Source organism: Salvelinus fontinalis, chromosome 21, assembly GCF_029448725.1.
Source record: "Salvelinus fontinalis isolate EN_2023a chromosome 21, ASM2944872v1, whole genome shotgun sequence".
NCBI classification, from domain to species: Eukaryota; Metazoa; Chordata; class Actinopteri; order Salmoniformes; family Salmonidae; genus Salvelinus; species Salvelinus fontinalis.
Genome location: NC_074685.1, coordinates 49,281,658 through 49,352,044, shown reverse-complemented (window position 1 = coordinate 49,352,044; position 70,387 = coordinate 49,281,658). Strand labels below are relative to the sequence as shown.

The following is a 70,387-nucleotide window of genomic DNA, read 5'->3' as shown; positions in this document are numbered from 1 at the left end:
AAAACACCAGGACACTTTTACAGTTGATCACCACTTAATCCAAGACCTATTCTTTAATGAACCGATGAAGAACGAGGCTCAATTACTAAATAGTTACTGCAATTTAAATGTACGAATTTAACAATACATGGTGCAATATGAATGTGCTACAAGTATGTATATTTTACTCTAATCTTACTCTTCTCTGTATTTACACAACCTTTCTAGGGCATCTGAATAGGCAGCCATGTTGAATTTTGTAAATACAGTCGTGGCCAAAAGTTTTGTGAATGACACAAATATTCATTTTCACAAAGTCTGCTGCCTCAGTTTGTATGTAGGCAATTTGCATATACTCCAGAATGTTATGAAGAGTGATCAGATGAAATAAAGTCCCTCTTTGCCATGCAAATGAACTGAATCCCCCCAAAACATTTCCACTGCATTTCAGCCCTGCCACAAAAGGACCAGCTGACATCATGTCAGTGATTCTCTCGATAACACCGGTGTGAGTGTTGACGAGGACAAGGCTGGAGATCACTCTGTCATGCTGATTGAGTTCGAATAACAGACTGGACGCTTCAAAAGGAGGGTGGTGCTTGGAATCATTGTTCTTCCTCTGTCAGCCATGGTTACCTGCAAGGAAACACGTGCCGTCATCATTGCTTTGCACAAAAAGGGCTTCACAGGCAAGGATATTGCTGCTAGTAAAATTGCACCTAAATCAACCATTTATCGGATAGTCAAGAACTTCAAGGAGAGCGGTTCAATTGTTGTGAAGAATGCTTCAGGGCGCCCAAGAAAGTCCAGCAAGAGGCAGGACCGTCTCCTAAAGTTGATTCAGCTGCGGGATCGGGGCACCACCAATCTAGAGCTTGCTCGGGAATGGCAGCAGGCAGGTGTGAGTGCATCTGCACGCACAGTGAGGAGCAGACTTTTGGAGAATGGCCTGGTGTCAAGAAGGGCAGCAAAGAAGCCACTTCTCTCCAGGAAAAACATCAGGGACAGACTGATATTCTGCAAAAGGTACAGTGATTGGACTGCTGAGGACGGGGGTAAAGTCATTTTCTCTGATGAATCCCCTATCTGATTGTTTGGGGCAACCCGGAAAAAAGCTTGTCCGGAGAAGACAAGGTGAGCGCTACCATCAGTCCTGTGTCATGCCAACAGTAAAGCATCCTGAGACTATTCATGTGTGGGTTTGCTTCTCAGCCAAGCTAGTGGGCTCACTCACAATTTTGCCTAAGAACACAGCCATGAATAAAGAATGGTACCAACACATCCTCCGAGAGCAACTTCTCCCAACCACTCAGGAACAGTTTGGTGACGAACAATGCCTTTTCCAGCATGGTGGAGCACCTTGCCATAAGGCAAAAGTGATAACTAAGTGGCTCGGGAAACAAAACATCGATATTTTGGGTCCATGGCCAGGAAACTCCCCAGACCTTAATCCCATTGAGAACGTGTGGTCAATCCTCAAGAGGCGGGTGGACAAACAAAACCCCACAATTTCTGACAAACTCCAAGCATTGATTATGCAAGAATAGGCTGCCATCAGTCAGGATGTGGCCCAGAAGTTAATTGACAGCATGCCAGGGCGGATTGCAGAGGTCTTGAAAAAGAAGGGTCAACACTGCAGATATTGACTCTGCATCAACTTCATGTAATTGTCAATAAAAGCCTTTGACACTTATTAAATGCTTGAATTATACTTCAGTATTCCATAGTAACATCTGACAAAAATATCTAAAGACACTGAAGCAGCAAACTTTGTGGAAATTAATATTTGTGTCATTCTCAAAACTTTTGGCCACGACTGTACATTTACAGACTTCCAATATAGAATGCTTTCAATGCCTTACATTTGAAATGAGTTAATATACAAGATAAAATGTCTTCTGGGGATCTTAACAGCATGATACATGTCTTGACGAAATATTTAATTTCATAATCACCTCTGTTTTTGCCTAGTTTCACTTACAGTAGTACTTTCGAGTTTGCGAATGTACAATTAGCCCCATAATTCAATTTGCGATGTTGATCCGCTAAGCAAAGTCAGCTTAGCGGACTTTAATATGGGGAATTCAACATACAAGTGTAAGTAGAAACAAATGTAAATTTAAAAAAAACTCCTAATCCCCAAAATGGGAGAATTAAACAATATTTATATTTTTGAGAACGTGGGCATGGTCCGTGGACACTTAAGGGACAGTCATGTCGAGTGTGTTTCATTTGGTGATCTCATGAAGGACAGGAAACACACATAACTGTATCTCTTAGTGTACATTTCCCAGCTGTCATTTTTTAATTTTTTTTATTGTATCCCCTTTTCTCCCCAATTTTCGTGGTATCCAATCACTAGTAATTACTATCTTGTCTCATCGCTACAACTCCCGTACGGGCTCGGGAGAGACGAAGGTCGAAAGCCATGCTTCCTCCGAAGCACAACCCAACCAAGCCGCACTGCTTCTTTAACACAGCGCGCCTCCAACCCGGAAGCCAGCCGCACCAATGTGTCGGAGGAAACACCGTGCACCTGGCCCCCTTGGTTAGCGCGCACTGCGCCCGGCCCGCCACAGGAGTCGCTGGAGCGCGATGAGACAAGGATATCCCTACCGGCCAAACCCTCCCTAACCCGGACGACGCTAGCCCAATTGTGCGTCGCCCCACGGACCTCCCGGTCGCGGCCGGCTGCGACAGAGCCTGGGCGCGAACCCAGAGACTCTGGTGGCGCAGCTAGCACTGCGATGCAGTGCCCTAGACCACTGCGCCACCCGGGAGGCCCCCCAGCTGTCAGTTTTACATCTGACTGTTGTATAAGATGAATGAATAAGTATAAAAATACTTTTGAAAAGCTAACAATGAGATTTAGTCTTCTAAATCAGAATTGGTTGTTTTATGGTAACTTATGCACAGTCAGTAGCCACGTCCAGTTGAGCACAAACATGATGAGACAGCCCCTTTTCTACCCAAGTATAAATATAAAATGGTTTGAATTTCTAAGACCTTAAAGCGTGTAGCGTTGGCTACACGGCTAGAAATGGTTAAACTCTAAAACATTGCCACAGAAGGAGCAGATCTTATACGAGGCCTTTTCAGTCTGCAGCTGGAAATGTATGTAGCCTAGGACAAAGAACACCGACAACCGACGAAACATCTATTCTATGTAACGACATGGGTATGCCTGACGTATCCACTAGGGACGCAACCCGAGACTTTTCTGTCAGCAACATGTTAAGTAACCCATGTATGAACTAATTGTGAATGTGTTTTATGTAACTCTGTGATTGATTAAGTTAGTTAGTAAATAAATAATTAAGCCAATTTATATTTTGCTGATTCATGATTCTATGCTAGGGTTGGTGCAGATATCCAAGGGTTTGCAACATTCAGTAATGACACTGAAGAGGTAATACAATTCCTTAATAAGAGATTATTTTGCTAAGATATGAAAATATCTGGGGAGTATTATTTGGGAAATTGACACTATAAACAACATTTTTCCGTGGTGCCCCAACTTCCTCGTTAAAGTTACATGATTAGTTTAATTGCGTAATTAAACTACACATGGAGAATTGATTTGATAATATACAGTCTTCACATTTTATGATAGTCAACAACACGAAAGCATATAACTTTCCCTGACATCACACGTATACATTGTAATTTTCGATTTACCTGATATAGTAGGATGGCTAACATTCGGTGTCTGCGAAGGTGTTGTCTTTTAGCCAAGATATGAAATGCAATCATAATTGACTGTAGTGCATATAAGGCACACACAGCAGTTCCATGATGACTGAAAACACAATCGTGGGATGAACAAGTGACACATTTCTGGGCGGTCCATTTAAAATTAAATAATTCTTCCCTCGCCCCTTGCCCTGCAAGTGTCAACTCATCAGGCGTCATGATACGTCATCACTTTTCTGCTCTTTTGCACACCAGTATCTCTACTTGCACATCACAATCTACTCATTTATTACTTCAGTGTTACTTAGCTAAATTGTAATTACTTCGCTACTATGGCCTATTTATTGCCTTACCTCCTCACGCCATTTGCACACACTGTATATAGACTTTCTTATTTTTCTATTGTGTTATTGACTGTACGCCTGTTTATTCAAAGTTAAATCTAGAATTGGCTTCCTATTTCGCAACAAAGCATCCTTCACTCATGCTGCCAAACATACCCTTGTAAAACTGACCATCCTACCGATCCTCGACTTCGGCGATGTCATTTACAAAATAGCCTCCAATACCCTACTCAATAAATTGGATGCAGTCTATCACAGTGCCATCCGTTATGTCACCAAAGCCCCATATACTACCCACCACTGCGACCTGTACGGTCTCGTTGGCGGGCCCTCGCTTCATACTCGTCGCCAAACCCACTGGCTCCAGGTCATCTACAAGACCCTGCTAGGTAAAGTCCTCCCTTATCTCAGCTCGCTGGTCACCATAGCAGCACCCATATGTAGCACGCGCTCCAGCAGGTATATCTCTCTGGTCACCCACAAAACCAATTCTTCCTTTGGCCTCTCCTTCCAGTTCTCTGCTGCCAATGACTGGAACAAACTACAAAAATCTCTGAAACTGGAAACACTTATCTCCCTCACTAGCTTTAAGCACCAGCTGTCAGAGCAGCTCACTGATTACTGCACCTGTACATAGCCCATCTATAATTTAGCCCAAACAACTACCTCTCCCCCTACTGTATTTATTTATTTTGCTCCTTTTCACCCCATTATTTCTCTCTCTACTTTGCACATTCTTCCACTGCAAATCTACCATTCCAGTGTTTTACTTGCTATATTGTATTTACTTCACCACCATGGCCTTTTTTTGCCTTTACCTCCCTTATCTCACTTCATTTGCTCACATTGTATATAGACTTATTTTTCTACTGTATTATTGACTGTATGTTTGTTTTACTCCATGTGTAACTCTGTGTTGTTGTATGTGTCGAACTGCTTTGCTTTATCTTGGCCAGGTCGCAGTTGTAAATGAGAACTTGTTTTCAACTTGCCTACCTGGTTAAATAAAGGTGAAATATATATATATTTTTTTATCCATGTCTAACTATGTGTTGTTGTTTGTGTCGCACTGCTTTGCTTTATCTTGGCCAGGTCACAGTTTTAAATGAGAACTTGTTCTCAACTAGCTTACCTGGTTAAATTAAGGTGAAAAACTGTTGTTGTTTTTTTTAAATCAGAAGTGCCCACTTTATTTGAGGGCTGAGGGGAGAAGGTGTGTATTTTAAGTGTTTGGAATGCAGGCCTAGTGTGTTGTATTGGGATTGTGCCACAGAGCATTATGGGGGTTCTATGTGGTGAGAAATTTAGTGACGTTGGATATAGATTAAAAGTGGAGAATGATAGTTGAGCATTTTTTTATATTATTCAATTCAAATTCGTTTTTTCAAATTAAAGGAGAGTGAGGAGGTATATTACAAATAGTTTTCTTGGTTTTAGAACTTTATTTTAGTTTGTAGTTAGCAAGGCAAATTTAAATAAATTACACGAACTCCAGTAGCTTGCTAGCTAGCGTTACCAGCGCGAGTGTGCATTTATCTCCTCCAGAATGGTAGAATGGCCAACGCTGTCGAAAATGTTGTGGATTTTTTGGGTTGAAGAACCATTTTCATTCTCTGGTGTACACGGAAAGGTGCGAATTAAAAGCGAGGGTCGACCTCTGCTTGAGATCAGTTTCATGAAGAAGGTGAGGGCGTTCAATACTAACTGGCGCAGTGGTCTAGGGCACTGCATCGCAGTGCTAACTGCGCCACCAGAGTCTCTGGGTTCGCCCCCAGGCTCTGTCGCAGCCGGCCGCGACCGGGAGGTCCGTGGGGCGACGCACAATTGGGCTAGCGTCGTCCGGGTTAGGGAGGGTTTGGCCGGTAGGGATTTTCTTGTCTCATCGCGCTCCAGCGACTCCTGTGGCGGGCTGGGCGCAGTGCGCGCTAACCAAGGGGGCCAGGTGCACGGTGTTTCCTCCGACACATTGGTGCGGCTGGCTTCCGGGTTGGAGGCGCGCTGTGTTAAAGAAGCAGTGCGGCTTGGTTGGGTTGTGCTTCGGAGGACGCATGGCTTTCGACCTTCGTCTCTCCCGAGCCCGTACGGGAGTTGTAGCGATGAGACAAGATAGTAATTACTAGCGATTGGATACCACGAAAATTGGGGAGAAAAGGGGATAAAATAAAAATAAAAAATTTTAAAAAGTATAACTGGTTATTAGGGAGCCTTTCATCAAGTCGCCTGCATACAGCCTATACACCCATCCGATCAGGGTAAACTAATTGGTAACATGTATTTATAGTCCATGTGTCAGGAGAAAATGTGATCAAATTTAGTATATATATTCAAAATTGGCCTGGCTAGGCTGCCTATCCGTTTTTAATCCAAAATGATTAACTGGAATGAATCAATCAACATAATAGTGATGGCAGACAGATGTGAGTGCATTTTTTTGTAAGGCCAACAGTTGCATAGGCCTGCAAGATGCAAACATGCATAAAGCAAGCTCAGCCCTGTGAGTTATATTGTCTATCAGTTCTTGTCTATGTGTCTGGGTAGAGGAAATCCCCCTCCTAATCTAGTCTAAATATAGTTTATATTAACAAATATAAGGTAGCTGCAGTTTGACAGGGTCTGCATCCCCCCCAGGAGTAAAAAACAACAACATTTGACCTGATTAGGAAAAACTGGTCCCATCAAAGCCCATATAAAATCTTTTTACAAGTTAATAATCACTGTCATACCTTATAGGGTCCAGAGTTTTCCTAGTTAGATTAACATATAAGGAAAAACTCCAGGCCTCAGGGGGTAAAATTTCCCCACCTTTCTGGACCTATTGTGCCACCAGTCAGCTTGCAGTTGTCAGTTATTGTCAGGTATGTGGATGATCAGGGCTTTATTCAGGAGTAACTTACTGAATTTGGAGAATAGCCTATGACCAGCTAGCTCTCTGACACATGGCAATGATGCCTCTACTGAGGAAAGTCCAGAGCCTCCAAAGGAACCACAAGGACCACTGAAGGACCATCGACTGGTAGGCATCTTTTAAATGTGTGTGTGTCACATCTCAATGGTTTGACCCTATGTCTGTTGAGATTATTGTGGCCAAGCCCAACATCCTCCTCCCTGCCTCTGTGAGTGCCCTGAAGAAGGTGTCACGCCAGATGGAGGTGGTCCCCACTGTCCGGCCCTGCAGGCAGCAGCTAGAAAAGAAGACACAGTGGACCAACACCAACGAGGAGAGCCTGAGGAGGATCAAAGAGAACCTGACCTCAATAGAACTCAACCTGGAGGAAGGCCTGGAGACGCACAATCAGGACATCAACCAAGAGAGGCAGAAAAAGAATGAGGGACGCTGTAGAGGATGGATTACAACGTGGATAGGGAGGAGGAAGGAGAGACTGACGGATGAAGACGTGGCTTGGGAGATCAAGAGGATGGGCAAGGAGGGGAGGGCACTGATCCAAGAGATGAAGAGAAACTGCAGCGAAGGTGATCTTAAGGCAGTAGACCTGGACAGTTGGCTGAATGACTTGGAGGTTGAAAGTGGCGTTCAAGAAATGCACTGGAGATGGACGAAATTATAGACAGCATGGCAGAAATGCAGACCAGTATAGCTGAGAACAGACTCCTCAAGTCATAAAAAATAACAATGTCCAGAGCTTTGTAGGTTACTCTTACTTATTGAGTGTAGTCATGTATCTGTAATGTGTTTAGTTATAAAGTATATCTACAGATTGTTTTTAACATAGCACTTTCCTGATATTTGACTTGTTTCTGGTCCTACAGAGCCCAGGGAAGGTCTCTGGTCCTGTGTCTGGCAAGACTGGCCTCTCTCCTCTTGTGACCTCAGCACCCCGGACACTGGCTGAAGCCCTACGGGCCCTGCCCTCTGCTGTAGGCTCTCCCTACCCAGTAAATGTCCCAAGGCCTCTGACTCATCTCAGCCTTGTCATTATCGCTCCGCCCCGAACAGAGAACTTCCCATACCGCCACAGCCCTCGCCTGGCTCCCATCACCAACCTGAGCGAGACCGGCGGGAAGCTGCTCCAGGAAATGGCTGGAGTGGCCCCACAGGTGAGAGGAAATACAAGAAGGGAATATTGGCCGTAAGTCCTTCTATAGTATAGCATAGCTCTAGATATAGTAGCTCAAGAGAAGAGAAAACCCATAAGCTTACATTACTTTATCTCCTTGTCCAAAATATTCAGGAAGGGAAGGTCAATAAGAAAAAGAGCAAGGCCAAAAAAGTAGTGAAGCAAGAGAAGGCCAGTAAGATGCAACAGATGGGAAATGTTGGAGAAAGTAAGGAGGACAAGATAGAGGAAAAGAAGAGTCTGAGAAAGAGGTGAGGAAATAGAGGAGGGAGAAGTGGAACATATCCAGGGAATTAGAGAAATAGAATGAGGTAGCAGAGAAAGAGAAGATATCTGATGTGTAAGTGCAACCTTAAGCAATAAGGCACGAGGAAGTGTGGTAAATGGCCAATATATCACGGCTAAGGGCTGTTCTTAAGCACGACGCAACACGGAGTGCCTGGATACAGCCCTTAGCCGTGGAATTTTGGCCATATACCACAAACCCCCCGAGGTGCCTTATTGCTATTATTAACTGGTTACCAACGTAATTAGAGCAGTAAAAATAAATGTTTTGTCATACTCGTGGTATACGGTCTGTTATAAACTATGCGGTTCGAGCCCTGAATGCTGAATGGCTATCAGCCAATCAGCATTCAGGGCTCGAACCACCCAGTTTATAGTACTATGTATTCTGTTGTTTTTGATTGACAGGTTTCTTCAGTGGTTGCTGCACAAATAAATAATGGCCAACTATTACTACTACTACTGCTACCACACAAACAGATTTTGAGTATTGGTTACTCCTACAACACACACAAATGTAATTTCAGAGACAGGAACTATGATTAGCAAATACTTATATTGGTCTCATTCTTATCTTTTGAGACATGCAGCATTCTTAAAAAATAAAATGATATTGATGTCCATACAGCCTATGATAGATAATGAGTTGGATTTACATGTTTAGGCTTGGAAATATAGCCAGGAGAAGCAACACCTCTACTCATGCCATAAGTGCCATGACATCTTTACAGAGAGATAAGACCTCTGTCTCCACAGTCTCATCCAAAGGACAGCACCAACCTTAGGGCAGTGTCACTGGTATTGGGGTCTTAGGTCTCCTTTGGCCAAAGTGAAGAGGTGAGGGCCCCTTACTGGTCTCCTTGCAATATCTGGTCTCCCACACAGAGATGGAAATCTACACCTGTTTAGACCCTGGAGGATATGGCTTCAGATGAAAGACAGCAGAGAGATGCGAGACGTAAAAGCTTGAAACACTGTGATATGCAAGTTCAGGACCATTGTACACTGAAGTGTAGCATGCATCTGGTCTGAAGCATGTCAAAAGAGTGCAAATGAACTGGGACTGGAGGACTGCATCACATTTAAACTAAATTAGCATGTATCTGATTTAGCTACATTCATCTGTACTTGAATTGTGCTGTTTGAAACGTGTATTTCCAATAAAACTTTTTAAATTCCAATTATGTGTCAGACAGATTTGTCTTAATTAATTACATTGGGGGTTCTTAAACTTTTTACAGCAAGGGAATATTATTGTACTGACATAACATTTAGGTAATCAGTGGGGGGGGGGGGGTTTATTCTGCTGTTCTGGACTGTATCCCACAATAGGTGGTGGTAGTGAACCAATAAATAGTTGGATTTTCCACCAGAAACCCAAGGCAGGCAGGCAGAGACTTTTGTTACCATGCAACGAGGAGATGCTTGTGAAAAGTACTAGTTCCAAAATTGGCAGCTGTATGTGTGTGTGTATGTTGCTGGTATCTGTACTGTACTGATGGCGCAAAAGCCATGACATGGTAAGTAGTTGCACCCGACGCCACTTGGGTACACTGCAGCATCCACCGAGAGGTTCTTGCTGCCAAAGGAATGCCTGACAGCTTGAAAGACATTTTGGACACTATAGGGCAAATGGTTAACTTTGTTAAAGTAAGGCCCCTGAACTCTCGTGTATTTTCTGCATTATGAAATGATATGGGCAGCGACCATGTAACGTTTGTACAACAAACAGAAGTGCGCTGGTTATCAAGGGGCAAAGTATTGACACATTTTTTAGAATTAAGAGACAAGCTTCAAGTTCTTTACTGACCATCATTTTCACTTGACTGACCGCTTGCATGATGACGAGTTTCTCACATGACTGACCTATTTGGGTGAAGTTTTTTTCTCGCCTGAATGATCTGAATCTAAGATTACAGGGACTCTCCGTAACTATTTTCAGGGTGCGGGACAAAATTGATGCTATGATTAAGAATTTGGAGCTCTTCTCTGTCTGCATTAACAAGGACAACACACAGGTATTTCCATCATTGTATGATTTTTTTGTGTGCAAATGAACTCAAGCTTAAGGACAATGTCAAATGTGCCATGCACGACTCCAACACCATCATTAAGATTGCAGACGATGCAACAGTGGTAGGCCAAATCAACGACAACGACGAGACAGCCTATAGGGAGGAGGTCAGAGACCTGGACGGGTGGTGCCAGAATATCAACCTATCCCTCAACGTAACCAAGACTAAGGAGATGATTGTGGACTACAGGAAGAGGAGGATCGAGCACGCCCCCATTCTCATCAATGGGGCTGTAGTGGAGCAGGTTGAGAGCTTCAAGTTCCTTGGTGTCCACATCACCAACAAACTAGAATGGTCCAAACACACCAAGACAGTCGTGAAGAGGGCATGGCAAAGCCTATTCCCCCTCAGGAAACTAAAAAGATTTGGCATGGGTCCTGAGATCCTCAAAAGGTTCTACAGCTGCAACATTGAGAGCGTCCTGCATGGTTGCATCACTGCCTGGTACGGCAACTGCTCGGCCTTCAACCGCAAGGCACTACAGAGGGTAGTGCGCACGGCCCAGTACATCACTGGGGTTAAGCTGCCTGCCATCCAGGACCTCTACACCAGGCGGTGTCAAAGGAAGGCCTTAAGAATTGTCAGAGACCCCAGCCACCCCAGTCATAGACTGTTCTCTCTACTACCGCATGGCAAGCGGTACCTGAGCCCCAAGTCTTGGACCAAAAGGCTTCTCAACAGTTTTTCCCCACAAACCATAAGACTCCTGAACAGCTAATCAAATGGCCACCCGGACTATTTGCATTGTGTGCCCCCCCAACCCCTCTTATGCTGCTGCTACTCTCTGTTTATCATATATGCATAGTCACTTTAACCATACCTTCATGTACATACTACCTCAATCAGCCCGACTAACCGGTGCACCCACACATTGGCTACCCGGACTATCTGCATTGTGTCCCGCCACCCACCAACCCCTCTATTACACTACTGCTACTCTCTGTTTATCATATATGCATAGTCACTTTAACCATACCTTCATGTACATACTACCTCAATCAGCCCGACTAACCGGTGCCTGTATATAGCCTCGCCACTGTTATAGCCTCGTTATTGTTATTTTTCAGTGTCTTTTTTACTGTTGTTTTTATTTCTTTACTAATCTACTGTTCACCTAATACCTTTTTTTTACTTAAAAATTGCATGGTTGGTTAGAGCCTGTAAGCTTTTTATTTATTTATTTAACCTTTCTTTAACCAGGAAGGGCTCATTGAGATTTAAAATCTCTTTTTCAAGAGCGTCCTGGCCAAGATAGGCAGCACCAAGTCATTACAAAAATTACAGACAAACAACATGAAAAACTACAAGTAATCTAGTAAAAACCATTGAATTCACAAGAGTATAACAAAATCAAAAACAGCAAATTAAAAACATTGACAGGTCAGGGAATCAGCCTCAAAATCCTTCATCAGTGATTTAAAAACACCAATCGGGACAAGTTCTTCCAGTTTAAAATTATTTTGTAAGGTGTTCCAAGACGATGGCGCAGAGTACATCAAAGACCTTCTACCAAATTCAGTTCGGACATTTGGAACAGTTAGCAGTATAAAGTCTAGCGAACGAAGAGAGTACCCACCACATTTCTGAACAATAAAAATGCCCAAATAAAAAGGTAGTAAACCCAAAATGACTTTGTAAATAAAGTTTTTGTAAGAGATGAGGCACAACAGTAAATAACAGTATCATCAGCATAAAAATGAAGTTGTGCATTTTGGACATTTTTGTCTAAATCATTTATATAAATAGTGAATAAGAGAGCACCAAGTACAGAGCCTTGGGGCACACCATTCAGGACAGACAATTTAACAGACATAAGCCCATCAAATTGAGTGCACTGAGTTCTATCAGACAGTTAGCAAACCATGCAACTGCATGCTCCGAAAGACCTACACTCAACAATCTCTGCCTTAGTATAGCATGATCAACTGTATCAAAAGCCTTAGAGAGATCAATAAAAAGTGAGACACAGTGCTGTTTTTTGTCAAGGGCTTCAGTGATATCATTTAAAACCTTCATGGCTGCTGTAATTGTGCTATGCTTCTTCCTGAAGCCCGATTGGTACATTGATAAAATAGAGTTCGTAAATAAAAACTATTTTAGCTGTTCATTTACAAGGGTTTCAAGTATTTTCACCAGGGGTGACAGCTTTGAGATTGGCCTATAATTATTTAAAAGAGTTGGATCTTTGGACCTTTTAAAAGTGGTAGGACAAAAGCTGATTTCCAGATCTTTGGAATTTCATTACATTCCAGGATTAGATTGAACAGATATGTAAGTGGTTCAGCTATGAAATCAGCTGCCAGATTTAAAAAGCAGGGATCCAAAAGATCAGGACCTGCAGGCTTTCTTTGATCTAAGGATTTCAGGGCTTTATGTACCACCTGCACTGAGAATGGCAGAAAGCTAAAAGTTTGACCAGCTCTCACTGGTTCATCCACACAGGGTTGTACAGAGACAGAGGACACTGAATCAAACAGCCTACCAGATGATACAAAGTGCTCATTGAAACAATTCAGCATTTCAGTTGTCATATATACCAACAGAGTCCTTCAAAACACATGACGGTAATTCATTAACATTGCTGTTACCAGACATAGACTTAATAGCATTCCAAAACTTTCTAGGGTCATTCAGGTTATCAGTGGTAACAGACATAAAATATTCAGACTTGGCCTTCCTGAGAAGAAACGAACACTTGTTTCATAACTGCCTAAAAATAAGCCAATCAGCATCAGAACAAGATTTCCTTGCTTTAGCCCAGGCTAGATTACGGTCGTGAATAATACAAGACAGCTCAGAAGAAAACCATGGATTATCCCGCCCTTTAACCCTGAACCTGCGGAATGGTGCATGTTTGTTTACTATTTGGAAAAAACCATCATGAAAGAATATCCAGGCAGTTTCCACATCAGGGATAAACTCAATCTTGCTCCAGTCAAAATAAAACAAATCATGAAAAAAAGCCTGCTCATTAAAACACTTCAAATTTCTCTTACGAATAAAACGTGGATTTGTCTTTGGAACCTTAGTATTTCTAACAGCAACAACAGCACAATGGTCACTTAAATCATTACAAAAAACACCAACCGCAGAATATTTATGTGGAACATTTGTCAATATCAAATCAATCAGGGTAGATTTACCTGGGCATTTAAGATTTGGGCGAGTGGGTGAATGAATCAACTGGGTAAGATTCATAGAATTACAAAACATTTTTAAATCATCAGACACCGGCTTTAACCAACACCAGTTGAGATCACCAATCAAGATCATTTCACTGTAAAGAAGTTTAGACATAAGGTGCGTCAAAGAAGAAAATGCATCACCGAGAGCAGAGGGGGGTCTATAACAGCCAATCACAGTTATAGAGAGGCCCTTTGAAACCTCAATATTCAAAGCAAGAAATTCCAACTGTTTACAAATAGTTTCAGACTTTGCCACACTTACATGGAATTTAGATTTTACATATATAGCCACACCCCCACCTTTCTTAACTCGATCAGTGCGATAAACATTGTAACCACTTATACAAATATCCTTATCAAAAATAGACTTGCTGAGCTAAGTTTCAGAAAACACAATTACATCAGCATCAGTTGATTTAGCCCAAATCCTAACCCCATCAATTTGACAACAGGCTGCGTACATTTAAATGAAAAATACCAAAACCAGATCTTGATTTAAAATCAGAGGGGGTTTGGAGACATTGCATATCAGAGCCAGGGTTAGGTTGCACGTTACCTGATATCAACAACAGAAGAATAACTAGGCACCTCTGTTTAATAACCTTGCACGGCTTCTCTTTTTTTACGAGACCTACTGCAAGCGAATTCTACAAGTGAGTTTCCAGACAATACAAAACAGTCATTTAAAACCATTAGACTTTGGTAGTGACACAAATTCGTACTGTTCACATCATGCCACAAATGCATCGGCACTTGGACGAGTAGACCGAGTGAAAAAGAGCGAGTTCCTGCAGACAAAATGTCTAATGGACGCGAGAGTACATTGTCAGATGTACTCACCCTGCGACAATGTTCGTTTTCTCCAGAGTTCAGTAAAGTCAGTGCACAAAGCAATACCACGTAAATTGTCATTTTCTCTGACAAAAAAACAAGAGGCCAACGAAGGTAAGTGGAGAGAGGGACAGCGTGTATGTGAGTCAATGTGAGTGTTTGCGCGTGTGAGTAGATTGGGTGTTGAGGGCGATAGAGAAAACGGGTTGAGCTGCCACTGACAGCCAGGCGAAGAGCAAAAAGGTAGTGACAGTAGACAAAACAAATGATACTATAACGACAGCAACAATGACACTTGTTAGCCTGAACTCAGGAGTACAACTCTTGAACCTCGGGTAATCATTTTGATGCTCAGTGCATACTTGTCAAACTACTAGAGGATAATCAAGCACAAAACAAAATGTCAGTTACAACACGTTTCCTCCAATATTGCACAACACTTGAGCCAAGACTTGACTAGATAGCTTGCTAAAGCAAAACAAAAGTACCGGACCTCCGCATTTGGACGAATCACTTTCACAACCACAAAGCTACTGTTGCGCAGATCATGAAATGCGCTAATGCAGTGCTGCACTTAAAGACATTTCCACCTGCTGGCTTGTGCCTGAAATGTGATGACCAAAGAGTCCTCAACAGCTCATTTGAGTTAGATAGAAAGCTAGATAGATATATTTGATTTGACAGTTTAATAAAATAATAAAAAACGTTTAATTAAATAAAACATGACAGGCCAGGGACAACACAATAAAGTAAACGGCTTCCATTGTGGTCCCTTAATGTTACCCAAAGTAAAACAATAATAAAAAATAAAAATATATATTTCCTTGCCAAAAATATTTGTCAAGGAATGGTTTCTTTCTATTGATATCATGTTGGCCTATCTATGTAAAACGTCCAACCAACCATCACTCAGTCAGTAGGTTATAATAAGCACATCACGTTCGTTATTGAGCTACAACCAGTGAGAAGATGATGCCACCAGTCCGGCTCCAAACAGGCCTTTTTCTTGTGACGTATTATGCGCAGTCATAAAGCTGTGGCCTAAAATGACTTAACCATGCATTCATTCACTGCATAAACTGTGTTCAGATTTTATTTAATCTGTACAATAGTTTTCTTCACTCAGGTTGTTGCAGGTAATCTTTGGCCTTTTGGGGCACCTCCTTCCCAACATAAATATACATATATAGGGAATAGGGTGCCATTTGGGATGCCATCTTTGTGTGTGAGTCAGGATGTGTTTTGTGTCAATTAATTGATGGAAATGTTTCCCTCAGAAAGAAAGATGGATCGTAATGATGAGAGAATAAAAAGAGCTTTAAGACGCCGCCCTTATGTGGTAAATATAAAATATTTGTTTGTTTTGTCCTGTTTTTGTTATATTATCACATTTTAAATTGAGTGTTGTGTTGACAGTTGAAACCAGTGAGGGTGAACAGCCCTGATTCCGTGTTGTGGCCAACCGGCAAGGTGCACAGAAGGCCAAAGCCTGTAAGTCATATCTGACCTGAAACAAAAACACATACACATTAGTTATGCATTCTGCATGTACAAACTGCAGTTATCAGAATTAAAGCAAATGCATATATCCCTATCTAACCTCATTGAATGCTGTCTTGACAGTCTACTTCAGTGCAGACCCCTCAGATCCACAAAAGACCTGTAAGTCACATTCAAATTCAACCACATAACAGTACTTATATTATTTATTGATACACAATTCAAGGCCAAAATGACCAAATCAGTGTTGAATTAATTCTTGACTGTTAACAGCCAATCATTGTGAGCTATGGGCAGGACCAAACATCTGGGGAAGGATGGAGCGTCAATCCAGAGCCTCTCAGCCAGGTCAGACATCTCTGCTGTTCCCATAGAGACACAACAGATAGATCAATCTGTTGATTCATATGGCCATTTTGGTTGGCTTGGTTAAATTGACAATCACCCATTTGAGATGCTAAAGAATCCTATACTATGGAAGGTCTTTAGCCCCACGCCTAATGTTATGGGAGTTGCATTTATTGCATTTTCAGTTACCCATGTATTGCTCACTACTTGTACAACCATGTTGGATTGCCTACGTATTCTACATTTCCTTGAGGGTCAATGCCAGTGTATTCTATGGCTGCAATGAGTACATGCCTTTCTCTGTCTACTCAGTCTGGAAGGGTGACTCGGCTGATAGAGAGAAAAAATGATGACGTGATCTCATCCTCCAGTTCGGATGACTTTTCAATTACTCCTTCACTGACTGTGAATCGGAGGTAAGAGTTGTACCCTACCGTCCATGTCTTTCTTGAGTGCCATCACTGTGAGGAGGATGGTCTTTGACTAGTTGACTCTGATACACAGTGTGATGATGAGGGTCATGAAAGGAGGACACCACCACTGAAAGTTGAGAATGGAAGGGTGACAAAGCTTGACGTGAGGGATATGGATGAGGATGATGATCTGTCTCTCCACTCCTTCGATGAGTCAGACTTCCTGGTAAGTTCTGCAAATTTTTATTTTTTGTACATATATACATGGGGGATTGGAAATGATGCAGATAATTACTTATTGAGTGTAGTCATGTATCTGCAATGTGTATAGAGTAGTTAGAAAGTATTTCTACAGATTGTGTTGAAGATAGCACTTTCCTTAATGTTACTTTACTTTCTGGTCCTACAGAGCCCAGGGAAGGTCTCAGGTCCTGTATCTGTCAAGAATTGCCTCTCTCCTCTTGTGACCTCAGCACACCGGACCCAGGCTGAAGCCCTACAGGCCCTGCCCTCTGCTTTAGGCTCTCCCTACCCAGTAAATGTCCCAAGGCCTCTGACTCCTCTCAGCCCTGTCATTATCGCTCTGCCCCGAACAGAGAACTTCCCATACCGCCACAGCCCTCGCCTGGCTCCCATCACCAACCTGAGCGAGACCGGCAGGAAGCTGCTCCAGGAAATGGCTGGAGTGGCCCCACAGGTGAGAGGAAATACAAGAAGGGAATATTGGTCATAAGTCCTTCTATAGTATAGCATAAGTCCTTCTATAGTATAGTATAGTTTAAGAGAAGAGAAAACCCATAAGCTTACATTACTTTATCTCCTTGTCCAAAATATTCAGGAAGGGAAGGTCAATAAGAAAAAGAAGGGCAAGGCCAAAAAAGTAGTGAAACAAGAGAAGGCCAGTAAGATACAACAGATGGGAAATGTTGGAGAACGTAAGGAGGAGGACAAGAAAGAGGAAAAGAAGAGTCTGAGGAAGAGGTGAGGAAATAGAGGAGGGAGAAGTGGAACATAACCAGGGAATACTAGACTAGAGAGTTAGAGAAATAGAATGAGGTAGCAGAGAAAGAGCAGCTATCTGATGTGTAAGGGCAAACTTAAGCAATAAGGCACGAGGAGGTGTGGTATATGGCCAATATACCACGGCTAAGGGCTGTATCCAGGCACTCCGTGTTGTGTGTAAGAACAGCCCTTAGCTGTGGTATATTGCCCATATACCACACCCCCTCATGCCTTATTGCTTAAATATACCACGGCTTTCAGCCAATCAGCATTCAGGGTTCGAACAACCCAGTTTATAATACTATTTACTCTCCTGTGGTTTTTGATTGACAGGTTTCTTCAGTGGCTGCTGCTCAAACTGAGATGTTCAAAGAAATAATGGCCAACTACTGTTTCTAACACACACACACACACACACACACACACACACACACACACACACACACACACACACACACACACACACACACACACACACACACACACACAGATTTTGAGTATTGGTTACTCCTACAACACACACAAATGTAATTTCAGAGAACTATGATTAGCAAAAAAAAGATATTGATCCCCATACAGCCTATGATAATGAGTTGGATTTACATGTTTAGGCTTGGAAATATAGCCAGGAGAAGCAGGGTCAACACCTCTACTCATGCCATAAGTGCCATGACATCTTTAGTAACCACGGAGAGATAAGACCTCTGTCTCCACAGTCTCCTCCAAAGGACAGCACCAACCTTTGGGCAGTGTCACTGGTATCGGGGTCTTAGGTCTCCTTTGGCCAAAGTGAATAGGTGAGGGCCCCTTACTAGTCTCCTTGCAATATATCTGGTCTCCCACACAGAGATGGAAATCTACACCTGTTTAGACCCTGGAGAATATGGCTTCAGATGAGAGATGCAGAACGTAAAAGCTTCAAACACATTGATATGCAAATTCAGAACCATTGTACACTGAAGTGGAGCATGCATCTGGTCTGAAGCATGTCAAAAGAGTGCAAATGAACTGGGACTGGAGGACTGCATCACATTTAAACTAAATTAGCATGTATCTGATGTAGCTACACTTATCTGTACTTGAATTGTGCTGTTTGAAACGTGCATTTCCAATAAAGCTTTTTAAATTTCAATTATGTGTCAGACAGATTTTTGTCTTAATTCATTACATCAGGGGTTCTTAAACTTTTTACAGCAAGGGAATATTATTGTACTGATATTATCTTACCTGTTATCAGTGGAGGGGGTTTATTCTGCTGCTCTGGAATGTATCCCACGGTAGGTGGCGGTAGTGAACCGGTAAATAGTTGGATTGTTCGCCAGAAACCCAACCAGGCAGGCAGACTGTTGTTACCATGCAACGAGCAGACGCTTGTGAAAATAACTAGCTACAAAATTGGCTAAATGCCTGCTGTTGTATACATAGCGCGCGTGTGTGTATGTTGCTAACATTGGCTAGTTAGCTAGCCATCAATAAAGTTCCTAACGTTACATCATGGCAGACGGCTGGAGCACCGACACCGGAGAGGTTGCCTATCGTTCCCGGGATGTTGTCAAAAACCTTACAATTAAGTAAGTTGCAGTTGGCCTTTGTGTGGCTTTTATTCCTTGCATTGCCATACAAGCAAGACACTGTCTTTAGCTAATGTTAGCTCTCAAAGCAGATGATGATAAACACCCAGTATATTGCTTGAGTTGCCTGAGTTTGCCATGAAAACATGGCATTTGTTTATATTTACAATGGTGTTTACAGGATCCGTATTCAGAGAGTCACCTTCACAGCAGCCCTCTCTCAACACCTTCAGCAGCAGGTTTTGACTCAACAGGAGAGGGGAGGCATTGAGCTGGACACCCTCAACTCACAGGCTCAATCAGGTATTAACACTGTTTTGAAACAGCAAGATGATGTTAGATGTTTTGAAGCAAAAAGATGTTAGATGCTTCTTAGTTGAGTAGATGTTATTTTCGTGGTGGCTAGATATGGACCAGAACATCTTGGTTTAGTTTTCAGCCGGAGATGGTGAGGAGGAGTTAGTGGTAGGCAGGCAGGAGGCAGGCAGTTCAGTCAGGTAGGTCCTCTACCAGTGTCCTTATAACAAATAAGACTTCACTGTTTAGGATAGTTTATGTTGCATAGTAAGTTGTGTGTGTGTGTGTGTGCGCGCGTGCAATATGAAGTGGTTTTGTTCCAGAGTGAGTCAGTATGCCAGACTCCACTGGAGAGAAAATACCACACAGAGATCATGGCTCTGGAGTGGGCAGATGGAACCGCAGGATTTTGGGCAGATGGAAGTGGGCAGATTTTGGGCAGATGGAAGTGGGCAGATGGAACCGACACTGATTCTGACTGCTATATCAATTGGGAAGGGGTGGGTTTCTACTGAATCTCCATTTCTGTAATGGTTCTGTAACCACAGACGCTGGGAGAGGAGCAGCAAGTACAGGGTGAGGATTTACTAATAAATAGACATGAAACTAAAGAAGAACAGAGTCTGGACAAGAGAAACAAAACATTGTCAATGCAGGCACAGGAATGAAACTGAGGAAGTGACAGATATAGGGGAGGCAATCAATGACGTGATGGAGTCCAGGTGAGTCCAATGAAGCGCTGATGAGCGTAACGATGGTGGCAGATGTGTGTAATGATGAGCAGCCTGGCGACCTTGTGCTCCAGAGAGGGGGAGCGGGAGCAGACGTGACAATTTCATTATTCAAAACAAAGCATTTACCTAATTTCTGTCCCAAAGAAACGTTAGTGTTTTAAAGCTGTTTTTGATATACTCATTACAAGATTCCCAGAGTATGGTGACGCAGGTAAAGTCCAACCCTACCTTCCTGGCACATAGGATGGCCAATGTCAGACACAGACGACATGACAGACACCCAGTGTAGGTCCCTGTTACTCACCAAAGTGAATTATTATTAAAGTGAATGTAATTGAAGCAACATTGATGTGTGATGTGCTGCTTTGAAGACAAACAGTGTACCGGTATGTTTACAATACACCATACCCTTGTATGCAAAATGTGTTTGTGGTATTCTGTTGGTCTGCAGTGACAGCACCGTCCCCAAGTCCAGGCTGATTACCTGGGAGCCCTCGGAGGACTTTATGAAGACCAGCCACGTGGTCAACACACCTGTACAGACCATGCACATCATGGGGGACCTGGGACCACCAGGCAAGTGAGTAGCACAAGGGGGAAAACCACTATGTAGCCTATGCACTTATTACACTGCTTTGTATGTAATAACTTTGAAGTACATTCCAATTCAGGAATTGAAAAGTGGCATTGTATTCTTGTATTCCTCAGACTTGGCCAAAACGAGAAGGAATGCTTGTTGTGCACAATAAGAGCAGATGGAAATGGAGTGATTACCATCAAACCAGACTTCAACAAAGTTGTTTCATCAGCAAAGGTCATCTCAAATCTGATTTTATTTGTCACATGCCGAATACAACAGGTGTAGTAGACCTTACAGTGAAATGCTTATTTAAAAAAAATAAGTGTTAGGTAATTATTTTTTATTTTGGACCTAGACTTGGCGCTCCGGTACCGCTTGCCGTGCGGTAGCAGAGAGAACATTCTATGACTAGGGTGGCTTGAGTCTTTGACAATTTTTAGGGCCTTATTCTGACACCACCTGGTATAGTGGTCCTGGATGGCAGGAAGCTTGGCCCCAGTGATGTACTGGGACATACTCACTACCCTCTGTAGTGCCTTGCAGTCAAAGTCCGAGCAGTTGCCATACCAGGCAGTGATTCAACCAGTCAGGATGCTCTCGATGGTGAAGCTGTAGAATTTTTGCTAAATCTTTTCAGTCTCTTGTGGGGGAATAGGCTTTGTCGTGCCCTCTTCACGGCTGTCTTGGTGTTTTTTGACCATTATAGTTTGGTGATGTGGACACCAAGGAACTTGAAGCTCTCAACCTGCTCCACTACAGCCACGTCGATAAGAATGGGGGCATGCTCAGTCCTCCTTTTCCTGTAGTCCACAATCTTCTCCTTTGTCTTGATCACATTTAAGAAGAGGTTGTTGTCCTTGCACCACATTGTCAGGACTCTGACCTCCTTATAGGCTTTCTCGTCGTTGTCGGTGATCAGGCCTACCACTGTTGTCATCGGCAAACTTAATGATGGTGTTGGAGTTGTGCCTGGCCATGCAGTCATGAGTGAACAGGGAGTACAGGAGGGGACTGAGCATGCACCCTAGAGGTGCCCCCGTGTTGAGGATCAGCGTGGCGGATGTGTTGTTACCTACCCTTACCACCTGGGGGCGGCCCGTCAGGAGGTCCAGGATCCAGTTGCAAAGGGAGGTGTTTAGTCCCAGGGTCCTTAGCTTAGTGATGAGCTTTGAGGGCACTAAGGTGTTAAACGCTGAGATGTAGTCAATGAATAGCATTCTCACATAGGTGCTTCTTTTGTCCATGTGTGAAAGGGCAGTGTGGAGTGCAATAGAGATTGCATCATCTGTGGATCTGTTGGGGCGGTATGCAAATTGAAGTGGATCTAGGGTTTCTGGGATAATGGTGTTGATGTGAGCCATGGCCAGCCTTTCAAAGCACTTCATGGCTACAGATGTGAGTGCTACGGGTCGGTAGTCATTTAGGCAGGTTACCTTAGTGTTCTTGGGCACAGGGACTATGGTGGTCTGCTTGAAACATGTTGGTATTACAGACTCCGACAGGGAGAGGTTGAAAATGTCAGTGAAGACGATTGCCAGTTGGTCAGAGCATGCTCGGAGTACACGGCCTGGTAATCTATCTGGCCCTGCAGCCTTATGAATGTTGACCTGTTGATCAATGTTGATCACAGTCATCCGGAACAGCTGATGCTCTCATGCATCTTTCAGTGTTACTTGCCTTGAAGCGAGCATAGAAATGATTTAGCTCGTCTGGTAGGCTCGTGTCACTGGGCAGCTCTCGGCTGTGCTTCCCTTTGTCGTCTGTAATAGTTTGCAAGCCCTGCCACATCCGACGAGCATCGGAGCCGGTGTAGTAGCCTGTATTGACACTTTGCCTGTGTAACAGTATAACTTTAGACCGTCCCCTTGCCCCGGGCGCGAACCAGGGACCCTCTGCACACATCAACAACAGTCACCCACGAAGCGTCGTTACCCATCGCTCCACAAAAGCCGCGGCCCTTGCAGAGCAAGGGGAAACCCTGCTTCAAGTTTCAGAGCAAGTGACGTAACCGATTGAAATGCTATTAGCGCGTACCCGCTAACTAGCTAGCCATTTCACATCCGTTACACCTGTTTGATGGTTCGTCGGAGGGCATAGTGGGATTTCTTATAAGCTTCCATGTTGGAGTCCTGCTCCTTGAAAGCGGAAGCTCTACCCTTTAGCTCTGTGCGGATGTTGCCTGTAATCCATGGCTTCTGGTTGGGTATATACGTATAGTCACTGTGGGGATGACGTCATTGATCCACGTATTGATGAAGCCAGTGATTGATGTGGTGTACTCCTCAATGCCATCGGAAGAATCCCAGGAACATATTCCAGTCTGTGCAAGCAAAACAGTTCTGTAGTTTAGCATCTGCTTCATCTGACCACTTTTTTAATAGACTGAGTCACTGATGCTTCCTGCTTTCATTTTTTCTTGTAAGCAGGAATCAGGAGGATAGAATTATGGTCAGATTTGCCAAATGGAGGGCGAGGGAGAGCTTTGTACGCATCTCTGTGTGTGGAGTGAAGGTGGTCTAGAGTTCGTTTTTTTCCCCCCTCTGGTTGCACATTTAACATGCTGGTTGAAATTAGGTCAAACTGATTTAAGTTTCCCTCCATTAATGTCCCCGGCCACTAGGAGCGCCGCCTCTGGATGAGTGTTTTCCTGTTTGCGTATGGCGGTATACAGCTCATTGAGTGCGGTCTTAGTGCCAGCATCGGTCTGTGGTGGTGTGTAGACAGCTATGAAAAATATAGATGAAAACTTTCTAGGTAGATAGTGTGGTCTGCAGCTTATCATGAGATACTCTAGCTCAGGCGAGCAAAACCTTGAGACTTCCTTGGATATCGTGCACCAGCTGATGTTCTATCCTGCCGATAGTGTATAACCCGTATGTTATTAATGACGTCGTTCAGCCACGACTCTGTGAAGCATAAGATATTACAATTTAAGGTCCCGTTGGTAGGATATATGTGCTTTTAGTTCGTCCCATTTATTTTCCAGCCATTGTATGTTGGTTAACAGTACGGATGGCAAAGGCAGATTAGCCACTCGTCGCCTGATCCTCACAAGGCACCCCGATCTCCTTCTGCGAAATCTACATATTTTTTTCCTACGAATGACAAGGATGAGGTTCTGTTCAGGTGTCTGGAGTAAATCCCTCTCGTCTGACTCATTACAGAAAAATTCTTTGTCCAATTCAAGGTGGGTAATCGCTGTTCTGATGTCCAGAAGCTCTTTTCGGTCATAAGAGACGGTAGCAGCAACATTATGTACAGAATAAGTTTCAAAAAATGTGAAAAAACTAACAAAATAGCATGGTTGGTTAAGAGCCAATAAAACGTCAGCCATCCTCTCTGGCGCCAGTACAACTTTATAAGTCCCAACAAAGGGAATTTGTTTTTCTGAAGGGTTTGGTCACAGATCTGCCAGTTCAGATCAAATCCCACGTTTTGTTGCCTGACTCACGACTCAAACCAGTGACCTTTCAGTTACTGGACTAATTCTCTATCTTCCACCTTCTAACACAATTTAATATTTTTATTTCACCTTTATTTAACCAGGTAGACAACAAGTTCTCATTTACAACTGCGACCTGGCAAAGCGAAGTTCCCTTTACACTATCCCATGTGCGTGTCTCATGATCTGGTAATGAGGTAGTCCTGCCTGTAAGTTTAAAATCAGTGTCACCCGCAGCTCAAAGGGCATTACATCTTGGTCTAATGGTCAAGACACTGGTTTTTCCCATGGGAGGCCCGGGTACAGATCCTGCCCATGAAATATGCACACCTCTCCCAAAGCACAATTCCACTACCACCAATGTAGTGTTTTTTTTTGCAAACCGCAATGGTGTAATGTCCCTTTTGTCTCAAACCCGGGTCTCCCTGCCCGTAGGCAAACAAATATATTTTAGTGAATTTAGTGAAAACTGTGCACAATCTGTAGGAGTACAATTACACACATGGATAACATAGAAATATAAAAGATAGCTGAACATTGGAGTAACGAGCCACATGTTGACATAGATCATGAGACCGTGGTAATGGAAATCTACTGGGGGACGTTCTGACCCTCTGACCCTTGTAGATTCTCCATTGTGTTGACAGATTGCCCAGACATGTTGGTGCCAGGGTGTTTTGACACACTAGATTTATAGTCTACTCATTCCACTAGAAAAGCATACATACCAGAGAAATATGCCTGAGATGGCTGGACACTAATGAACAAGAAACACATAGTCTGCTGATTCCATTTGAGTGAAACTGACCAGACACATAGACGCCTATAAGCAATTGGATGCCCTAGAGATGGGGGGGCACAAAGAGTGCATTGATTTAGTGGTGAAGGGAGGGGATACAGAGTCTGTTGACACACTGGGATAGAGGGTCCGGCCACCATTATAAACTGATTGAAGGCAGATGGTGGTGAATGACTTCATAGGGGACGGACAATACTATGTGGGTATAAATATAAAGGACTGGACTTCTGAGAGGGTGTGTTCAGTGGGACTTCCGAGATGGTTATACTATTGTAAATAAAAGCATGTTTTGATTTCACAAGTTCTGATAAAGCGTTATATTTCTGAGATGATTTTCCACGACATATTCAGGTGTGGAAAGCTCTTAGAGACTTACGCCGAAAGACTCACAGCTGTAATCGCTGCCAAAGGTGCTTGTACAAAGTATTGGCTCAAGGGTGTGAATACTTATGTAAATTTGATATTTCTGTATTAAATGTTCAATACATTTGCAAACATTTCTTAATATGTTTTCACTTTTTCATTATGGTGTACTGTGTGTAGCTGGGTGAGAGAAATACATATATTTAATACTATTTGAATTCAGGCTGGAACACAACGAAATGTGGAATTAGTCAAGGTGTATGAATACTTTCTGAAGGCACTGTAGACAAGGATGGGGGCTTGGGGTTTTGATGGGAGAGGTCTAGACTTTACAGGGCAGGACTATGGTTAGCAGGGTTGGCCTTCATTCCATTTCAACTCAATTAACTCTGAAAATGAAGTTCAAATGCAGTTCACTCAGTTCAGGAAACAACAATATCAATGAATTGGATTTTTCAAATGACCAATTACTACATTTGCTGAGCTGAGCCAGACTGGAAAGGAATCAGAGTTTTGCAGGCAGATCACCCGTGATACAAGTCAGTATTTGACATCCATCCATGGCTGAGGATGTCAGGATATGACGTGAAAACCGGCCACTAGGGGCAACAGTGAGCGCTGTTACCTTTAAGTAAGTGTTTGGTTTTTCTAGGACATTGTGGATGTGGATAAGCATCTGCCTCTGATTCCAAAGGTTTCATGGTTGAATCCAGCGATAGAAGGTCATTTTTGATAGTTTGGTATTAAGCCTATCCCAAACCTTAACCATTTGGAGTTAATGCCTAACCCTAACCTTAAAATCCGGAGTTAATCCCTAAATGTAACCTTAAACACTTTGAGATTTTACATTTGGAACAACTTTGAAATTTGAGAAACATGGACGAACGTCTAATTCTGATGTGAGACCTTGCAGGAAATTTGACTCTCGCTGATAGATTTGTGGATCCAGGACCACATTTTGGGATGTGGCTCCTTCTAGTGGTGCTTTTCCATATAGACTTACCTACACTCCAGGGTTTCGCTAGTGTTTTATGTTAATGTCAGCTCGAAAGACTTATGGCGAGGGCATCAACAATCTCCGCATCATTCAAGTCTGTTGCTTTGTGAGAAGGTGTTAAAGTTCAGTTAGCCATTGTTATGTAAAAGACAGCTGAAAAGAACACAAGAGCTTTGCCTTGGCCCCACTTGAATGAGAGCAGGTCTACCAGATCCATGGGTAAAATACTGGGGTAAATCCTGTATGTAAATGCACCATTAGAAGCTGTATGTAGAAACCAATGGTTTAAACTCTGGGTGGTCGAGTTTGTGAGGCACCATCTCTTACTTGAGCATTATTTAGGTCACTGTAAACAAGGGCAACAAAGCCAGTGATAATCAAACAGAACAGAAAATACAACCACTGTTGTAATGTGTGATGGAAAGAAGCAAAGATTATTTTTGTCCCCACCAGTGACTACGCTTCTCCACTTGTGCTCTAACTAGCTATCCTCCTTTCCTTTTCTTTACATTTTCTGAGGAATTATTGGTTAGTCCCATCTCTGCAAATGGTATGTCCGGCATCTAGTGGTGTTTTGCAGTATGACATGACTGGAGTCCTGTCTATTTCTGTAACATGCTGACCAGACCAGATGGGTCGCGTGTGCGAGCGTTGCAAAATAAATGTACACATATGTTATTCAATAATTGCACCCACACTGAGCATCTGCTTAGCCAGGTGCTAATATAGAACTTGGTTCTATTTGTGACACTGGACGCGCTGCAAGTCCTGCATCTTCCATCTCCTCATTGGTTTTAAGTAGCATATATCAAATCAAATTTCAAATCAAATTTATTTATATAGCCCTTCTTACATCAGCTGATATCTCAAAGTGCTGTACAGAAACCCAGCCTAAAACCCCAAACAGCAAGCAATGCAGGTGTAGAAGCACGGTGGCTCGGAAGAACTCCCTAGAAAGGCCAAAACCTAGGAAGAAACCTAGAGAGGAACCAGGCTATGAGGGGTGGCCAGTCCTCTTCTGGCCGTGCCGGGTGGAGATTATAATAGAACATGGCCAAGATGTTCAAATGTTCATAAATGACCAGCATGGTCAAATAATAATAATCACAGTAGTTGTCGAGGGTGCAGCAAGTCAGCCCCTCAGGAGTAAATGTCAGTTGGCTTTTCATAGCCGATCATTAAGAGTATCTCTACCGCTCCTGCTGTCTCTAGAGAGTTGAAAACAGCAGGTCTGGGACAGGGAGCACGTCCGGTGAACAGGTCAGGGTTCCATAGCCGCAGGCAGAACAGTTGAAACTGGAGCAGGAGCACGGCCAGGTGGACTGGGGACAGCAAGGAGTCATCGTGCCAGGTAGTTCTGAGGCATGGTCCTAAGGCTCAGGTCCTCCGAGAGAGAAAGAGCGAATTAGAGAGAGCATACTTAAATTCACACAGGACACCGGATAAGACAGGAGAAATACTCCAGATATAACCAACTGACCCTAGCCCCCCGACACAAACTACTGCAGCATAAATACTGGAGGCTGAGACAGGAGAGGTCGGGAGACACTGTGGCCCCATCCGACGATACGCCCGGACAGGGCCAAACAGGCAGGATATAACACTACCCACTTTGCCAAAGCACAGCCCCCACACCACTAGAGGGATATCTTCAACCACCAACTTACCATCCTGAGACAAGCCCGAGTATAGCCCACAAAGATCTCCGCCACGGCGCAACCCAAGGGGGGGTGCCAACCCATACAGGAAGACCACGTCAGTGACTCAACCCACTCAAGTGACGCACCCCTCCTAGGGACAGCATGGAAGAGCACCAGTAAGAAAATGTATATAAAACATCCTCATTACATTTTTTAAAATGCTCACGAATTTCTACAAAATGAGCACAAATTTATATTAAACATGGCTACAAATTATGAATCGAGCTCACGAATTGTAAAATGTCCACGTACTGTAATATACATCCACTATACTTTTAGTTTTGGATGTTATGATGATATTCCCTGGAGATCGGGGCCCACAGGGCAGGTGCCCTGCGTGACCATTCGGTAATCTGGCCCTGATCATCAAGTTAAACCACAGGTATTGTTGTTACACATCCTCACACTGTCTTGTAAGATAAAACTGAGACTGGAGCCAGCTTCCATTTTACCAAATTTTATTGTCCAAAGTCATTGTCATAGTCCAGAAGTATTGGATGAAAATCCACAATGTTGGTGCCATACAGGAGCACTGACCAATCTGCCTCCAAAAGAGGACTGCTGGTTTTGAGGATGGTTTGAGGTCAGTGGTTGATAATCTGAGCACCCCCTGAGATGGTGAGTATGGTTTCAGTAGACCACTATTGAGCTGGTAGATCAGATAGGAGCTTTGAGGAAAGGTAATTTAGTGCTTTGAATGTGGTTCATATTGCCTTATAGTGGATTCAGGACTTGGACAAGGAGTCAATGCAGTTTAAAGATGTATTTACATGGGGGTTTGGATGATAGTGTCAAATTTCTTAAAATGAGCGAAAATATTGGAGTTTGGGGACTGGAGGGGAAAATAGTCAGGTTGGGAAATGTGCAAATATTTAGATACAAATATATAGTAAAATTGAGGATTATTCAGATTTTCCTGTTGAAAAAGAGAAAAGACAGAAAGATATAATCTTACAGTATATTAAATTCATCGCATTGGGCCAAAACTGGTTGAATAAACGTTGTTTCCACCTCATTTCAACAACAATAAAATCTATGTGATGACGGTGAATCAACGTGGAAAACACAATTGGATTTTTTTCACCCAACCTTTAACCAACATTTTTGGTTGATTTCACATTTTGGTTGATTTCCCAAATTTAAATCAAAACTAGACATTGAACTGATGTCTGTGCCCAGTGGTACTGGATTTCTGTAATCATATCAGCTCATTTGTCACACTTCTTCAAATCATCCAGAGAGAATGTACCTTTCTTTGAGGTTAACCTTTGAGATGACCTCCCTCAAGGATTCTCGCTCTTTCCTCGGAGCGAATTTGTCCCACATTTTAGCAAAGTCGCCATTGGTGGCCACGTTTCTCAAGATATTGCGACCATGATGCCTGTGGACAAAGATATTAATATCATCTTAAACGTGCAACATATCACAAAAATGTCTGCTGTCTGTGATTAAAATCAGTACTCAATTGATGGCAACCTGAGAAAAAATATCCCATCAAAATAAGACATACATTAGGTAGAATTTGCAAGAGGGTCGGTTTGAGTAATGCACCGCATTACCTGATCTACAAATCATCTCAACTATCTAACAACTGGGTATTAACCGTTCGTTATTTTGAAAATCTTAGCGAATCTGCACAGCGCTTGGCTCAGGCCGACCATTGTGATCAACTAGGGTTGTCTTCATTAGGCACCAAACAGAAGGAAGGAAACTGAATCAGGTACTGACTATTTGGACTCATTTACATTTTACATTTTTACCCCAATTTCGTGGTATCCAATTGGTAGTTACAATCTTGTCCCATCGCTGCAACTCCCGTAAGGACTCTGGAGAGGCGAAGGTCGAGAGTCGTGCGTCCTCCGAAACACAACCCAGCCAAGTCGCACTGCTTCTTGACACAATGCCCGCTTAACCTGGAAGCCAGCTGCACCAATGTGTCGGAGGAAACCCGATACACCTGGGGACCATGTCAGCGTGCACTGCACCCCGCCCACCACAGGAGGTCCTTCGTTGGCGATGGGAGAAGAACATCCCTGCCGGCCTTTGGCTTTGGCTAAGCTTTTGGCTTTTTAACTTTCAAACCCACATGAGTGCCTGGACTTGGATTTTTCTATGCCACGTAGCAATTATTTGTGTTTATAATTTTTCCTTTTTGTTTTCAATTACTATTCCCCTCCAAGAGAACCTGTGGTTGTTTTGGAATACCTCAAATCTGCAATTCAATCCATGACACCCTTTAGCATAGACGCTGTAGACAATGTGGCTTTTAAAGGCAATTTCAATTTGTATTCGTGGTAAACGCTGCAGATGTTGACTCGAGTAAATTACCTTTAAAAGCTGCATTGTCGGCGATCTAATGCTATAGCGAGCCATGGATTGAATCCCGGCTTTAACTGTTATGTTGAAGCAAGCTACTTTACAGGAGGAACTTCCCACCTGGCTTCCTGTGCAGGGTCCACAGCCAGTTTACTGACGGCAATCAAGAAGCGGTCAGTAAGGTCTTTCTTCCCCGACAGGAGACGAGCCATCCCCATGACCTCAGCCAGTCTCTCCAGGTGCTGAGCAGTGCAGCTCCTCACCGCAGCGTTACGGTGGCTGAGGAAGGAAAAACAGAGCACATCAGTTACATGTCATAGAGATACATGAGTTAGGAGACAAATGATAATGGATTGTATTGATGAAGTCTCATCGATGGATCAAAATGTTCGTTAAGACTTTATATTAAGGTCCCTTAATATACCATTTATAAACTGTTTGTAAAGAGTTTACTTATTCCTACATTTGTAAATGTCAATAAGAAATCTATAAATAGTTATTTACACATTTATAAACGCTATTTTAAATGATTTGTTCATGATTTATCAGATAATTAATAAGGTGTTTGATCATAGTATGTTCATGATTAATAATGTACTACTAATGTACTATAAACCAGTTATAAAGGAGGTGTTGTCAAGGCATTTGTTAATGATTGATTAATGGTTTGACTCACCAATTATATACATATTTTTAAGTGTATTTATAAATGTCACGAATGGTGTATTTATTAATGAGTGCATTTATGAATGTGAGTACATGCACTTACTAATACCTCAGTGCCTCAAGAATAGCCCCTAATCTAAAGTGTTCACTATATATACTTTATAAATGTTTATAAATGACTTGTTACTCCCCAAAGGCTAGCACACATCAGTAGACAGTACCTCTCCACCAATGGCTAAAAATAATCTAAATAACGCATTGGTAAAATAAGAAGTACACAACACAAGGAGGTATAAGACAAAATAAAAAAATGTGATTCCATTAAAATGTGACGTCTAACGTTGGGGTGAGTTGCTGCCGGAAGTGTTGTGGAATAACCTAGCATGCTGATGAAAAAGGCAGTTAATTAAAAACTTGCAGTATTTCAATCTTCTCGATTTCGAGGCTTGGATAATGGGATAATTTGTGTAAGTCTGGATCTACCCGTTAGTGAGTGTTAATTGACCCCTCTCCCTCTTTACCTCAGCCCACCGACCAGCAGGGCATTCATGACACGGGTAGGGGTGCAGCTCTGCACCATGTGACCCAGGGCAAAGTTGGCGCCCTGCCGGATGAAGGTGTTGGCCTCGCTGGCTTTGTGCAGCAGCACGCGTGCCGTCCCCTCCACCTCACTGTCCATGGCCCTCTGGAGGTGGACGTACATGTCACCCAGTGTGGCCATGGCAGCACAGGACACTGCAGAGCGCAGGTTCTTCACCTGAATCATAATAACACGCACAGGACCAGCTATTAATGTTGAGCAGTACAACCCACGAACATCAGAAACGTGACACAATAATTTGACTTGTTCTCCAAATGTAGCAGATTTGTGCAGATGAATGAATAGGTCAGTGAATGAATACAGCTACCTCATTTATAATGGCAAGGCAGATATCATGGAGTTTAGGCATCAGTATGTCCACGTGGTTCTGAGCCATCACACGGAGAGAGGTCAAGCCCTCGATCTTCTTCTCCCTGCAATTCAGTGAAAGAAACGTAAGCAATTTCGACAACATTTTCCAAAAACATTATAATGATGTTCATCAATTAGGATTCTGGTCTCTTAATTTCAGAAGTTTCTTCGCTCTGTAGCTCAAATCTACATTTCCAAGGACACTACACTGTGCTTCCTTTAGCCTAGCTCCATTGGTCTTGTCTACAGTGAATGCTCACCAGTCATCAGAGGCAAAGTGGAGTAGCTTGAAGGTCTTAGTCAGGGCCTGCTCTGGGTTGGACAGGGGCTGCAATCTGGCCTGGTCCTGACTCTTCTTCATTTGGCCCTTTGGCTCACTGGCTGCCTTCTTGTCTATGGGTTGACAGCAGCTATCTATCTCTCCATGAACTGTATGTATTTATTTAGGTATTTACTAATTTCCATATCTGTTTGTAGCTTTTAACACTAGAACATCTTAGTTCATTATGATATCATATCATTTTAAATTTAGCACACATTTTTTTGGTGCTCACCCTGCTCAGAAGCAGGGTCCAATTAACCTTGAGTAAAGGTTCTCACTGTGAAACAGGCAAAGCCAGTGTGGAAAAATGTCTTAGACCTGGGCTAAAGCCATTTGTGTCCCTTCCCTTCCTACTGTCTTTCTATCACTCTACCTAGCTTCATCTCCCTGTCTAATTTACATTAGTGTGAGTACATGAGAGGGACTGACCTGAGCCGGTGACAGCCTTTGGCAGGCTAAGGAACCTTATGGGCCGAGGCAGTTTGCTCCTGGGCTTGGTAGGAGGGGGAGCAGGCCTGGGTGGGCTGTCACGCGACTTGACCGGGGTCCCGACATCCAGGTAGTCACAGAGCTCCACAGGGGTGTTCATATCCCCTGAGCTCAGGCTTCCCAGAGAGCTGGTGGCTATTTCCCCCATGGACATGGCCAAGCCCAAACTTCTCCTGCCCATGGCCTTCACCTCATGTACCACCTTTGGCGTAGACCAGAAAAGAATGCTCCCATCATAAAAATACATATAGAACTTGTGTATACATAAACTAATACACAGAGAGATCCTGTATTCTAGGTTCTATTATATCATGCTGTCAAAGAGAGTATCCTTTCTAACCTGTACCCCCGCACACTGACTCGGTACCGATACCCCCTGTATTTAGCCTCGTTATTGTTATGTCATTGTGTTACTTTAAATATTATTATTTTTTACTTTAGTATTTGGTCAATATTTTCTTAACTCTTCTTGAACTACACTGTTGGTTTCACAGTAAGGTCTACACTTGTTGTGTTCGGCGCACGTGATAAATAAAGTTTGATTTGATTATAAGACATGGAACCACTATCTGTTTTGGCAATTTATCAGTCCAAGTATAATTTTGAACTGCACATTTTTACATTTACTATAAATTTCACCTTCCAGGCCTCCTCCTTCAGGTGAGTCTCGATGTCCCTCTCCTCCTCAATCAGGTCAATGGGTCTGTTGTCAGCACAGCCCTGGTCCGACTGGACTTTCAGGGCTTTGACTCCCCGCCTGCCCTTCTTCTTCTTGCCCCTCTTGGAGGGAGCTCCAGTGGGAGGGACGGGAACAGGCCACACGCTACTGCTGCTGAATGACTTATTTACCTGGATGGACTCCAGAGAGTGAGATCCGGATCGAACTTGGGCTCCGTCCACCCCCACCACGTTCTTCAGTGGGGCCAGAGCTATGTGTTCAAGCCTTCGTGGCAAAGGCCTTGGTGGAGCTTTCGGCCGCGGAATGCACTGAATAGAGGGGACGAAGTGGTGCGCGAAGGTGCTGCCAACCCCGATGAGAGCAGTCCGGACATAATTCTCATGGATAGCACTTATCTTTCTTTGCTTTACTTCCATGGCCTCTCTCTCAGCTCTCTGCATCTGCAGAAGTCTGGCATCACTGATGAAGCCACGATGGCCCTCTGGGATTGGGTAGCTCTCCTGATAGCCCTGGATCACAATGGGACAGTATGAAATGAATAGCAGAAGTGAAGTAGGCAAAATAGTTTTTACAGTGTGTCAAAAAAAGCTTTTATGCTAAAGATTTTATGGATGTAGGCCTACTGTATGTCTATGAAACCACAAAATAAACACAGTGATATTTTTGAAAAACATTTGAAAAACTGATGAGCCTTACAAAACTTGAAAACTTGTCCTGGTCATCCTGTTGGTTTAAAGCCATGTTTTGCTTCCTCAAGTGTTCGATGACACTCTTCATCTGAGAATTCTCCTTCTGGAGTTTGTCAAACTCACTTGATTTTCTTCCTCGATAAGCCATTGATGATAAATATGAACACTCTCAAAATAAGAACTTAACCTATCTCTGTGAGAGATCTATCATGAAATGAGTGGAAATGAAATGTTGCTTGTCAGATGGAACCAGCAATGATATGATGGCAAGGCTTCCGTTACATTGTGATGTCATAATGGGGTCTGTTGACAGTGCTGAGCACATCAGCACATGGTGAACATTCATGAAAGCTTTTTGATTCCCATATAAAATCATAAATGTGGTGAATTTGTAAATACTATATATATATATATATATATATATATATATATATATATATATATATATATATATATATATATATACACTGCTCAAAAAAATAAAGGGAACACTTAAACAACACAATGTAACTCCAAGTCAATCACACTTCTGTGAAATCAAACTGTCCACTTAGGAAGCAACACTGATTGACAAGACATTTCACATGCTGTTGTGCAAATGGAATAGACAAAAGGTGGAAATTATAGGCAATTAGCAAGACACCCCCAATAAAGGAATGGTTCTGCAGGTGGTGACCACAGACCACTTCTCAGTTCCTATGCTTCCTGGCTGATGTTTTGGTCACTTTTGAATGCTGGCGGTGCTTTCACTCTAGTGCAGGGGTGTCAAACATACGGCCCGCGGGCCGGAACCGGCCCCCAAGGAGGTTCGATCAGGCCCGCAGGATAATTTGAAAGTGGAAAAAATGCATAAAAGACATGGAATTAATATTTTTAATTCACTGCAATTCATGGATTATCCGCTAAGGGGCGCACTCCATCAGAGTAGAAGACAAGCCGCATCACTGAGACAGACTGAAAACAGCAGACGGTATCAATGCGCCATCTGCTGCTTGTTACGACGTTGTTAATACCTTGGTCTCTACCTCTCCGCTACACCCTCATTAGCCAAAATGTCGTTATCCAAACGGAGAAAAGTAGATAAGGAGTGTAGAATTTTCAAAGAAAAATGGACCACGTCCTATTTATTTACAGAGATGCACGGAAAACCTTCGTGCTTGGTGTGTTTGCAACAAGTTTCGGTATTGAAGGAATATAATATTCGACGCCACTACGAGACTCATCACAGCGAAAAATATGACGGCTTGCAAGGACAACTGAGAAGAGATAAGATTAACGAATTGCTGGCGGGTCTGAGGAAACAGCAGTCAACTTTCATCCAGAGCCGAGAAGTCAGTGAAGCAGCGGTAAAAGCCAGCTACCTAATTGCTAGCGAAATAGCATTAGCGTCGAAGCCGTATTCCGACGGTGACTTTGTTAAACGATGCATGATGAAGGCGGCTGAACTTGTATGTCCCGAGAAGCGACAAGCTTTTGCCAATATTAGCCTGACGAGGAATACTATAGCAGAGAGGATTTCGGAACTATCGGCAGATTTAGACAGTCAATTGAAACAGAGAGTCAAGTCATTTATTGCATTTTCCGTGGCAATTGACGAGAGCACTGACATCACAGACGTGGCCCAACTGGCCATATTTATTCGAGGAGTTGATGAGACATTGACTGTTACTGAAGAGTTTCTTGAGTTAGTGCCAATGATGGACATCACAACAGCCGAGGACATTTTCGGCTCTGTCGTTGCTGCATTGGACAGAGTTGGAGTGGACTGGTCCCGCGCTGTCAGCCTGGCTACAGACGGCGCGCCATCCATGGTCGGAAAGAAAGCAGGTGTCGCGACAAAGTTCAAAGACAAAGTACAAGCCCTTAATGGAGGAGATCGTTTCTGGACATTTCACTGTATTTTGCACCAGGAGGCATTGTGTTGCAAGTCGCTGAAAATGGACTACGTCATGGAGGTGGTTGTTCGCACTGTAAATTTCATCCGGTCCAGAGGTCTGAACCATCGTCAGTTTGACAAACTTCTCAGCGACAGCAACATTACCCACAGCCTGCCATACCACACTGAAGTGAGATGGTTAAGCCGAGGCGCTGTGCTGAGGCATTTCTTTGATCTACGAGAGGAAATCGGACAGTTCATGGAGAAAAAAGGAAAACCGGTGTTGGAATTACAATCTCAGGAATGGCTACGGGACCTTGCATTCTTGGTTGATATTACTGAACACTTGAACAATCTGAACAAAATGTTGCAAGGCCGCAAAAAAGTTGTCACACAGTTTTCTGACAACATACATGCATTTAAGTTGAAGCTGACTTTGTGGGAGATGCAACTGGCAAATGGCAACCCTGCTCATTTCCCCTGTCTGAGAGATGTGTGTGTGACCAGACCTGATGCGGACATGAAACGGTACAAAGACAAAATTGCAGGACTACTGCGGGAGTTTGAGAAACGTTTTCAGGTATTTGGTGAACTTGAGACAGAATTTTCAGTTTTTCGCTCACCTTTCACAGTTAAAGCTTCTGATCTGCCGGTCGAAATTCTGCTAGAGATAATTGATTTGCAGTGTGATGCAGATTTGAAGGGCAAATTTGCCTCTGTAGGTCTGGACAGATTTTATCAGTATCTACTACCAGGGTACCCCAAATTAACAGCCCTGGCTGCTAAAATTTTGTGCATGTTTGGGAAAACCTACCTTTGTGAACAAATTTTCTCAGTGATGAATATCAATAAAACAAAAATGCGTTCAAGGCTCACAAACAAGCACTTAAATGACATTCTGAAAGTGACAGCTAGTCAGGACATGACACCTGGTGTTGATGCACTTGTACAGGCCAAAAGATGCCAAGTTTCAGGAACAAATACAAGTCCAGACTAGACTAACACCTTTAAAATGCTGCCTTAGATACTGTTTGCATTGAAAGAATACAGCTCTGTGAAGATGAATCCTTACTGTGGTGATTTAAAAAATGTGCACTTTAATGTTAGTCAGCAGCTTCAAAACAAAAGTTGTGTGATGGAATTCTACTGTTCATACAACTCCATAAATTTTCAGTATGTATTGTATGTGTATGTATGTTTCATGTATGAAGTTTACAGATTTACAGGACAGGCGAACACTTTCTTCATTACACATTTAAAATCACTCTCCTTAGTTTGTAAGGTGTACGCAGGGATTACATTTAGATTTTATATGCGTATGTGTAAGTGGTTTAAAAATTCCTTTCTTTAAAAGTCTCATTTAATCTTAAAGTGCATTACTATATTTTTCAGTACCAATTAAAGTTTTGTGCCTTTGTACAATCAGTGGGATCAGTTGCAATGCATATTTGTGAATGATAAAAGTAAATTGCACATTTGTCTAAGGAAATATGAGGTGTTTCATGAAATGTTTTGTAAAAGGATAGTTCATTAAATTTCAATATTTTCCTAATGTTCTTGTGCTTCTTTACACCAAAACAAAGGAAAGACATGATATTTTGTTTATTTATAGCAGAGTATGGTATAATTTTAATGGTCCGGCCCACTTGACATCTCCCTAGGCCGTATGTGGCCCACGATGCGAAATGAGTTTGACACCCCTGCTCTAGTGGTAGCATGAGACGGAGTCTACAACCCACACAAGTGGCTCAGGTAGTGCAGTTCATCCAGGATGGCACATCAATGTGAGCTGTGGCAAAAAGGTTTGCTGTGTCTGTCAGCGTAGTGTCCAGAGCATGGAGGCGCTACCAGGAGACAGGCCAGTACATCAGGAGACGTGGAGGAGGCCGTAGGAGGGCAACAACCCAGCAGCAGGACCGCTACCTCCGCCTTTGTGCAAGGAGGTGCACTGCCAGAGCCCTGCAAAATGACCTCCAGACCGAAAAGAGCTTCTGGACATCAGAACAGCGATTACCCACCTTGAATTGGACAAATAATTTTTCTGTAATGAGTCAGACGAGAGGGATTTACTCCAGACACCTGAACAGGCCCTCATCCTTGTCATTCGTAGGAAAAAAATATGTAGATTTCGCAGAAGGAGATCGGGGTGCCTTGTGAGGATCAGGCAACGAGTGGCTAATCTGCCTTTGCCATCCGTACTGTTAGCCAACGTACAATAGCTGGAAAATAAATGGGACGAACTAAAAGCACATATCCTACCAATGGGACCTTAAAAACTGTAATATCTTATGCTTCACAGAGTCGTGGCTGAACGACGTCATTAATAACATACAGCTGGCGGGTTAAACACTATCGGCAGGATAGGACAGCAGCTGGTGCACGAGGAAGTCTCAAGGTTTTGCTCGCCTGAGCTAGAGTATCTCATGATAAGCTGCAGACCACACTATCTACCTAGAAAGTTTTCATCTATATTTTTCATAGCTGTCTACACACCACCACAGACCGATGCTGGCACTAAGACCGCACTCAATGAGCTGAATACCGCCATAAGCAAACAGGAAAACACTCATCCAGAGGCGGCGCTCCTAGTGGCCGGGGACATTAATGGAGGGAAACTTCAATCAGTTTGACCTAATTTCAACCAGCATGTTAAATGTGCAACCAGAGGGGGGAAAAAACTAACTCTAGACCACCTTTACTCCACACACAGAGATGTGTACAAAGCTCTCCCTCGCCCTCCATTTGGCAAATCTGACCATAATTCTATCCTCCTGATTCCTGCTTACAAGAAAAAATTAAAGCAGGAAGCATCAGTGACTCAGTCTATAAAAATGTGGTCAGATGAAGCAGATGCTAAACTACAGAACTGTTTTGCTTGCACAGACTGGAATTTGTTCCTGGGATTCTTGCGATGGCATTGAGGAGTACACCACATCAATCACTGGCTTCATCAATACGTGGATCAATGACGTCGTCCCCACAGTGGCTATAAGTATATACCCCAACCAGAAGCCATGGATTACAGGCAACATCCGCACAGAGCTGAAGGGTAGAGCTTCCGCTTTCAAGGAGCGGGACTCTAACACGGAAGCTTATAAGAAATCCCGCTATGCCTTCCGACAAACCATCAAACAGGCAAAGTGTCAATACAGGACTAAGATCGAATCATACTACACCGGCTCCAACGCTCGTCGGATGTGGCAGGGCTTGCAAACTATTACAGACTAGTGACACGCCCAGTGACACGAGCCTACCAGACGAGCTAAATAACTTCTATGCTCGCTTCAAGGCAAGTAACACTGAAACATGCATGAGAGCATCAGCTGTTCCGGACGACTGTGTGATCATGCTCTCCGCAGCCGATGTAAGACCTTTAAACAGGTCAACATTCATAAGGCCGCGGGGCCAGATAGATTACCAGGCCGTGTACTCCGAGCATGCTCTGACCAACTGGCAATCGTCTTCACTGACATTTTCAACCTCTCCCTGTCGGAGTCTGTAATACCACCATAGTCCCTGTGCCCAAGAACACTAAGGTAACCTGCCTAAATGACTACCGACCCGTACCACTCACATCTGCAGCCATGAAGTGCTTTGAAAGGCTGGCCATGGCTCACATCAACACCATTATCCCAGAAACCCTAGACCCACTTCAATTTGCATACCGCCCCAACAGATCCACAGATGATGCAATCTCTATTGCACTCCACACTGCCCTTTCACACATGGACAAAAGCAGCACCTATGTGAGAATGCTATTCATTGACTACATCTCAGTGTTTAACACCATAGTGCCCTCAAAGCTCATCACTAAGCTAAGGACCCTGGGACTAAACACCTCCCTCTGCAACTGGATCCTGGACCTCCTGATGGGCCGCCCCCAGGTGGTAAGGGTAGGTAACAACACATCCGCCACGCTGATTCTCAACACGGGGGCACCTCTAGAGTGCATGCTCAGTCCTCTCCTGTACTCCCTGTTCACTCATGACTGCACGGCCAGGCACGACTCCAACACCATCATTAAGTTTGCCGATGACAACAGTGGTAGGCCTGATCACCGACAACGACGAGAAAGCCTATAAGGAGGTCAGAGTCCTGACAATGTGGTGCAAGGACAACAACCTCTTCCTCAATGTGATCAAGACAAAGGAGAAGATTGTGGACTACAGGAAAAGGAGGACTGAGCACGCCCCTATTCTTATCGACGGGGCTGTAGTGGAGCAGGTTGAGAGCTTCAAGTTCCTTGGTGTCCACATCACCAAACTATAATGGTCCAAACACACCAAGACAGTCGCGAAGAGGGCACGACAAAGCCTATTCCCCCACAAGAGACTGAAAAGATTTATCATGGGCCCTCAGATCCTCAAAAAATTCTACAGCTTCACCATCGAGAGCATCCTGACTGGTTGAATCACTGCATGGTATGACAACTGCTCGGACTTTGACTGCAAGGCACTACAGAGGGTAGTGAGTATGTCCAAATACATCACCGGGGCCAAGCTTCCTGCCATCCAGGACCACTATACCAGGTGGTGTCAGAATAAGGCCCTACAAATTGTCAAAGACTCAAGCCACCCTAGTCACAGAATGTTCTCTCTGCTACCGCACGGCAAGCGGTACCGGAGCGCCAAGTCTAGGTCCAAAATAAAAAATAATTACCTAACACTTATTTTTTTTAAATAAGCATTTCACTGTAAGGTCTACTACACCTGTTGTATTCGGCATGTGACAAATAAAATCAGATTTGAGATGACCTTTGCTGATGAAACAACTTTGTTGAAGTCTGGTTTGATGGTAATCACTCCATTTCCATCTGCTCTTATGGTGCACAACAAGCATTCCTTCTCGTTTTGGCCAAGTCTGAGGAATACAAGAATACAATGCCACTTTTCAATTCCTGAATTGGAATGTACTTCAAAGTTATTACATACAAAGCAGTGTAATAAGTGCATAGGCTACATAGTGTTTTTTCCTCTTGTGCTACTCACTTGCCTGGTGGTCCCAGGTCACCCATGATGTGCATGGTCTGTACAGGTGTGTTGACCACGTGGCTGGTCTTCATAAAGTCCTTCGAGGGCTCCCAGGTAATCAGCCTGGACTTGGGGACGGTGCTGTCACTGCAGACCAACAGAATACCACAAACACATTTTGCATACAAGGGTATGGTGTAATGTGAACATACCGGTACACTGTTTGTCTTCAAAGCAGCACATCACACATCAATGTTGCTTCAATTACATTCACTTTAATAATAATTCACTTTGGTGAGTAACAGGGACCTACACTGGGTGTCTGTCATGTCGTCTGTGTCTGACATTAGCCATCCTATGTGCCAGGAAGGTAGGGTTGGACTTTATCTGTGTCACCATACTCTGGGAATCCTGTAATGAGTATATCAAAAACAGCTTTAAAACACTAACGTTTCTTTGGGACAGAAATTAGGTAAATGCTTTGTTTTGAATAATGAAATTGTCACGTCTGCTCCCGCTCACCCTCTCTGGAGCACGAGGTCTCCAGGCTGCTCATCATTACACACATCTATCACCATCGTTACACGAACCAGCGCTTCATCGGACTCACCTGGACTCCATCACATCATTTATTGCCTCCCCTATATCTGTCACTTCCTCAGTTTCATTCCTGTGTCTGCATTGATAATGTTTTGTTTCTCTTGTCCAGACTCTGTTCTTCTTTAGTTTCATGTCTATTTATTAGTAAATCCTCACCCAGTACTTGCTGCCCCTCTCCCAGCATCTGTGGTTACAGAACCATTACAGAAATGGAGATTCAGTAAAACTACGCAATGCAACAACTATGCAACATCAAACTATCCTAAACAGTGAAGTCTTATTTGTTATAAGGACACTGGTAGAGGACCTACCTGACTGAACAGCCTCTCCTGCCTGCCTACCACTAACTCCTCCTCACCATCTCCGGCTGAAAACTAAACCAAGATGTTCTGGTCCATATCTAGCCACCACGAAAATAAAATCTAATCAACTAAGAAGCATCTAACATCTTTTTGCTTCAAAACATCATCTTGCTGTTTCAAAACAGTGTTAATACCTGATTGAGCCTGTGAGTTGAGGGTGTCCAGCTCAATGCCTCCCCTCTCCTGTTGAGTCAAAACCTGCTGCTGAAGGTGTTGAGAGGGCTGCTGTGAAGGTGACTCTCTGAATACGGATCCTGTAAACACCATTGTAAATATAAACAAATGCCATGTTTTCATGGCAAACTCAGGGATCAGGTCAAGCAATATACTGGGTGTTTATCATCATCTGCTTTGAGAGCTAACATTAGCTAAAGACAGTGTCTTGCTTGTATGGCAATGCAAGGAATAAAAGCCACACAAAGGCCAACTGCAACTTACTTAATTGTAAGGTTTTTGACAGCATCCCGGGAACGTTAGGCAACCTCTCCGGTGTCGGTGCTCCAGCCGTCTGCCATGTTGTAACGTTAGGAACTTTATTAATGGCTAACTAACTAGCTAGGTTAGCAACATACACACACGCGCGCTATGTGCGCCTGGTTGGGTTTCTGGCGAGCAATCCAACTATTAATTGGTTCACTACCACCACCTACCGTGGGATACATTCCAGAGCAGCAGAATAAACCCCCCCCACTGATAACAGGTAAGATAATATCAGTACAATAATATTCCCTTGCTGTAAAAAGTTTATGAACCCCTGATGTAATGAATTAAGACAAATCTGTCTGACACAAATAATTGCAATTTAAAAAGCTTTATTGGAAATGCACGTTTCAAACAGCACAATTCAAGTACAGATAAGTGTAGCTACATCAGATACATGCTAATTTAGTTAAAATGTGATCCAGTCCTCCAGTCCCAGTTCATTTGCACTCTTTTGACATGCTTCAGACCAGATGCATGCTCCACTTCAGTGTACAATGGTTCTGAATTTGCATATCAATGTGTTTGAAGCTTTTACGTTCTGCATCTCTCATCTGAAGCCATATCCTCCAGGGTCTAAACAGGTGTAGATTTCCATCTCTGTGTGGGAGACCAGATATTGCAAGGAGACCAGTAAGGGGCCCTCACCTCTTCACTTTGGCCAAAGGAGACCTAAGACCCCAATACCAGTGACACTGCTCTAAGGTTGGTGCTGTCCTTTGGAGGAGACTGTGAAGACAGAGGTCTTATCTCTCTGTGGTTAATAAAGATGTCATGCCACTTATGGCATGAGTAGAGGTGTTGACCCTGCTTCTCCTGGCTATATTTCCAAGCCTAAACATGTAAATCCAACTCATTATCATAGGCTGTATGGGGATCAATATCATTTTTGTTTTGTTAATAATGCTGCATGTCTCAAAAGATAAGAATGAGACCAATATGTATTTTGCTAATCATAGTTCCTGTCTCTGAAATTACATTTGTGTGTGTTGTAGGAGTAACCAATACTCAAAATCTGTGTGTGTGTCTGTGTGTGTGTCTGTGTGTGTGTGTGTGTGTGTGTGTGTGTGTGTGTGTGTGTGTGTGTGTGTGTGTGTGTGTGTGTGTGTGTGTGTGTGTGTGTTAGAAACAGTAGTTGGCCATTATTTCTTTGAACATCTCAGTTTGGGCAGCAGCCACTGAAGAAACCTGTCAATCAAAAACCACAGGAGAATAAATAGCATTATAAACTGGGTTGTTCGAACCCTGAATGCTGATTGGCTGAAAGCCGTGGTATATTTAAGCAATAAGGCATGAGGGGGTGTGGTATATGACCAATATATCACGGCTAAGGGCTGTTCTTACACACAACACAACACCGAGTGCCTGGATACAGCCCTTAGTCGTGGTATATTGGCCATATACCACAAACCCCCAAGGTGCTCTATTGCTATTATGAACTGGTTAACAACGTAATTAGAGCAGTAAAATGAAATGCTTTGTCATACCTGTGGTACACGGTCTGATATACCACGGCTGTCAGCCAATCAGTATTCAGGGCTCGAACCACCCAGTTTATAACAGACCGTATACCACGAATATGACACAACATTTCTTTTTACTGCTCTAATTATGTTGGTAACCAGTTAATAATAGCAATAAGGCACCTCGGGGGTTTGTGGTATATGGCCAATATACCACGGCTAAGGGCTGTATCCAGGCACTCTGTGTTGCGTCGTGCTAAAGAACAGCCCTTAGCCGTGATATATTGGCCATATACCACACCTCCTCGTGCCTTATTGCTTAAGTTTGCACTTACACATCAGATAGCTGCTCTTTCTCCGCTACCTCATTCTATTTCTCTAACTCTCTAGTCTAGTATTCCCTGGTTATGTTCCACTTCTCCCTCCTCTATTTCCTCACCTCTTCCTCAGACTCTTCTTTTCCTCTTTCTTGTCCTCCTCCTTACTTTCTCCAACATTTCCCATCTGTTGTATCTTACTGGCCTTCTCTTGTTTTACTACTTTTTTGGCCTTGCCCTTCTTTTTCTTATTGACCTTCCCTTCCTGAATATTTTGGACAAGGAGATAAAGTAATGTAAGCTTATGGGTTTTCTCTTCTCTTGAGCTATACTATACTATAGAAGGACTTATGCTATACTATAGAAGGACTTAAGGCCAATATTCCCTTCTTGTATTTCCTCTCACCTGTGGGGCCACTCCAGCCATTTCCTGGAGCAGCTTCCTGCCGGTCTCGCTCAGGTTGGTGATGGGAGCCAGGCGAGGGCTGTGGCGGTATGGGAAGTTCTCTGTTCGGGGCAGAGCGATAATGACAGGGCTGAGAGGAGTCAGAGGCCTTGGGACATTTACTGGGTAGGGAGAGCCTACAGCAGAGGGCAGGGCCCGTAGGGCTTCAGCCAGTGTCCGGGGTGCTGAGGTCACAAGAGGAGAGAGGCCATTCTTGACAGATACAGGACCTGAGACCTTCCCTGGGCTCTGTCGGACCAGAAAGTAAAGTAACATATAGGAAAGTGCTATCTTCAACACAATCTGTAGAAATACCTTCTAACTACTCTATACACATTGCAGATACATGACTACACTCAATAAGTAATTACCTGCATCATTTCCAATCCCCCATGTATATATAAAAAAATATATATATATGCAGAACTTACCAGGAAGTCTGACTCATCGAAGGAGTGGAGAGACAGATCATCATCCTCGTCCATATCCCTCACGTCAAGCTTTGTCACTTCTCCATTCTCAACTTTCAGAGGTGGTGTCCTCCTTTCACGATCCTCATCATCACACTGTGTATCAGAGTCAACTAGTCAGAGACCATCCTCCTCACAGTGATGTCACTCAACAAAGCCATGGACGGTAGGGTACAACTCTTACCTCCGATTCACAGTCAGTGAAGGAGTAGATGGAAAAGTCATCAGAACTGGAGGATGAGATCACGTCATCATTTTTTCTCTCTATCAGCCGAGTCACCCTTCCAGACTGAGGAGACAGAGAAAGGCATGTACTCATGGCAGCCATAGAATACACTGGCATTAACCCTCAAGGAAATGTAGAATACGTAGGCAATCCAACATGGTTGTACAAGTACTGAGCAATACATGGGTAACTGAAAATGCAATAAATGCAACTCCCATAACATTAGGGGTGGGGCTAAAGACCTTCCATAGTATAGGATTCTTTAGCATCTCAAATGGATGATTGTCAATTCAACCAACCCAACCAAAATGGCCATATGAATCAACAGATTGATCTATCTGTTGTGTCTCTATGGGAACAGCAGAGATGTCTGACCTGGCTGAGAGGCTCTGGATTGACGCTCCATCCTTCCCCAGATGTTTGGTCCTGCCCATAGCTCACAATGATTGGCTGTTAACAGTAAAGAATGAATTCAACACTGCTTTGCTCATTTTGGCCTTGAATTGTGTATCAATAAATAATATAAGTACTGTTATGTGGTTGAATTTGAATGTAACTTACAGGCCTTTTGTGTATCTGAGGGCTCTGCACTGAAGTAGACTGTCAAGACAGCATTCAATGAGGATAGATAGGGATATCTGCATTTGCTTTAATTCTGATAACTGCAGTTTGTACATGCAGAATGCATAACTAATGTGTATGTGTTTTTGTTTCAGGTCAGATATGACTTACAGGCTTTGGCCTTCTGTGCACCTTGCCGGTTGGCCACAACACGGAATCAGGGCTGTTCACCCTCACTGGTTTCAACTGTCAACACAACACTCAATTTAAAATGTGATAATATAACAAAAACAGGACAAAACAAACAAATATTTTATATTTACCACATAAGGGCGGCGTCTTAAAGCTCTTTTTATTCTCTCATCATTACGATCCATCTTTCTTTCTGAGGGAAACATTTCCATCAATTAATTGACACAAAACACATCCTGACTCACACACACAAAGATGGCATCCCAAATGGCACCCTATTCCCTATATATGTATATTTATGTTGGGAAGGAGGTGCCCCAAAAGGCCAAAGATTACCTGCAACAACCTGAGTGAAGAAAACTATTGTACAGATTAAATCAATCTGAACAGTTTATGTAGTGATTAATTTATTGTGATTAGTGTAGTGATTAATAGTAGTGATTAATTTAATTTATTAATAAAATGACGTCATTTTAGGTCACAGCTTTATGACTGCGCATAATACGTCACAAGAAAAAGGCCTGTTTGGAGCCGGACTGGTGGCATCATCTTCTCACTGGTTGTAGCTCAATAACGAACGTGATGTGCTTAACCAGTTATATTTTTGATACCTGTTAGTATTGAACGCCCTCACCTTCTTCATGAAACTGATCTCAAGCAGAGGTCGACCCTCGCTTTTAATTCGCACCTTTTCCGTGTACCCCAGAGAATGAAAATGGTTCTTCAACCCAAAAAATCCACAACATTTTCGACAGCTTTGGCCATTCTACCGTTCTGGAGGAGATAAATGCACACTCGCGCTGGTAACGCTAGTTAGCTAGCTACTGGAGTTCGTGTAATTTATTTAAATTTGCCTTGCTAACTGCAAACAAAAATAAAGTTCTAACACCAGGAAAACTATGTGTAATATACCTCCTCGCTCTCCTGTAATTTGAAAAAACGAATTTGAATTGAATAATAAAAATAAAAAAAGCTCAACCATCATTCTTCACTTTTAATCTATATCCAACGTCACTACATTTCTCAACACATAGAACCCCCATAATGCTCTGTGGCACAACCCCAATACAACACACTAGGGCTGCATTCCCAAACACTTAAAATACACACCTTCTCCCCTCAGCCCTCAAATAAAGTGGACACTTCTGATTTAAAAAAAACAACAACAGTTTTTCACCTTAATTTAACCAGGTAAGCTAGTTGAGAACAAGTTCTCATTTAAAACTGTGACCTGGCCAAGATAAAGCAAAGCAGTTTGACACATACAACAACACAGAGTTACACATGGATTTAAAAAATATATATATTTCACCTTTATTTTACCAGTTAGGCAAGTTAAAAACAAGTTCTCATTTACAATTGCGACCTGGCCAAGATAAAGCAAAGCAGTTCGACACATACAACAACACAGAGTTACGCATGGAGTAAAACAAGCATACAGTCAATAATACAGTAGAAAAATAAGTCTATATACAATGTGAGCAAATGAGGTGAGATAAGGGAGGTAAAGGCAAAAAAAAGGCCATGGTGGCGAAGTAAATACAATATACCAAGTTAAACACTGGAATGGTAGATTTGCAGTGGAAGAATGTGCAGAGTAGAGATAGAAATAATGGGGTACAAAGGAGCAAAATAAATACAGTAGGGGGAGAGGTAGTTGTTTGGGCTAAATTATAGATGGGCTATGTACAGGTGCAGTAATCTGTGAGCTGCTCTGACAGCTGGTGCTTAAAGCTAGTGAGGGAGATAAGTGTTTCCAGTTTCAGAGAGTGGTATTCAAGAAATGCACTGGAGATGGCTGAAATTATAGACAGCATGGAAGAAATGCAGATCAGTATAGCCGAGAACAGGCTCAAGTCTGAAAAACATAACAATGTCCAGAGCTTTGTAAGTTACTCCTACTTATTGAGTGTAGTCAGGTATCTGCAATGTGTATAGTTTAGTTATAAAGTATATCTACAGATTGTTTTTAACATAGCATTTTCCTGATATTTGACTTTACTTTCTGGTCCTACAAAGCCCAGGGAAGGTCTCTGGTCCTGTGTCTGGCCACTCTCCTCTTGTGACCTCAGCACTATAGAACTTCCCATACCGCCACATGCCTCGCTTGGCCCCTATCACCAACCTGAGCAAGACCGGCAGGAAGCAGCTCCAGGAAATGGCAGGAGTGGCCTACACAGGTGAGAGGAAATACAAGAAGGGAATATGTCCTTCTACGGTATAGTATAGCTCTAGATATAGTAGCTCAAGAGAAAACCCATAAGCTTACAAACTTTATCTCCTTGTCCAAAATATTCAGGAAGGGAAGGTCAATAAGAAAAAGAAGGGCAAAGCCAAAAAACTTGTGAAGCAAGAGAAGGCCAGTAAGATGCAACAGATGGAAAATGATGGAGAAAGTAAAGACAAGAAAGAGGAAAAGAAGAGTCTGAGGAAGAGGTGAGGAAATAGAGGGAGAATTGGAACATAACCAGGGAATACTAAACTGGAGAATTAGAGAAATTGAATGAGGTAGCAGAGAAAGAGCAGCTATCTGATGTGTACATGGATATATTGTACTTTTCATAATAAAATGTATGTTAATTGTCAAAACAATTTCGTTATCGGTTTTACATTCCCTCTCCCAGTCGCAGCTTGAAGTTTGTCATGAATATTGCCCTGCAGGCAGAACTGCGCAATTTCCTCAAGATATGGCATTTTTTTTCTTTTTTTTCTCCATTTTTTTTCATAAAATTATAATATATTATTAATTTTTTCATAAAATTATATCGTTTTCTTAGCTAGCTAAGTTGTTTACCTGTTGCTAGGCAGTTGCTAGGGACATTCCTGGAAGAAGCTAGCTAGCTAACAAGGAGTGTCTAGTTGGCAGAAGAGAAGAAGGGACAAAGGGACAAAGTGGGACAAAATAAGGACAGAAGAAAAGGGAAAGGGGGGAAAAGGGACATTAAGGTGAAGCAGTCCTCTAAAGACACAAAAGACAATAATACAAGAAACAACACTTCTATTGCCTCTCCCTCTACGATACGCACTTCCGGGTTGGAGCGAGTAGTTGCATTCCGCTTTGCTCCACAGGTAGTATAACATTTCATTTCATTACAGTACAACAGTTTGATTTGTTTGATCTTAGCTGGCTACATAGCCGTCTTTGTATCCAAGATAATTGTGTAGTCTAGAGTAATTGTCGAGGTTACCTAGCCAGTTAGAGGTTACCTAGCCAGCTACACTTTCAAACAAAGTCAACAACGCAGCCACTGCTAGCTAGCCTATTTCACCAGCCAGCAGTACTATATCATTTTAGTCAATAAGATTTTTTGCAACGTAAGCTTAACTTTCTGAACATTCGAGACGTGTAGTCCACTTGTCATTCCAATCTCCTTTGCATTAGCGTAGCCTCTTCTGTAGCCTGTCAACTATGTGTCTGTCTATCCCTGTTCTCTCCTCTCTGCACAGACCATACAAACGCTTCACACCGCGTGGCCGCTGCTACTCTAACCTGGTGGTCCCAGCGCGCACGACCCACGTGGAGTTCCAGGTCTCAGGCAGCCTCTGGAACTGCCGATCTGCGGCCAACAAGGCAGAGTTCATCTCAGCCTATGCTTCCCTCCAGTCCCTCGACTTCTTGGCACTGACGGAAACATGGATTACCACTGATAACACTGCTACTCTTACTGCTCTCTCCTCGTCTGCCCACGTGTTCTCGCACACCCCGAGAGCTTCTGGTCAGCGGGGTGGTGGCACTGGGATCCTCATCTCTCCCAAGTGGACATTCTCTCTTTCTCCCCTGACCCATCTGTCTATCGCCTCCTTTGAATTCCATGCTGTCACAGTTACCAGCCCTTTCAAGCTTAACATCCTTATCATTTATCGCCCTCCAGGTTCCCTTGGAGAGTTCATCAATGAGCTTGACGCCCTGATAAGTTCCTTTCCTGAGGATGGCTCACCTCTCACAGTTCTGGGTGACTTTAACCTCCCCATGTCTACCTTTGACTCATTCCTCTCTGCCTCCTTCTTTCCACTCCTCTCCTCTTTTGACCTCACCCTCTCACCTTCCCCCCCTACTCACAAGGCAGGCAATACGCTTGACCTCATCTTTACTAGATGCTGTTCTTCCACTAATCTCATTGCAACTCCCCTCCAAGTCTCCGACCACTACCTTTTATCCTTTTCCCTCTCGCTCTCATCCAACACTTCCCACACTGCCCCTACTCGGATGGTATCGCGCCGTCCCAACCTTCGCTCTCTCTCCCCCGCTACTCTCTCCTCTTCCATCCTATCATCTCTTCCCTCTGCTCAAACCTTCTCCAACCTATCTCCTGATTCTGCCTCCTCAACCCTCCTCTCCTCCCTTTCTGCATCCTTTGACTCTCTATGTCCCCTATCCTCCAGGCCGGCTCGGTCCTCCCCTCCTGCTCCGTGGCTCGACGACTCATTGCGAGCTCACAGAACAGGGCTCCGGGCAGCCGAGCGGAAATGGAGGAAAACTCGCCTCCCTGCGGACCTGGCATCCTTTCACTCCCTCCTCTCTACATTCTCCTCTTCTGTCTCTGCTGCTAAAGCCAATTTCTACCACTCTAAATTCCAAGCATCTGCCTCTAACCCTAGGAAGCTCTTTGCCACCTTTTCCTCCCTCCTGAATCCTCCTCCCCCTCCTCCCTCTCTGCTGATGACTTCGTCAACCATTTTGAAAAGAAGGTCGACGACATCCGATCCTCGTTTGCTAAGTCAAACGACACCGCTGGTTCTGCTCACACTGCCCTACCCTGTGCTTTGACCTCTTTCTCCCCTCTCTCTCCAGATGAAATCTCGCGTCTTGTGACGGCCGGCCGCCCAACAACCTGCCCGCTTGACCCTATCCCCTCCTCTCTTCTCCAGACCATTTCCAGAGACCTTCTCCCTTACCTCATCTCGCTCATCAACTCATCCTTGACCGCTGGCTACGTCCCTTCCGTCTTCAAGAGAGCGAGAGTTGCACCCCTTCTGAAAAAACCTACACTCGATCCCTCCGATGTCAACAACTACAGACCAGTATCCCTTCTTTCTTTTCTCTCCAAAACTCTTGAACGTGCCGTCCTTGGCCAGCTCTCCTGCTATCTCTCTCAGAATGACCTTCTTGATCCAAATCAGTCAGGTTTTAAGACTAGTCATTCAACTGAGACTGCTCTTCTCTGTGTCACGGAGGCGCTCCGCACTGCTAAAGCTAACTCTCTCTCCTCTGCTCTCATCCTTCTAGACCTATCGGCTGCCTTTGATACTGTGAACCATCAGATCCTCCTCTCCACCCTCTCCGAGCTGGGCATCTCCGGCGCGACCCACGCTTGGATTGCGTCCTACCTGACAGGTCACTCCTACCAGGTGGCGTGGCGAGAATCTGTCTCCGCACCACGTGCTCTCACCACTGGTGTCCCCCAGGGCTCTGTTCTAGGCCCTCTCCTATTCTCGCTATACACCAAGTCACTTGGCTCTGTCATATCCTCACATGGTCTCTCCTATCATTGCTATGCAGACGACACACAATTAATCTTCTCCTTTCCCCCCTCTGATAACCAGGTGGTGAATCGCATCTCTGCATGTCTGGCAGACATATCAGTGTGGATGACGGATCACCACCTCAAGCTGAACCTCGGCAAGACGGAGCTGCTCTTCCTCCCGGGGAAGGACTGCCCGTTCCATGATCTCGCCATCACGGTTGACAACTCCATTGTGTCCTCCTCCCAGAGTGCTAAGAACCTTGGCGTGATCCTGGACAACACCCTGTCGTTCTCAACTAACATCAAGGCGGTGACCCGTTCCTGTAGGTTCATGCTCTACAACATTCGCAGAGTACGACCCTGCCTCACGCAGGAAGCGGCGCAGGTCCTAATCCAGGCACTTGTCATCTCCCGTCTGGATTACTGCAACTCGCTGTTGGCTGGGCTCCCTGCCTGTGCCATTAAACCCCTACAACTCATCCAGAACGCCGCAGCCCGTCTGGTGTTCAACTTTCCCAAGTTCTCTCACGTCACCCCGCTCCTCCGCTCTCTCCACTGGCTTCCAGTTGAAGCTCGCATCCGCTACAAGACCATGGTGCTTGCCTACGGAGCTGTGAGGGGAACGGCACCTCCGTACCTTCAGGCTCTGATCAGGCCCTACACCCAAACAAGGGCACTGCGTTCATCCACCTCTGGCCTGCTCGCCTCCCTACCTCTGAGGAAGTACAGTTCCCGCTCAGCCCAGTCAAAACTGTTCGCTGCTCTGGCACCCCAATGGTGGAACAAACTCCCTCACGACGCCAGGTCAGCGGAGTCAATCACCACCTTCCGGAGACACCTGAAACCCCACCTCTTTAAGGAATACCTAGGATAGGATAAAGTAATCCTTCTAACCCCCCCCCCCCCCCTTAAAAGAGTTAGATGCACTATTGTAAAGTGGTTGTTCCACTGGATATCATAAGGTGAATGCACCAATTTGTAAGTCGCTCTGGATAAGAGCGTCTGCTAAATGACTTAAATGTAATGTAAATGTAATGGCAGCTGCTAAGTCAAAACTGGCTATATTGTAAATATTTGTGGAAAATAATTGTGTTTTATGGTCTTAATTTAAGGTAAGGATTAGCAGTGTGGTTAAGGTTAGGTTTCAAATCAGATATTATTACTTTATGCCTGTGCCAGCTTGTGACCACTTTGCAGAACTGCCGCCAGGGCAAGATTCATGACAATAAATGCCAAACTGCATCCCAGTCATCCTCTCCCTATCTTTACAAGGCTGCAGAACATGCAAGGATTGTCTCATAACCCGCAGTCCCCAGGCGGGTGGGTTGCAGACAGGTTCAATAAAGTGACAACAATAGGCTACATAACAAAATCCATAAATGTATAATTATTGTGAAATTTACACTAAGTGTACAAAACATTAAAGGACACCTGCTATTTCCATGACAGACTGACCAGGTGAATCCAAGTGAAAGCTATGATCCCTTATTGATGTCACTTGTAGATGAAGGGGACAGGGCAGGTTAAAGAATGATTTTTAAGCCTGGAGACATGGATAGTGTGTGTGCCATTCAGAGGGTGAACGGGCAAGACAAAAGATTTAAGTGCCTTTGAACGGAGTATGGTAGTAGGTGCCAGACACATCGGTTTGTGTCAAGAACTGCAACACTGATGGGTTTTTCACGCTCATGTTCCACCAACCAAAGGACATCCAGCCAACTTGACAACTGTGGGAAGCATTGGCATCAACATGGGCCTGCATCCCTGTGGAACACTTTCAACACCTTGTAGAATCCATACCCTGATAAATTGAGGCTGTTCTGAGGACAAAAGGGGGTGGATGGGCTAACTAAATATTAGGAAGGTGTCCTTATTATTTTGTACACTCAGTGTATAACCTATAGGCTACACTGCGCAGCTAGGTAAAGGTACTATCTTTACCAGCATCATAAAAGCTGATATTATTTCATGGGCCTATTGCAACGAAGAATGGCCACTAGAATATTGCCAGTTCATATTCATAACTAAAAGTTCACCTAATTTTACCTTCTGTTATAAAGACCATATTCAAATAAATAAAAACAAAAATAAAAAACGAAAATAAATAAAAACCCTCCCCTAACCAGGATGACGCTGGGACAATTGTGCACCAATCCATGGGTCTCCAGGTCGCAGCAGGCTGCGACAGAGCCTGGACTTGAACCAGGATCCATCCCACAGCTAGCATTGAATTGGAAGTTTCAGACAAAAATAAAATTGCTAAGAATTGTGTAGTCTTTTTATCTATTGGTAACAGGGTTGACGTGTTATTTTTTTTTTTATTTCACCTTTATTTAACCAGGTAGGCTAGTTGAGAACAAGTTCTCATTTTCTCATTTGCTCGACACACTAAGTTTTCCACCACAAAACAAAAAAACACAAAAAAGAACAGAACTAGCTCACAAGCTCAACTAGGACCTGCATTTTAGAGCTATGTCTAAAAAGCTTTTTGTCTTTTACAACACTCCCATTCACCTGTGTGAACTTCAGCTTCGTGGCATGCTAGCCTTTTACTGGCTGCGGAGAGCCTTGTATGTTTGCATTTTGCTGAGCACCAGGTTTTTATGTCTTTACAAGTTCTTTTTTTGAGAGCTGGCTCTGACCCATAACAGGCAACCCTCTTTGCCGGGAACCTTCTTTAGCACTACATTTTCCCAAATGCTTCCAAACTGATGCTCTCTCACAGCTGCTCTTAGGCCTCTTGGGTTGAGAAGTCATTCTCCAAACCTAATCGCAAACAAAGGAAAGATTAAAACACATGATGGTCCAACACAATAGGGGAGGGGGGCATAGGGAAGGTAAGGGAGAGGAGATAAAAAGAAAAGACTTCCTCCGTGTCAGGTAAGCAGTCTCAAAGTGTACCCTCACCAAACTTACCGGACTGAGTGAGTTCTGAACATCTCTCGCTGTCCTCTGATCCTGCGTCCAAGTCTTCTTGGGTCTCTTTCTGGTGTCTGTCTTGACTCTTTAGTGCGTTTTTTCAGTTCTTTCCCAGGCTTGAATGAAAAACACAAAAAGATGGAACATACATAAGAGTAACAACAAATCCACATATTAGCAAGCAACGACATTACATTTTTGTTCAGATATCACTCAGCCTGGTAAGTTTGACGGTAGACTGCGGCTGATCCCTTGCTTTACGAAAGCAGCCGGTGTCTACCGTCACAAATTTACCAGGCCGAGTGAGTTCTGAACACCTGTCACTCGAGCTTTCGCTGTCAGGTTCATATTCACTGATGCAGCCGGTGCCACTCAGCTGGTGTTTTGTATCATATTTGTATAACGGCTGATGAATCTATGATTTTTTTTTATCAGTGTAACTTCCGGATAGTTGCTGATTGAAAATACAATCTACATAAGACATTCTAAATCAGCAGGTTTTGCATTGGTGGAGTTGTGGCTTGCTTGGTGACATCCCCAGGTGGTCTAAGATAATAGACCAATAACAAAGAGTTTGAGATCTCTCTGCCAATAACAGCTAATTGAGGCTACATTTCCCTCCCATTAGTGGATTGATTCATGTTTAACCATGTTTTGAGGCTATATAGTGTTTGTTTACATTTTGTTTACCCACATTGAAGTAAAACATGCTTATATGTTGAGTTCTGATGGGGTACAACAGTTGAACTAAGCTCATGAGGCATTATAAGTTATATTCTTGAAGAATCAATGGTTATATATCATTAAATTGCATGTCCAAAAATTTATTTTGCAACTGCCGATTGCCAATTTAAAATGCAGGAAATGGGGGGGTGGTTGACGGTTGGCTACATACCTTGGCACGAGAGATTCCTGCTTTTATCCATGTTCTTGTAGCGGGTTTCTTATGTACCACAGGAGAAATGAAGAGCGACACCACGGCTGTCTTTTAGGCTTTTATGTTGATCTGCAATAGTATTGTGAAAAGACAGGAACACATCAGTCTCCAATGCACCATCTGACAAGATGTTCTATACAGGAGCATGAAGAAAGGCAAAACACATATCCTGTCTCACATCCCCAATACATTGCTAGGTGCTTTCAGTGTTGACAGTACCAAAATACAACAACTCATGTACAAAAAACACTGCAACATAAACAAGTTACAACGTGAAATCGCCTATATTCCATTCAGACATTAGAGGACCAAACTACATCTCCCATAATGCAACGCCAACACCAGTCGGCAGCTTAGCTAACCGTCTGCATCACAGAAAGGCATGCTAGCTAGCAACAGCAGCACTTTTAGCACTCTGTAAACTACATTAATAACAACAATAAAACTCTGAGTGACATGTTTCAATAGCCTCACACCCCCTTATAACAATATCTACAGCATTAACCTTGGGGTGTTTTATTTATTTCACGTTATGGAGTTCTACAAAGGAGTAATCTACAACACATACTTTTCTCTCTCCGTGTTTTCTCGGACCGAGGAGAGCGGGAGCTACGGGTAGTACCAGGGTGTTAGTAGGTGACAAGCACACGGATGAAATAAAATACATTTAATGAAATAAAACCCGAAGATGTTGACATCATTCAGCTCCTGTAGCTGCCTACCTAACATCAACAGGCAGCACCAGTAGCGTAACAATTAAAAATCGACACCAAAAGTAAAGTTCCTTGCGATCATAGCGATCTGACTCCCCCCCTCTGTCTGAACTTGGAATATTCCTGTTCGCGGGCTTTGGCCACTGACCCTCAACCTGGTTGTTCTGTTCTGCGTTGTGTACTATTCTAATAATTGGAAGTTTGATGGAATAACCATTTTAACTCTACTACATTCTGACGAGAACAATTTTAAAATAGACATGTCTTTAATAAATGTATAGTATGACAGATTACCTATGGCAGCAACAACTGTCTCTGCCAATCAAACCTTCCCTTCTAGCACCGCACTGTCTCTGCCAGTCCTGCGGCAAACAAAACATATTTTCACAAAATAAAGAAATGTATTTGGACCATCCGGATATCCATATTTGAATAGTGAAATATTCCAAATGCCTATCCCTAGCTGCCATTTCAAAATACAATCACCTCTAAACAAAATGTCTCACATTGTGACTTGCGCAAATAACTCGTCCTGCCACAGGAAAGCTAACGTTGCCGAGCTAGGACCACATTTGCAATACAATTCAGCTAGCTACCAGTAGCTAGTTTAACATTACTCGTATGGAATTTAACATTATGCACAACACAAAATTCTTTCATATGAGAACATCTAAAACATCATAGCAAATATAAGCAATGCAATAATAATCAATTCCGGGATGTATAAATGTCTACTCCAGCAACCTTTAGCAGCTAGCCGGCTAATTAACCTATCAGTATAGCCAGGAAAAATGCTGCTAGCTAGCTAACATAATGCTTCACCATAGCTAATACTTTTCCATGCATCGACGAAATGTAGCCCGCTACAACTACATTGGCCGAGTTATTGTTGAATAATAACGAAGCTTGGTAAATTAATTTAAAATAATATACTAGTAACTTCAAAATACTTACAGCTGAAATGCACTGCTGTTTTCTTTGTGAGCATGGTGAGCTGGAGAAAGCCGCATCCACATGTAGAGTTGTGGGGGATGGGACAAGTTCCCCAAATAGACCCTGCCTTTGGATCAGGTTTGAATTCCCCCCGCTAGTGGTCCTTGTTGGGTTTGGGGAGGGGAAGCTGATCCTAGATCTGTATCTAGGGGAAACTTCGCCCCAGCACATGCAAAGAGAGATGGGGGGAAGGGGAGGAGAGAGAGCGTCCCTCTCAGGATTGACAGATCATATACAAGCTCTACCAGTAAGAAATGAGTTTCAGAATATATTACCTTTAGCAGATCTAATGTCTTCATTTGCTCCATTTCATTAGTCTTGTTGATTGATTGCTGATATATAGTTTCACAGAAAAGATGGTGTTGATGAAGAGCATCCATCCCGTTTGTAATACACCCTGCATACCACTGCTGGCTTGCTTCTGAAGCTAAGCAGGGTTGGTCCTGGTCAGTCCCTGGATGGGAGACCAGATGCTGCTGGAAGTGGTGTTGGAGGGCCAGTAGGAGGCACTCTTCCTCTGGTCTAAAAAAAAAAATATCCAATAGGGGAGGGGGGCATAGGGAAGGTAAGGGAGAGGAGATAAAAAGAAAAGACTTCCTCCGTGTCAGGTAAGCAGTCTCAAAGTGTACACTTACCGGACTGAGTGAGTTCTGAACATCTCTCGCTGTCCTCTGATCCTGCGTCCAAGTCTTCTTGGGTCTCTTTCTGGTGTCTGTCTTGACTCTTTAGTGCGTTTTTTCAGTTCTTTCCCAGGCTTGAATGAAAAACACAAAAAGATGGAACATACATAAGAGTAACAACAAATCCACATATTAGCAAGCAACGACATTACATTTTTGTTCAGATATCACTCAGCCTGGTAAGTTTGACGGTAGACTGCGGCTGATCCCTTGCTTTACGAAAGCAGCCGGTGTCTACCGTCACAAATTTACCAGGCCGAGTGAGTTCTGAACACCTGTCACTCGAGCTTTCGCTGTCAGGTTCATATTCACTGATGCAGCCGGTGCCACTCAGCTGGTGTTTTGTATCATATTTGTATAACGGCTGATGAATCTATGATTTTTTTTTATCAGTGTAACTTCCGGATAGTTGCTGATTGAAAATACAATCTACATAAGACATTCTAAATCAGCAGGTTTTGCATTGGTGGAGTTGTGGCTTGCTTGGTGACATCCCCAGGTGGTCTAAGATAATAAACCAATAACAAAGAGTTTGAGATCTCTCTGCCAATAACAGCTAATTGAGGCTACATTTCCCTCCCATTAGTGGATTGATTCATGTTTAACCATGTTTTGAGGCTGTAAACAAACATATAGTGTTTGTTTACATTTTGTTTACCCACATTGAAGTAAAACATGCTTATATGTTGAGTTCTGATGGGGTACAACAGTTGAACTAAGCTCATGAGGCATTATAAGTTATATTCTTGAAGAATCAATGGTTATATATCATTAAATTGCATGTCCAAAAATTTATTTTGCAACTGCCGATTGCCAATTTAAAATGCAGGAAATGGGGGGGTGGTTGACGGTTGGCTACATACCTTGGCACGAGAGATTCCTGCTTTTATCCATGTTCTTGTAGCGGGTTTCTTATGTACCACAGGAGAAATGAAGAGCGACACCACGGCTGTCTTTTAGGCTTTTATGTTGATCTGCAATAGTATTGTGAAAAGACAGGAACACATCAGTCTCCAATGCACCATCTGACAAGATGTTCTACACAGGAGCATGAAGAAAGGCAAAACACATATCCTGTCTCACATCCCCAATACATTGCTAGGTGCTTTCAGTGTTGACAGTACCAAAATACAACAACTCATGTACAAAAAACACTGCAACATAAACAAGTTACAACGTGAAATCGCCTATATTCCATTCAGACATTAGAGGACCAAACTACATCTCCCATAATGCAACGCCAACACCAGTCGGCAGCTTAGCTAACCGTCTGCATCACAGAAAGGCATGCTAGCTAGCAACAGCAGCACTTTTAGCACTCTGTAAACTACATTAATAACAACAATAAAACTCTGAGTGACATGTTTCAATAGCCTCACACCCCCTTATAACAATATCTACAGCATTAACCTTGGGGTGTTTTATTTATTTCACGTTATGGAGTTCTACAAAGGAGTAATCTACAACACATACTTTTCTCTCTCCGTGTTTTCTCGGACCGAGGAGAGCGGGAGCTACGGGTAGTACCAGGGTGTTAGTAGGTGACAAGCACACGGATGAAATAAAATACATTTAATGAAATAAAACCCGAAGATGTTGACATCATTCAGCTCCTGTAGCTGCCTACCTAACATCAACAGGCAGCACCAGTAGCGTAACAATTAAAAATCGACACCAAAAGTAAAGTTCCTTGCGATCATAGCGATCTGACTCCCCCCCTCTGTCTGAACTTGGAATATTCCTGTTCGCGGGCTTTGGCCACTGACCCTCAACCTGGTTGTTCTGTTCTGCGTTGTGTACTATTCTAATAATTGGAAGTTTGATGGAATAACCATTTTAACTCTACTACATTCTGACGAGAACAATTTTAAAATAGACATGTCTTTAATAAATGTATAGTATGACAGATTACCTATGGCAGCAACAACTGTCTCTCCCAATCAAACCTTCCCTTCTAGCACCGCACTGTCTCTGCCAGTCCTGCGGCAAACAAAACATATTTTCACAAAATAAAGAAATGTATTTGGACCATCCGGATATCCATATTTGAATAGTGAAATATTCCAAATGCCTATCCCTAGCTGCCATTTCAAAATACAATCACCTCTAAACAAAATGTCTCACATTGTGACTTGCGCAAATAACTCGTCCTGCCACAGGAAAGCTAACGTTGCCGAGCTGGGACCACATTTGCAATACAATTCAGCTAGCTACCAGTAGCTAGTTTAACATTACTCGTATGGAATTTAACATTATGCACAACACAAAATTCTTTCATATGAGAACATCTAAAACATCATAGCAAATATAAGCAATGCAATAATAATCAATTCCGGGATGTATAAATGTCTACTCCAGCAACCTTTAGCAGCTAGCCGGCTAATTAACCTATCAGTATAGCCAGGAAAAATGCTGCTAGCTAGCTAACATAATGCTTCACCATAGCTAATACTTTTCCATGCATCGACGAAATGTAGCCCGCTACAACTACATTGGCCGAGTTATTGTTGAATAATAACGAAGCTTGGTAAATTAATTTAAAATAATATACTAGTAACTTCAAAATACTTACAGCTGAAATGCACTGCTGTTTTCTTTGTGAGCATGGTGAGCTGGAGAAAGCCGCATCCACATGTAGAGTTGTGGGGGATGGGACAAGTTCCCCAAATAGACCCTGCCTTTGGATCAGGTTTGAATTCCCCCCGCTAGTGGTCCTTGTTGGGTTTGGGGAGGGGAAGCTGATCCTAGATCTGTATCTAGGGGAAACTTCGCCCCAGCACATGCAAAGAGAGATGGGGGGAAGGGGAGGAGAGAGAGCGTCCCTCTCAGGATTGACAGATCATATACAAGCTCTACCAGTAAGAAATGAGTTTCAGAATATATTACCTTTAGCAGATCTAATGTCTTCATTTGCTCCATTTCATTAGTCTTGTTGATTGATTGCTGATATATAGTTTCACAGAAAAGATGGTGTTGATGAAGAGCATCCATCCCGTTTGTAATACACCCTGCATACCACTGCTGGCTTGCTTCTGAAGCTAAGCAGGGTTGGTCCTGGTCAGTCCCTGGATGGGAGACCAGATGCTGCTGGAAGTGGTGTTGGAGGGCCAGTAGGAGGCACTCTTCCTCTGGTCTAAAAAAAAAAATATCCCAATGCCCCAGGGCAGTGATTGGGGACACTGACCTGTGTAGGGTGCCGTCTTTCGGATGGGACGTTAAACGGGTGTCCTGACTCTCTGAGGTCGTTAAAGATCCCATGGCACTTATCGTAAGAGTAGGGGTGTTAACCCCGGTGTCCTGGCTAAATTCCCAATCTGGCCCTCAAACCATCATGGTCACCTAATAATCCCCAGTTTACAATTGGCTCATTCATCCCCCTCCTCTCCCCTGTAACTATTCCCCAGGTCGTTGCTGCAAATGAGAACGTGTTCTCAGTCAACTTACCTGGTAAAATAACGGTAAAATAAAATAAATAAATTAAAATAGACATATAGTTCATACTGATGGTCCTACCCATCACCCACTTCACTCCATTAACCCTAAACTTGCTGCTCACATGGTGGTTTGTCTAAATGTATTTGACTTTAGTTTAGGTAAGGTTAAGAAGGTAAAGATTGTGTTTGGCTGTGTCGGGAGCACTAGTGGCAATGCTGCCTCACACAGATCACACATTGCCCTATATAAGTATATATTGTAGCAAGCTTAACCCAACACTTAACACCTTCTGATCTCTTGGGGTAATGGATAAAGTGTTGGCTTGCTAGTGTAACGGATGTGAAATGGCTAGCTAGTTAGCGGGTACGCGCTAGTAGCATTTCAATCAGTTACGTCACTTGCTCTGAGACTTTAAGTAGGGTTGCCCCTTGCTCTGCAAGAGCCGCGGCTTTTGTGGAGCGATGGGTAACGACGCTTCGTGGTTGACTGTTGTTGATGTGTGCAGAGGGTCCCTGGTTCGCGCCCGTGTCGGGGCGAGGGGACGAAGTAAAGTTACAACTGTTACACTAGTCACTGGACCGGGGTTCCAGTCCCAGTTGGAGCTACCCCCAAATTTGTTACATTGGTATCAGAAGTAGGATAGTGCCTGTGAAGCCATCAAAGATGTGTACACATGAGAGACTTGCTATAAAGAAGTGTGGGGGCATGCTCTCCCCAATGAAGCAGGTAATGTAGCAACCTTAATCCAACACCGAGCGACCTCAACGAAAGGTTTGGACATCTTGGCGTAGCACTTAAGGTGTTGGCTTGACAGTTGATGGACCCAGGTTCAAAACCTGTTTGGGGCGAACGCCTGAATTCACTAAAATATATTTGTTTGCCTACGGGCAGGGAGACCTGGGTTTGAGACAAAAGGGGCATTACACCATTGCTGTTTGCAAAAAAAACACTACATTGGTGGTAGTGGAATTGTGCTTTGGGAGAGGTGTGCATATTTCATGGGCAGGATCTGTACCCGGGCCTCCCATGGGAAAAACCAGTGGCTTGACCATTAGACCAAGATGTAATGCCCTCTTGAGCTGAGGGTGACACTGATATTAAACTTACAGGCAGGACTACCTCATTACCAGATCATGACACACGCACATGGGATAGTGCAAAGGGAACTTTGCCTAGGACGCCCATGCCAGGTCGCAGTTGTAAATGAGAACTTGTTGTCAACCAGCCTACCTGGTTAAAAAAATTACAAAGTTAGGTGGAAGATAGAGAATTAGTCCAGTAACTGAAAGGTCACTGGTTTGAGTCCTGAGGCAGGCAACAAAATGTGGAATTTGATCTGAACTGGCAGATCTGTGACCAAACCCTTAAGAAAAACAATTTCCTTTTGTTCCCCGTAACATGGACTTAAAGTTGTACTGGCGCCAGAGAGGATGGCTGACGTTTTATTGGCTCTTAACCAACCATGCTATTTTGTTAGTTTTTTCGCATTGTTTGAAATTTATTCTGTACATAATGTTGCTGCTACCGTCTCTTATGACCGAAAAGAGCTTCTGGACATCAGAACAGCTGTAACGATTGTCTAGCTCGGACGAGGAGAGGAGAGAGGGATCGGAAGACCAATGTGCAGCGAGGTATGATGACATAATGATTTATTAGACAAGACGAACACTGACACGAAATACACTTGATAATTCTACAAAACAACAAACGACGTAGACGCACCTGAACATATGAACTTACATGACACGAAGAACAGACTACATACACCGAACAAACGAACAAACAAACCGAAAACAGTCCCGTGTGGCGCAACGTACATAGACACAGACACAGGAGACAACCACCCACAACAAACAATGTGAAACAACCTACCTTAATATGGCTCTCAATCAGAGGAAACGCCAAACACCTGCCTCTAATTGAGAGCCATACCAGGCAACCCATTAACCCAACATAGAAAACACATAACATAAACTACCCACCCAAACTCACGCCCTGACCAATTAAACACATACCAAACAACAGAAAACAGGTCAGGAACGTGACAGAACCCCCCCCCCCCCCCCCTCAAGGTGCGAACTCCGGGCGCACCCCTAAAACTCAAGGGGAGGGTCTGGGTGGGCATCTGTCCGCGGTGGCGGCTCCGGCGGTGGACGAGGACACCACTCCACCACTGTCTTTGTCCCCCTCCTTAGCGTCCTTTGAGTGGCGACCCTCGCCCCCGACCATGGTCCAGGAACCTTCACTAAGGCCCCTCCTACATAGAGGAGACAACTCAGGAACGAGAGGTAGCTCAGGACAGAGAGGTAGCTCAGGACAGAGAGGTAGCTCAGGACAGAGAGGTAGCTCCGGACAGAGAGGTAGCTTAGGACAGAGGGACAACTCTGTACTAATGGCAGCTCCGGACTGAGTGGCAGCTCCGGACTGGGTGGCAGCTCCGGACTGGGTGGCAGCTCATGACTGGGTGGCAGCTCATGACTGGGTGGCAGCTCATGACTGGGTGGCAGCTCATGACTGGGTGGCAGCTCCGGACTGGGTGGCAGCTCCGGACTGGGTGGCAGCTCATGACTGGAGGGCAGCTCATGACTGGAGGGCAGCTCATGACTGGAGGGCAGCTCATGACTGGAGGGCAGCTCATGACTGGCTGGCGGCTCCTGACTGGCTGGCGGCTCATGACTGGCTGGCGGCTCCTGACTGGCTGGCGGCTCTGGCGGCTCCTGACTGACGGACGGCTCTGGCGGCTTCTGACTGACGGACGGCTCTGGCGGCTCCTGACTGACGGACGGCTCTGGCGGCTCCTGACTGACGGACGGCTCTGGCGGCTCCTGACTGACGGACGGCTCTAGCGGCTCCTGACTGACGGACGGCTCCTGACTGACGGACGGCTCTAATGGCTCGGGACAGACGGATGGCTCAGAAGGCGCTGGGCAGACGGATGGCTCAGAAGGAGCTGGGCAGACGGATGGCTCAGAAGGCGCTGGGCAGACGGATGGCTCAGAAGGCGCTGGGCAGACGGATGGCTCAGACATCGCTGGACAGACGGATGGCTCAGACGGCGCTGGACAGACGGATGGCTCAGACGGCGCTGGGCAGACAGATGGCTCAGACGCGCACAGTAGGCCTGGTGCGTGGTGCCGGGACTGGTGGTACCGGACTGGAGACACGCACCTCAAGGCTATTGCGGGGAGCAGGAACAGGGCACACTGGACTCTCGATGCGCACTATAGGCCTGGTGCGTGGTACCGGCACTGGTGGTACCGGGCTGAGGTCACGCACCTCAGGGCGAGTGCGGGGAGAAGGAACAGTGCGTACAGGGCTCTGAGAACACACATGAGGCTTGGTGCGTGGTGCCGGAACTGGAGGCACTGGGCTGGATACACACACCACAGGGAGAGTGCGTGGAGGAGGAACAGGGCTCTGGAGACGCACTGGAAACCTGGTGCGTGGTGTAGGCACTGGTGGTACTGGTCTGGAGCGGGGAGGTGGCGCCGGAAATACCGGACCGTGCAGGCGTACTGGCTCCCTTGAGCACTGAGCCTCCCCAACCTTACCTGGTTGTATGCTCCCCGTCGCCCGACCAGTGCGGGGAGGTGGAATAACCGGGCTATGTAGGCGAACCGGGGACACCATGCGTAAGGCTGGTGCCATGTAAGCCGGCCCGAGGAGACGTACTGGTGGACAGATATGTAGGGCCGGCTTCATGACATCCGGCTCAATACTCAATCTAGCCCTGCCAGTGCGGGGAGGTGGAATAACCCGCACCGGGCTATGCACACCTACAGGAGACACCGTGCGCTCTACTGCGCAACACGGTGTCTGCCCGTACTCTCGCTCTCCACGGTAAGTACAGGGAGTGGGCGCAGGTCTCCTACCTGACTTCGCCACTCTCCCTTCTAGCCCCCCCCCCCCCCCCCCCCCCCAATACATTTTTGGGGTTTACTCACAGGCTTCCGTGCTAGACGTGTCCCCTCATAACGCCGGTTCCTCTCTCCGGTTTCCTCCGCTCTCCGAGCTGCCTCCAGCTGTTCCCATGGGAGGCGATCCTTTCCAGCCAGGATCTCCTCCCATGTGTAGCAACCCTTGCCGTTCAAAACATCCGCCCATGTCCATTCCTCCTTCGTGCGCTATCTCTCTCTCCCGTTACACCACCGCTTGATCCTTTGGTGGTGGGTGGTTCTGTAACGGTCGTCTTTCGGTGAGAGAGTGGAGCAAGGCGCAGCGGGTGATGAATACCTAATGATTTATTAGACAAGACGAACACTGACACGAAATACACTTGATAATTCTACAAAACAACAAACAACGTAGACGCACCTGAACATATGAACTTACATGACACGAAGAACGCATGAAACAGGAACAGACTACATAAACCAAACAAACAAACAAACAAACCGAAAACAGTCCCGTGTGGCGCAACGTACATAGACACAGACACAGGAGACAACCACCCACAACAAACAATGTGAAACAACCTACCTTAATATGGCTCTCAATCAGAGGAAACGCCAAACACCTGCCTCTAATTGAGAGCCATACCAGGCAACCCATTAACCCAACATAGAAAACACATAACATAGACTACCCACCCAAACTCACGCCCTGACCAATTAAACACATACCAAACAACAGAAAACAGGTCAGGAACGTAACAACAGCGATTACCCACCTTGAATTGGACAAAGAATTTTTCTGTAATGAGTCAGACGAGAGGGATTTACTCCAGACACCTGAACAGGCCTTCATCCTTGTCATTCATAGGAAACAAATATGTAGATTTCGCAGAAGGAGATCGGGGTGCCTTGTGAGGATCAGGCGACGAATGGCTAATCTGCCTTTTCCATCCGTACTGTTAGCCAACGTACAATAGCTGGAAAATAAATGGGACGAACTAAAAGCACATATATCCTACCAACGGGACCTTAAAAACTGTAATATCTTATGCTTCACAGAGTCGTGGCTGAACGACGTCATTAATAACATACAGCTGGCGGGTTATACACTATCGGCAGGATAGAACAGCATCTGGTGCACGATATCCAAGGAAGTCTCAAGGTTTTGCTCGCCTGAGCATCTCATGATAAGCTGCAGACCACACTATCTACCTAGAAAGTTTTCATCTATATTTTTCATAGCTGTCTACACACCACCACAGACCGATGCTGGCACTAAGACCGCACTCAATGAGCTGAATACCGCCATAAGCAAACAGGAAAACGCTCATCCAGAGGCAGCGCTCCTAGTGGCCGGGGACATTAATGGAGGGAAACTTAAATCAGTTTGACCTAATTTCAACCAGCATGTTAAATGTGCAACCAGAGGGGGGAAAAAACGAACTCTAGACCACCTTTACTCCCCACACAGAGATGCGTACAAAGCTCTCCCTCGCCCTCCATTTGTCAAATCTGACCATAATTCTATCCTCCTGATTCCTGCTTACAAGACAAAATGAAAGCAGGAAGCATCAGTGACTCAGTCTATAAAAAAGTGGTCAGATGAAGCAGATGCTAAACTACAGAACTGTTTTGCTTGCACAGACTGGAATATGTTCCTGGGATTCTTCCGATGGCATTGAGGAGTACACCACATCAATCACTGGCTTCATCAATACGTGGATCAATGATGTCGTCCCCACAGTGACTATACGTATATACCCCAACCAGAAGCCATGGATTACAAGCAAAATCCGCACAGAGCTAAAGGGTAGAGCTTCCGCTTTCAAGGAGCGGGACTCTAACACGGAAGCTTATAAGAAATCCCGCTATGCCCTCCGATGAACCATCAAACAGGCAAAGTGTCAATACAGGAGTAAGATCGAATCATACTACACCGGCTCCGTCGCTCGTCGGATGTGGCAGGGCTTGCAAACTATTACAGACTACAAAGGGAAGCACAACCGAGAGCTGCCCAGTGACACGAGCCTACCAGACGAGCTAAATAACTTCTATGCTCGCTTCAAGGCAAGTAACACTGAAACATGCATGAGAGCATCAGCTGTTCCGGATGACTGTGTGATCATGCTCTCCGCAGCCGATGTAAGACCTTTAAACAGGTCAACATTCATAAGGCCGCAGGGCCAGATAGATTACCAGGCCGTGTACTCCGAGCATGCTCTGACCAACTGGCAATCGTCTTCACTGACATTTTCAACCTCTCCCTGTCGGAGTCTGTAATACCAACATGTTTCAAGCAGACCACCATAGTACCTGTGCCCAAGAACACTAAGGTAACCTGCCTAAATGACTACCGACCCGTAGCACTCACATCTGTAGCCATGAAGTGCTTTGAAAGGCTGGCCATGGCTCACAACACCATTATCCCAGAAACCCTAGACCCACTTCAATTTGCATACCGCCCCAACAGATCCACAGATGATGCAATCTCTATTGCACTCCACACTGCCCTTTCACACATGGACAAAATAAGCACCTATGTGAGTCTGCTATTCATTGACTACATCTCAGCGTTTAACACCATAGTACCCTAAAACCTCATCACTAAGCTAAGGACCCTGGGACTAAACACCTCCCTCTGCAACTGGATCCTGGACCTCCTGACGGGCCGCCCCCAGGTGGTAAGGGTAGGTAACAACACATCCGCCACGCTGATCCTCAACACGGGGGCACCTCTAGGGTCCTCGATCCTCAAAAAATTCTACAGCTTCACCATCGAGAGCATCCTGACTGGTTGAATCACTGCCTGGTATGGCAACTGCTCAGACTTTGACTGCAAGGCCCTAATGAGGGTAGTGAGTATGTCCTAGTACATCACCGGGGCCAAGCTTCCTGCCATCCAGGACCACTACACCAGGTGATGTCAGAATAAGGCCCTAAAAATTGTCAAAGACTCAAGCCACCCTAGTCATAGAATGTTCTCTCTGCTACCGCACGGCAAGCGGTACCGGAGCACCAAGTCTAGGTCTAAAATAATTATTTTTTACTTGACACTTATTTTTCTTAAACTGCATTGTTGGTTAAGGGCTTGTAAATAAGCATTTCACTGTGTATTGACCACGTAGCTGATCTTCATAAAGTCCTCCGAGGGCTCCCAGGTAATCAGCCTGGACTTGGGGACAGTGCTGTCACTGCAGACCAACAGAATACCACAAACACATTTTGCATACAAGGGTATGGTGTAATGTGAACATACCGGTACACTGTTTGTCTTCAAAGCAGCACATCACACATCAATGTTGTGTCACGCCCTGGCCTTAGTTATCTTTGTTCTCTTTATTATTTTGGTTAGGTCAGGGTGTGAAAAGGGTGGTTTGTGTGTTTTTGTCTCGTCTAGGGTGTTTGCACTGTCTAGGTTTTTTTTGTAGAGTTATGGGGTTGTGTTCATTATAGGTGTTTATGTAAGTCTATGGTTGCCTAGAGTGGTTCTCAATTAGAGGCAGGTGTTTATCGTTGTCTCTGATTGGGAACCATATTTAGGCAGCCATGTTCTTTGGGTATTTTGTGGGTGATTGTTTCCTGTGTCAGTGTGCCACATGGGACTGTTTCGGTTTGTTCACGTTTTTGTATTTGTGTTCAGTTTTCTATATTAAAACATGGACACCTACCACGCTGCGTATTGGTCTGATCCTTGCTACACCTCTTCAAAGGAAGAAGAGGAAGACAGCCGTGACATGTTGCTTCAATTACATTCACTTTAATAATAATTCACGTTGGTGAGTAACAGGGACCTACACTGGGTGTCTGTCATGTCGTCTGTGTCTGACATTGGCCATCCTATGTGCCAGGAAGGTAGGGTTGGACTTGACCTGCGTCACCATACTCTGGGAATCCTGTAATGAGTAGATCAAAAACAGCTTTAAAACACTAACGTTTCTTTGGGACAGAAATTAGGTAAATGCTTTGTTTTGAATAATGAAATTGTCATGTCTGCCCCCGCTCCCCCTCTCTGGAGCACGAGGTCTCCAGGCTGCTCATCATTACACACATCTGTCACCATCGTTACACGAATCAGCGCTTCATCGGACTCACCTGGACTCCATCACGTCATTGATTGCCTCCCCTATATCTGTCACTTCCTCAGTTTCATTCCTGTGTCTGCATTGATAATGTTTTGTTTCTCTTGTCCAGACTCTGTTCTTCTTTAGTTTCATGTCTATTTATTAGTAAATCCTCAGCCTGTACTTGCTGCCCCTCTCCCAGCATCTGTGGTTACAGAACCATTACAGAAATGGAGATTCAGTAAAAACCCACCCCTTCTACACTGATTCTGATTGCTATATCAATTGGGGTGAAAATCCTGCAGTTCAGTCTGCCCGCTCCAGAGCCATGATCTCTGTGTGGTATTGTCTCTCCAGTGGAGTCTGGCATACTGACTCACTCTGGAATAAAACCACTTCATCTTGCGTGCGCACACACACACACACACACACAACTTACTATGCAACATCAAACTATCCTAAACAGTGAAGTCTTATTTGTTATAAGGACACTGGTAGAGGACCTATCTGACTGAACAGCTTCTCATGCCTGCCTACCACTAACTCCTCCTCACCATCTCCGGCTGAAAACAAAACCAAGATGTTTTGGTCCATATCTAGCCACCACGAAAATAACATCTACTCAACTAAGAAGCATCTAACATCTTTCTGTTTCAAACCAGTGTTAATACCTGATTGAGCCTGTGAGTTGAGGGTGTCCAGCTCAATACCTCCCCTCTCCTGTTGAGTCAAAACCTGCTGCTGAAGGTGTTGAGAGAGGGCTGCTGTGAAGGTGACTCTCTGAATACGGATCCTGTAAACACCACGCACAGATAGGAGAAGACTTTTGTAGGATGGCCTGTTGTCAAGAAGGGCAGCAAAGAAGCCACTTCTCTCCAGGAAAAACATCAGGGACAGACTGATATTCTGCAAAAGGTACAGGGATTGGACTGCTGAGGACGGGGGTAAAGTCATTTTCTCTGATGAATCCTTTTCCAGATTGTTTGGGGCATCCGGAAAAAA

The 70,387-nt window shown here is 44.1% G+C and overlaps 4 protein-coding genes and 3 long non-coding RNA genes across 15 annotated transcripts in view; 3 read left to right on the top strand and 4 right to left on the bottom strand.

Moving 5' to 3' along the window:
• The first annotated feature begins 15,605 nt into the window (after window positions 1–15,605).
• Window positions 15,606–16,316, top strand: LOC129819066 (uncharacterized). The gene is made up of 4 exons (XR_008754005.1): window positions 15,606–15,807; window positions 15,885–15,959; window positions 16,092–16,130; window positions 16,242–16,316. It is a non-coding gene; the product is annotated as an uncharacterized LOC129819066 (long non-coding RNA).
• Window positions 16,317–19,054: 2,738 nt separating this feature from the next.
• On the top strand, window positions 19,055–23,429 carry LOC129819063 (tectonic-like complex member MKS1). 3 transcript variants are annotated; one of them, XR_008753998.1, is made up of 4 exons: window positions 19,055–19,302; window positions 19,484–19,605; window positions 20,785–20,913; window positions 21,042–23,429. XR_008753998.1 is itself a non-coding variant. In XM_055875592.1 (3 exons), exons 1-3 carry the CDS (start codon window positions 20,533–20,535, stop codon window positions 21,196–21,198), a joined length of 372 nt encoding a protein of 123 aa, XP_055731567.1. In that variant the 5' UTR covers window positions 20,517–20,532; the 3' UTR covers window positions 21,199–23,429. The 3 variants fall into 3 exon arrangements, 1 of the variants encoding a protein (XP_055731567.1); XR_008753999.1 differs by lacking the exons at window positions 20,785–20,913; window positions 21,042–23,429 and adding an exon at window positions 19,742–19,776; XM_055875592.1 differs by lacking the exons at window positions 19,055–19,302; window positions 19,484–19,605 and adding an exon at window positions 20,517–20,618.
• Window positions 23,430–27,327: 3,898 nt separating this feature from the next.
• LOC129819060 (TOG array regulator of axonemal microtubules protein 1-like) lies at window positions 27,328–42,733 on the bottom strand. 3 transcript variants are annotated; one of them, XM_055875582.1, is made up of 8 exons: window positions 42,574–42,733; window positions 42,270–42,389; window positions 41,487–41,584; window positions 41,192–41,320; window positions 40,958–41,063; window positions 33,599–34,147; window positions 32,900–33,161; window positions 32,109–32,210 (listed from the first exon to the last, which is right to left on the bottom strand). In XM_055875582.1, exons 3-8 carry the CDS (start codon window positions 41,570–41,572, stop codon window positions 32,188–32,190), a joined length of 1,155 nt encoding a protein of 384 aa, XP_055731557.1. In that variant the 5' UTR covers window positions 41,573–41,584; window positions 42,270–42,389; window positions 42,574–42,733; the 3' UTR covers window positions 32,109–32,187. The 3 variants fall into 3 exon arrangements, with proteins under 3 accessions (XP_055731558.1, XP_055731559.1, XP_055731557.1); XM_055875583.1 differs by lacking the exons at window positions 33,599–34,147; window positions 40,958–41,063; window positions 41,192–41,320; ... (1 more) ...; window positions 42,270–42,389; window positions 42,574–42,733 and adding exons at window positions 27,328–27,898; window positions 28,182–28,305; window positions 29,464–29,595; window positions 30,651–30,809; window positions 31,718–31,953 and having other exon boundaries at window positions 32,105–32,210; window positions 32,900–32,988; XM_055875584.1 differs by lacking the exons at window positions 33,599–34,147; window positions 40,958–41,063; window positions 41,192–41,320; ... (1 more) ...; window positions 42,270–42,389; window positions 42,574–42,733 and adding exons at window positions 28,656–29,130; window positions 29,464–29,595; window positions 30,651–30,809; window positions 31,718–31,953 and having other exon boundaries at window positions 32,105–32,210; window positions 32,900–32,988.
• Window positions 42,734–42,936: 203 nt separating this feature from the next.
• On the bottom strand, window positions 42,937–49,390 carry LOC129819059 (uncharacterized). Of its 3 annotated transcripts, XM_055875580.1 has the most exons (10): window positions 46,924–49,390; window positions 46,421–46,482; window positions 46,269–46,343; window positions 46,098–46,136; window positions 45,912–45,986; window positions 45,495–45,599; window positions 45,272–45,406; window positions 44,802–45,089; window positions 44,518–44,660; window positions 42,937–43,803 (listed from the first exon to the last, which is right to left on the bottom strand). In XM_055875580.1, exons 2-10 carry the CDS (start codon window positions 46,472–46,474, stop codon window positions 43,758–43,760), a joined length of 960 nt encoding a protein of 319 aa, XP_055731555.1. In that variant the 5' UTR covers window positions 46,475–46,482; window positions 46,924–49,390; the 3' UTR covers window positions 42,937–43,757. The 3 variants fall into 3 exon arrangements, with proteins under 3 accessions (XP_055731555.1, XP_055731554.1, XP_055731556.1); XM_055875579.1 differs by having other exon boundaries at window positions 46,421–49,390; XM_055875581.1 differs by lacking the exon at window positions 44,518–44,660 and having other exon boundaries at window positions 46,421–49,387.
• Window positions 49,391–53,118: 3,728 nt separating this feature from the next.
• On the bottom strand, window positions 53,119–57,827 carry LOC129819058 (uncharacterized). Of its 2 annotated transcripts, XR_008753996.1 has the most exons (5): window positions 57,278–57,827; window positions 56,179–56,219; window positions 55,569–55,679; window positions 54,671–54,789; window positions 53,119–54,520 (listed from the first exon to the last, which is right to left on the bottom strand). It is a non-coding gene; the product is annotated as an uncharacterized LOC129819058 (long non-coding RNA). The 2 variants fall into 2 exon arrangements; XR_008753997.1 differs by lacking the exon at window positions 56,179–56,219.
• Window positions 57,828–57,956: 129 nt separating this feature from the next.
• On the bottom strand, window positions 57,957–61,469 carry LOC129819173 (uncharacterized). Of its 2 annotated transcripts, XR_008754033.1 has the most exons (4): window positions 60,569–61,469; window positions 59,470–59,976; window positions 58,860–58,970; window positions 57,957–58,070 (listed from the first exon to the last, which is right to left on the bottom strand). It is a non-coding gene; the product is annotated as an uncharacterized LOC129819173 (long non-coding RNA). The 2 variants fall into 2 exon arrangements; XR_008754034.1 differs by lacking the exon at window positions 59,470–59,976.
• Window positions 61,470–70,173: 8,704 nt separating this feature from the next.
• LOC129818292 (uncharacterized) overlaps window positions 70,174–70,387 on the top strand; it is a 7,014-nt gene continuing 6,800 nt past the window's right edge. Inside the window, exon 1 of the mRNA XM_055874034.1 lies at window positions 70,174–70,387. This exon is cut by the window's right edge and continues 4,612 nt beyond it. The gene's annotated coding sequence lies outside the window, so the exon portion shown is untranslated.

Bases quoted from the DNA above. Each gene is read 5' to 3' on its own strand.
- LOC129819063 (XM_055875592.1), top strand. From the start codon at position 20,533: ATGGTGACGCAGGTAAAGTCCAACCCTACCTTCCTGGCACATAGGATG. The intron at 20,619-20,784 runs GTAGGTCCCTGT...GTTGGTCTGCAG, and splicing joins CGACATGACAGACACCCAGT to TGACAGCACCGTCCCCAAGT. The intron at 20,914-21,041 runs GTGAGTAGCACA...TGTATTCCTCAG, and splicing joins GACCTGGGACCACCAGGCAA to ACTTGGCCAAAACGAGAAGG.
- LOC129819060 (XM_055875582.1), bottom strand. From the start codon at position 41,572: ATGGTGACACAGATAAAGTCCAACCCTACCTTCCTGGCACATAGGATG. The intron at 34,148-40,957 runs GTCATCTCAAAT...ATTGTGATCCAG, and splicing joins AAGTTGTTTCATCAGCAAAG to GGCTATCAGGAGAGCTACCC. The intron at 33,162-33,598 runs GTGAAATTTATA...TCTACGCCAAAG, and splicing joins TGAAGGAGGAGGCCTGGAAG to GTGGTACATGAGGTGAAGGC.
- LOC129819059 (XM_055875579.1), bottom strand. From the start codon at position 46,501: ATGGAAATGTTTCCCTCAGAAAGAAAGATGGATCGTAATGATGAGAGA. The intron at 45,600-45,911 runs GTCAGACATCTC...CTGTCTCCTCAG, and splicing joins ATCCAGAGCCTCTCAGCCAG to TCTGGAAGGGTGACTCGGCT. The intron at 43,804-44,517 runs GTGAGGAAATAG...TTTGATTGACAG, and splicing joins AAGAAGAGTCTGAGGAAGAG to GTTTCTTCAGTGGCTGCTGC.